Here is a 60,948-nt window from a genome sequence, read left to right as displayed (position 1 = left end):
CACAACTTGGACATACAGTATGTAGTCCTGCTCAGCATGGGCACCGTGCTTTGGATTAACCCTCATGTTCACTCCACTTGATACTTGTTTCTACACCCAGACAACATTCCTGTGCTGAGTCATATGAATGACTTAATTAGATCATCTAGATCAAGTGTTGGCTTGGATAGCGGTTCAACATACTGTCAGGAAAGTCCTTCTATAACACCAGTCAGGGACTTACTGAAGGCAAAGGAGGCGAAGGATCGAAGGAAAGGAGAAAGGAAGGGAGGATGCATGAATTAGATCTGAGATGCTGCTTCTATCTGTTCTTCTAATTCATTTTTATATTTATCATGGTCAATTTTGTTTTCCTATTTAACACATATTAAAAGAAATACACAAATCTGCTGACCTCATCCTCTCTGAGAAGTGATGAGCACTGTGGATGAGACCTTCTTCATCGTAGTTTAGGGTACACCAAATAAGTTGCACTCGAAATCTAATCGCATGTTAGTCCTCATTAGTTCAGACATTAATGACAGACTCGCTGTATAGTATTTTAATCTTTCAAAGGGTGTGTGACACGTAAGCAGATCTGCACATCCCAAACTTCATTGGCAGCCATTGTTTGGTGATTCTTAAATAGCATTGATCTAAACCCGTTTAAATCATTGATGCCCTTAGTCTGAGCTGCACTGACTTTAAAGGGTCATTCTGTTTTGTTTTGTTTTTTGTTTTTTTACCTGGGCACAGTTTTCTCCTATTTGTACGTCTAATTGAGGAATTTTACAAAAAATGTTGGAATTGCTCCAGGAGTTTGCTCCAGCCACTGACCTTGGAATGGCCTCTAATGGCTGCAACATAATCTTCAGGAGCCTGATTAAAGTACGTCCGAGTGTTCAGTTTTGTCTCAATTAAAACTGTTGGTTTGTGTCATTACAGAAAAGATAACTACAGAAATAGATCTTGTTGTCAAATCCTCTTTTGAAACTAGTAACAGCCGTTAACTCTTGTCAAAACCACAAGATTTCAGTGACAAAAACAGTACTTATACCTTGCAGAATATGGGAGTTGCTGGTCTGCAGCTACCTTAAAGAGCAGCTCCAGGCATGTTTTAAGACATATAAAATGCTCTGCTTGGAATAATAAATTGTGATTCTGATGTGTTTTTCCTGCAAAATACGTTTAATTATCTGGTAAAAATCCTCCCAAGGCATCTCCTCCTTCTCCCTCATTAAAAATACTAGAATCTGAATAGGCCCCGCCCACTATGCAAATTTCCACACCCCCCTCCGTCACGAAAACAAAACACGTCTCTGCCATCATTTAGTGGCAACTTGTTGAAACTTAGCTAGCTTAACGTTAGGGGTCAGTGGTCAGAGTTTGCAAAAATTACGATGTCGCTTACAGCTGGCTCACGCATCGCCAAAGTGGTTGCCATAGGTTACACATAATGATATGCATAGCGTCACCCCGTCCATTAACGGGATTGGCTCCTTAGGTTTGTGACGTCTCAAACCTGCCAATGTGAAAACATGATGTTCAGCCTGTCCTTGGTACACTGCAGTTTAAAAGCAGACAGGCCCAGCCATGGAGATGATGCTCATGTTGTCCCTGATATGTCTTGTAGCACCACAAGAACACCACATGGAGATGTTTACAGGGTTAAACTCTGGGTTTTACCTGGAGGGGGTCTTTAATTTTTTCTTGTGACAGTGTAATGTCTCGGTTTCTGTTTTCAAAGGAAGCATCTCACACTCTCACACAAGCTCGATCTCTCGAGGGATCGATTCTGTAATGTTGTCAGAGATGTACTTTTACAGGGCACCTTTGCCTAATTGCAGCCATTACAGCCAACATGATTCTAACAGTGTATATAACTTTAAGTCATTAAGACCCCAAAATGTGTAGCGATGGGGCCAGGTTTAAAAATACAGTAATTACGCTTTAATTTATAGAGACAGGTGCTGTGTCAGTTTGGAAACACTATTTCAAGAGTCAGTCACAACTAGGAAAAATGTATGAACACATGAGCAACAGATTCCAAAACAGCGACCATCAAAATACTTCCTTCGTTCACCTCTGAAGGTCAAGTTGTGTTAAAGACCCTCCATAACTTAAAGAAGATTTATAGACCTTTTTACTGCTGGCACTTTTCTTAGCGGCCAAGGCCATGAGGTCGTCTAAGCAGCAAATTCAGAGAGGAGGGGTGGAGAAGTTGGTATGTAAGTGTTAGTGTTCTGTCCCTCATAGAGCCAGCTAAAGTTTTATGGCCTTGTTTATTTCAAGACCTCAATCGTATATCGGATAAGTGTAGCAGTAACATGGGTTTAAAGTTAAGTATGGTTTTGTTAAGATAAAAAATTGAAGTCAATGTCTTGATTTGAAAGTTGGATGTAGTATTATGGTTAGGTTCAAGGCGGTATGCTGATCATTAGAAGGTCCTGACACAAAGAGCCATGGAGAATAAGTATGTTTATGTCTGACTGTAATCCAGACAAGCTTATTGTGCTGTCAAAATTGATGTCAGTAAAGTCAAACTCAAACTAGAAGTCAAACTGCTCTCTGCCCTGCGACTCAAATCAACCAAGCATGTATCCCACACTGATGTACCTACAACACTGTCACCATTATGCCTGACTAAGAAGAAGGCAAAGTTACTGAGAGTAGACATTATATGTAAGCTCTAAAGGTCAGAGTGCATTTGAAATGATGTTGTCCGTCTTGTGTCATCTTCTCCTCTTTGTTGAGAATTGCCTATTCATAGTGGTCAGGCAGGATGTTAAGATCTGGTTGTGACAGTTTCTAGGTAACAGTCTCTTAGGCAAATGTCTAGACTAGCCAGTACTCAATCCAAAGGGTTGCAATTCTTGACGTGCTAGATACCAGCTTCGAAAGCCAAAGAGTTTCCTTGCAAGTAGCCGATCCAGTAGGTTGATAGTCGGTGCTATTTTCCAACCGTGGAAGCTAATTCCTAGCCAAATTAGTTGCTGTTCCAGTGAGCTTCTAGCCTTGGTGTGCAAGTTAGCAACCTTGGAAGCTAATATCCAACCACCAGGTAGCCAATCCAATGTGTTGCTAGCCTTGGCGACTAATCAAAAGCCTCAGAAGGTAATGAATAGCCCAGGCAGTTGCAGATCCAGAGGCTGCTAGCCTCTGTGTGCAGTTACAAGCCTCGGAGGTCAATGTCATGCCTTGCCAGTAGGCAATCCAGCAGGTTTCTTGCCTCTGCACGCTTGTTACAAGTTGAGGAAGCAAATGTCCAGCCTAGCTACCAGCATGGGCTTATTATTGCCCAGATCAGTAGCTGGCTTTGGCGAGGATGAAGCTTTAGCCGACTTCTCAAAAGTTCTATTCTCAATAGTTTGAATTCTGACCTTTACCCTGTGCCATTGAAGGGCAAGATGTGAGGAACAAATGGGGATGATGGTGCACACTTTCAGTTAGACTCTAGAAATGATGGTGTTGTACAAAGACTAGCAGAAACAGTTCTGTAAAAGGACATTTCCTTCAACGACGTGGCCTTCAACTCTCAGAGAGTAAAGAAAACCGTGGGACCTATGAACCTCAATTCTCAGCATGATGGTTAATTTTGTGCACCAACAAAAACATGGAGAGAGGGAAAACAACTAGATTGCCTGAGGGTAGTTTATTATTGTTCGCTTCTGTGGATAGTAGCAAACATGCAAATACATTTATTAAAGCATTTTATTGGGGAACACACAACAACAAAAATTGTTTGTGTGATGATAATTCCTCCAACTAAACATATTTATGTGTTAAGAAAAATTCTTTCCATGCTCAATGTCCCAGAGTGTGCTGAGGATTGAGAAATACTCTGGGTGTTGTCAGTTTCTCTATATGTTCCAAGTTAACTGTAGACACACTGGGTACGTGAGATGCAATCTGAAGGGCCATAAGGGTTGAGTATTCGTAATAAAACTAATCAATTTAAAATAGACTATTGCTCGTCACGGAAGAACCAAATCTAACAATAAATTGAAACAATTGAAATATCGGTAGAGATGTACATTTTGTTCAGGGTAATTTTTGGCCTTCCACTCTTTGCTGGCACACACTCAAGTACTCTCTGTGCACTCTCCCCGTGTGTCAGGTGAGACGCCTGCTATATTTTCTGTCGCATGACCGACATTTCAGAACGTCTGAGCAGAACTGGCCCGAGTAGCCGCTCGTCATAAACTGTCTATGATTTGTGGCAGCGTGGTCATGGGGATCTCCTCTCCTCTCTCTCGAGAACATGAAATACTACGCGCACTCTTCTGCAATCTATGAATATTTATACTTGAGGCACCTATTGGATCCTGAGGGAGGGTGGGGGGGCATATATTGTTCGAAATGTGCGACAAAATAGTGGAAACTACTGCTCTGAACATTTGGGATATCCATCTTCTGAGAACTGATGAAACGTGGAAACAAGGGTCATGTATGGTAACCTGGTTACTGGCACCCATGACCTCAATTTCAAAGCGCTTCCCCCTGTCGCTTACTGTTGCTAGGTTTCGAAAGCTGTCTGGTGGCACTTCCGCTTCCCTTGGTAGTGGCCGTAGTCTGTTATAAATTGCTTTTCATACTTAATATTTACTTTCATTAAAGGAAATGTATCAAAGAAAACAGAGAAACAATGGACAGAAATCATGTCCTGGCATTAGCAACGGCTCTACACCTGGGAATTATCCCCTCAAAAAAAGAAAGGATAAGCTTCTCTTCCACCACTGTTGTTGAGTTGATATCAGAAGTCCCACCCCTTCTTGGTTTTGATTGGTCAACCAGTAAAAGGTTGTGGCAGATGGCTGTCCACCCCTGTGGCCAGTTCTTCAGGAAGTTTTAACCGTTTTTTTCTCGTGTAACTTGCGTGCTTGCTTATAGTGGACAGAGCTTGGTCTTTGTAGATAATATTACAGAGAGAACAGTCTGAACCAGCTCGATATGTATGAGTGCTCGAGTGTCATGAGATAACTTTTGTTTGATTGTACGCTATAAATAAAAATTGATTTATTGAGAGAGAAGTAAGGACGTCCTAATTTGGTCCACAGGAAGAACAGGACTAATACATTTGATTAATAGTAATCAGTTATAAATCAAGTTGTTTGCTCCTTGAATGACAGACAATAAAAATGCAAACAGAAATTATATCGTGTCTATTTCAGGTTTGTTTTGTTTTTTCTTTGTCTATATGTTGTTCTAAAGTCGCTCATCTCTTATCTCTCTCGTGCTCCCGTATCCCAGAAGAAATATTAGAAAAGGTGACGTTCACAAACACACATGCCACATCCGAGAATAGAAATGATGATGTGAGACTGCAAGACTAGACAGTGTGATGGCAGGGAGCCAGAGAAAGGTGTTAGACTACATCGTGCTTCCCACATGACTGAAATATACTGAAGGGTGGAGAAGGTGCTACAGATTTGTATCTTAATCTATTAGAGGATCCTGACCCTGTTCTATCTGAATGATACAGCGTTAATAATTTAAAAAGTAATTGATTGCCATACATGTATTTTTGGTAGCCAGAATAAAACAAAACAGTCTGTGTGAGGTAAACACTGAGAATTTTACAACATACATGGAATCATTGTTATATTAAAGTTTGAACAGTTGTAATATCGTTGATGTAACTAACTTAAATGCAGGTCAGGTCAGGAAAAACATCATGGGGTAGGTTGTTTAAGATTCACATGGCACATGAACAACGGTCTTTAGGGTGAAGGCCCTGATGTTTGGCCCATCCATCCCCCTGACCGCCAACCTCAGCAGAATTGTTTTTTCTACTATGTCACTACGATCACTTTCTCAAAGCATCTAATGCTGACCCTGATGGGTTTACATTACATTTAGTAGAAAACTCATTGAGTCTCGTGCAGATGCTGAAGGGTACTCCGTTGGTCTGTATGAGACTCTGAAGACTGTGTCAAAGCATCAATCTTCGAGGCTTTGGGAAAGCAAAAGAATTGGATTTCTGTCACTGGCAGGCTCTGTGGTCAATTGTAACATTCATGATCAACCAATAGCTTCATGTAGTTCTTATCACTTATCTTATCGGGGTGGCTGTGGCTCAGTGGTAGAGTCGGTTGTCTTTCAATCGGAAGGCCGGAGGTTTGATCCCCAGCTTCCTCAGGCTACATGTCGTTGTGTCCTTGGGCAAGACACTGAACCCCGAATTGCTTCCAGTGGCATAGCCAATGGGTATGATTATGATAACTGATTGACAGTTGGGCACTTTACGTAGCAGCCTCTGCCATCAGTGTATGAATGTGTGTGTGAATGGGTGAATGTGATGGCTGTGGCCTCTCTCAGCAGGATAATGCGCCCTGCCACACTGCACACATGGTTCAGGAATGGTTTGAGGAACAACAAGTTCAAGGTGTCGACTTGGCCTCCAAATTCCACAGATCTCAATCCAATGGAGCGTCTGTGGGATGTGCTGGACAAACAAGTCCGATCCATGGAGGCCCCACCTCGCAGCTTACAGGACTTAAAGGCTCTGCTGCTTAGGGTCACAGATGCTCCTTTATTGCAAGACATTGGCTGACCGTCTCTCTGGTGTGTCAGAGCCCTTTTAATGGTTTGTTTCTATACAGAAATTCAATACAGGTTGCATTTATTGTCACCTCTTAATTCTAATTAAACCTTGCAGCTTGTTGACAAGTGATGTCTCTGTTTACATGTTGATTGTTGTTTATTTTTTTACTGTTTTTTAATTATTATAACTATTGTAGAGGAAGCTAAATGTATGCAGCAATGTATATTTACAAGACGAATTTGCTACGGAGGCAATAGAGTGTATCGTATGGTATTGTATTGTTTTATATTGTAACGTAACGTAAAGTTAAATCTCACAGCTTATTGTTCCGTGTGTTTTTTGACGGTCAGTATTAAAGTGTGTCCTTGTGTATGTGTGTGTGTATGTGTGCGTGTGTGTGTGAGGAGAGAATCCTTAAGTATGCACAAGCAGAGGCTCATGGGATAAGCCTTAAAGATTACAGCTGTCTGCACCAAATAAAAAAATGATGCCTCTCCTAAAACGCTGTAAATGATACAGTGAAAACCCACAAAGTCAGTCGCTGTCATGCTTTTGGTTTCACAGCACACACACAGTAACACTATTCAAGGCTATTGACAAGTATCTTTGAAAAAATGTTTCACTGTATATATCATACAAAAATAAACTTGAATGGTTGTTTTTTATTGGTGAATTTCCAAACAGACAATATTTAAATTTAAATGTATCTTTCTTGTGAAAGATTTAAAGTTTATTTATTCTTGTTTTTGATCAGAACACTGTTATTTGTGATATAAACTTTTTTTTTTCATGGTAAATGTCAGGCTTTGTCACATCACTATTTCACAAGCACTTCAGGTTATTGGATTGGACCTGATAGCCGATCTGCTTTGATTTGACCTGTGAATGGACGTCATATCACAGAGTATCACATAGAGGACGCTCCGTCTAACATAATATTTCTGGTTTTTACTTATCTGAATTAGAAGTTGAACACAAAGGTAATTTCTATGCAGCACAGAAGCTGCCAACATAATTAATTGATTAAAAGGAAGATTAAATACAGAAGTGTATAAACAGTGGGATTTTCAGATTTTATACATCATTGCCCATTCTTATATTTTCTATTACTTAAGACATATATTTTTGCTATTTGCAGGTTAAAGATAAGATGACAGCTGTATTTAATGCATCCACTCCAACAAGGAGCTCTGATGAACACAAACAGATTATAGAGTTTCAGGTTTGATGATATTTTTGTTCATTTAGAAAATATACAGAAAAACATCCAGCCAATCTGAACAATTGAAATGCTTACTTTGATGTATTGATATTAAATTATATCAAATCAACCACCTAAAGCTTCATATCAAGAAACAAGCCTTGAATGATCACTTTGCATTAAAAATGCAGCATGCAAACGGCCCTACGAAGCCTAACTGCAGCAGACACGTGAAGAGTAAAACTAATAGCTTTAAAGTGATTGATCCAGCAGGCCCTGCAAGTAGATGATCGTCTGTAAATGATATTGTTCTAATAGTTCATGAGGTCAAAACCATGAATACTGATTTGATCTTTGACCTCAGAATCTGCACTCTGCATTCGCATCGCCTTACATGGTTCTAAAAGCAATGCAAGATCAAGTGTAGGAGCTATATTTTGGGGTCAAAGGTCAAATCAGCCATGATGTTTTTTGGTTAGAAAAATTATCTCACGAACAGACGGACAGAGATCAATCTCATGGCTGCATGATTGTTATCAGGTTACTTGATTCATGAAGCTTTTCGTTTGTTTTTCATCATAAACATATATTTTAATGCTGGCCTCATTAATATGAATTCCACAGACAACATGTCATTGGCTTAATGTTTCAGGAACTTATCATCAGGTATCTTTTCTCTTTCCTCTGGATGAAGTCATCTCGATCAGATTTCATTGCATTCAGTCAGATTTTGTTGTCACTGCAGTTTGAAAACTATGAAACTGATATCAGGAAGTTCCTTCTATTGATGATTACCTGCGGTTAGCCTGCGGACCGCAGCATCAAGAGCACATGCAAAGGTGTTAGTGGGTTAGAAGGTGAGCAGGATGAGCCCCACTATCACTGATAATTACATGTATGTACTGATTCATAGGGAAGGAGATGATAGCCTTATAAACCATCAAAAATAATCATCATGTGAAACTTGACGGCCAACTTTCAAACACTCTCCAAAATACGAGTGAGAAAAGTGCTTCCTCTTTATCAAGGATAAAACAAACAATATTACACATTTTGTGTGACTTTATTTTCCTACACTGAGCTGTCTGAGCTTCTGTCCCTGACTCGACCCTGTTACTCACTGCTGAGCTGCTTTGGTGAGGTTAGCGCTGGTCCTCTGAGCTCGCTTCTTCCTGTTGGTCTTCTGCATCTCCAGACCACTCAGGACCAGGATCTCCTCCCTCAGAAATCCAGCTGTAAAGGTTTGAAGTAAAGGATGAAGTGATAGGAACCAAGAAGGAACTGTGACGGGGCAGAATAGTCCAAATCGTGAGATTTAGCCTCCAAAGTTGCAAAAGAGAAACTGAGTTTTCATTGACTGAGCGTCTGGCCATGTGCAGCCGGCTCAGGACGAGTCAGAAGTGTTCTGACATTGCTCTCTCTCTCTCTCTCTCTCTCTCTGGCATCTCACTCACACACAACATTACTCCCTTCTCCGTGTATCACACAGACACACAGAACCACTGCAAAGAATTTTTATCACCCCCCCTAAACTGTCAGAAACGCATACCCACAGGAATAGTTTACACCCAGCGAGGAGCGTCTACACTAACAGCAAATCTTATAGGACTCAGTGCAGACAAACAAACAGGCTCCAGCTGTGTCATGGATTACATTTTTATGATTTTATGACAGTATTACATGTACGACACCTAAACCGGGCTACTTTAATGCTATTAAAATTTAATTTCAGTCAGTCAGTCGGGCGGCGTCCAAGTTTAGCCCTCTTTTACAGGATGGTGGGGATTACTTGGTCACAAGTCACAGCTTCAGAGTCTTCAGTTACAGCAGACTGCTGATTCGGAGGAGGAATGGTGAAGCTTAGGGGGACAGTGAGAGGGAACACGGCTGGAAGGATGTAAGACAGATAGAAGATAGAGTAACACATAAGAGGAAACACAATGGGTGTGAGAGGGGAAGTAGGGAACACCCCAAGACAATCAGATGAGCAATATTATCAGCAGTTTGTGTGCGTAGAAAAGCTCTCACACAGTATGGGCCATCATTTCCTCCCCAAGTGGATTTATATGTTCCTACAAAGACTCTTAAATTGCTCTTTTCATGTTTATGTTTCTTTGTGAATCAGTCAGAAATATTCATGTTTGCAAAGTAAAGTATCAAATGTGATCAGGAAAGAAGCAAAGATGAACAAAAAGCAACAAATTAGACAATTAGCTACAGAAAGAATATTTTAAAGGGGACTGAAAAGATATAATAATGTGCTTCTATACTGTATAGTTGTGTATAGTTACATGTGCAGCAGAGATCGGCTGGTGGAGCTGCAGTATTGACGTCCCGCCCCTTCCTCTACCTGACACACACCTTTACCTTGTGTCCTTGGCGTGTTGGAGCCCTCAGGTGTCCTTGGCGTGTTGGAGCCCTCAGGTGTCCTTGGCGTGTTGGAGCCCTCAGGTGGGCTCAGTCTGCAGCAGAACAGCTTCTTGTGTCGGTCTGAAGCAGATATTCACGCTTATGGAAAGTTCACTGACTGTAGTGTTAGTGTTAGTTACGTCTCCTCTCGCCGGTCCTCCTCTACTCTGCTACTCGGGAACAGAACGCTGCAGGAGCCCCATTTGTCAACAGAGCTGTCAATCATGAGGCCACACCCCCTTTTTATAGCATTAAATAACTAATTAAAAGTAAACTTGTCAGAAAAATGAACACTTGGACATAAATCAGCATGATAAGAACTAACTATAATGACAGAAACCATGTTTGAGAAAAATGTATTTGACGTGTATTTCGATTTTATAGTTTGACTCATGTCCCATCTGTTAACATGGAGGAGGTAGGCTGTATGAGCTATACTGCAGCCAGTCAGCAGGGGGCGACAGAGAGGGTTTGGACTCACTTTTAGGGAGCTGTCATGTCGTCCATCTTTTTATCCAGTCTATGGTTATTCCAGGTTAATGACTGGAGTATTACAATATGCTACACACACATTGGATTGTTTTTAATAACTTCAATGTACCTAATGAAAACACAAGTATCAGATCGTGACTCCGTATCATCAGATAGATTAAACAACTCGGATCGGGACAGCGGGCAAAACACTTCACTGGTACACCCCGTCTAACAACCACCACTGTTAACCACGGAGTGCTGATATTACCTTTAAAGTATCTTTGTAACGTGTATTTGTAGATGTGTGTTTGTGTTAATGAATTTATATTTATCCATACATCAGGCTATGAGAGCTTATAGAGCTGTGTAAATGCAGTGATTGCTATTATTAGTGTGCAGTATGTAAATGAGCGCTCTGGCTGAGTGCCTGTGAGCCGGCCTGTGTGTGTCCTGAGTAAACCACAGAGTGACAGGTGTTGACTCCGATGAGTAATGATGCTTCCATTTCTGCTCCAAAACCTGAGCAGCATGAAATTCCATCTGTGTCCTCGGGTGTGTGTCGGCGTCTGTTAAGTGATATGTGTAACTGTGCTATCTATCTATCTATCTATCTATCTATCTAACTAGCATAGAGGCTAGCAACCCACTAAAGCAGCTACTTGCCAGTTAGTCAGTTGCTTTCAAAGCTGATAACTAGAAAGCTGAGGCTTGCAACTCACTGGATCTACAACTGTCTGGGCTATTCATTGCCTTCTATGGCTTTTGATTAGTCGCCCAGGCCAGCAACATACTGGACTGGCTACCTGCTAAGCTGGACAATAGCTTCCAAGGTTGGTAACTAGCACACCGAGGCTAGCAGTTCACAGGAACACTAACTCATTTGGCTAAGAATTAGCTTCTGAGGCTCGTAACTTGTATGCTGTGGCTTATAACCCACTGGAATGGCCGTTTGCAAAGATGGACATTAGCTTCCAAGGCTGGTAACTTGCACATTAAGGCTAGCAGCTCACTGGAACAGCAACTCATTTGGCGAGAAAATTTACTTCCACAGTTGGAAAATAGCACTGACTATCAACCCACTGGATCGGCTACTTGCAAGGAAACTCATTGGCTTTTGAAGCTGGTATCTAGCATGTCAAAAATTGCAACCTTTTGGATTGAGTACTGGCTAGTCTAGACATTTGCCTAAGAGACCTTTACCGACTGTCGGTAACAGATCTTAACATCTATCAATCCCTGAAGCACTGTTTCTGTTTCTCTCCTACTTCTTAGCAGGTAGCTGCGTACCTGCAGAAGGTAAACACAGCTGTGTCAGTGCATGTGCGTAGCTAGCTAATTCAACTAACGAGATGGCAGAGTGGACCCATTCCAAGTATTTTGAATGTTTGGGTGAAAGGGACGAGAACAACATGACGGTGAAATGTAAGCTGTGTCTGGAGGAGAAGTGCTCGTCAGCTGTGAAGAGCTCGACTTCAAACGTGAAGAAGCATCTGCAGCTAAACACAGCTCCACAACAATGGTGGGACTAAGGTCCTGTGTTGTATTGTTGTCATGGAAACAGCTGTGCCTAATACTGTATGCCTCTGCCCAGTTCTCTGTCAGATTGTTAGCATAATAAAGACCTGACAAGGTTATACTGCGTCTGTCATTCCTGTTATAAGGCTGCAGAGTTACAGATTATGGACCATAAACGAGACTTCGCAATGATGGTAGAGTCGATACATTCAAAGGTAGATGTACAGCGGGCAACACGACGTCTTGACAATATAACACACATGTGGAATGAGTCACAAAAGGCGTTTAATTTTTGGTAACGCAAAATTAATCAAAAACTTTACTTTTTTCAGGAGGTAATGCAGTAACGTAACGAGTTACTTTTAAAAGTGACGTTACCCAACACTGCACAGCATAAACATCTCAGTTGAAGACATAGACGGTTAATACTCTCACCTTTTATTTGATTGTCAACATGAGGGAGTGTTATTTTAGTTTGGAAAACGAAACGCCTGAGACACGATTGAGCCACTCTTTGAACCTTTCCATAGCAGTTGTTGGCTTTTCTGCTGCTGGCTGAGCTGTTTTTGGATACAAGTATACAACAGTGTCATCAGCATACATTTGCATACATCCCATGACACTATCATGGAAGATAATTACTGTTTAGACAAAATTATAGGGAGACTATTTTAGGTGAACCCAATTTACATTTCATGCTGTTTGAGAGTTCAGCATGAACTTTTACACACAGTGCCCTATCAGGTAAATATGTGTAACTTTAGCTCCACCTGGTGGGAGATTTGGGTGGTGTAGCTTAAGAAAAATGTAATTTTGTTCATGTCTTCTCCAACAGCTAAACAGTTCCTGATGAATTTATATGTTGATATCTGTTTTAGCGACTTACCTTCTCTTGAACTAGATTCCAACTTGGAGGTTCAGTTAATCTTGGGATAAGAAATGCACATTATCAGTTGGTGTTTCTGTTTTTTGGACATCCAGGTGCCCTGTTTTTATCAGTGTCTGAAGGTCTTCTACCTCAGTGTGGTCTGACAAGGCTCAGTAATCTATTTGTTTAGGACAAAGGTCACTGTATGTAAAAGTACAGATGACAAAATATGTACCCTAAACTTTCCACCAAAATCAGTTTCTGAATAGATCTCAAGCACACATAATTCATCTCTGTAAATCTTAAGAGTTGTCCCTAGCTTGAGCTGCATTTTAAAGTTGATGACGTTTTCAAATCTGAGATGTATGCAACAAAATCATCTTCTGAGGACATTTTTCTGTGTTGCAGAAGATCAGATTTAAACTGCACCCAACCCTGGAGCCCAGTAGAAATCCCCACTAGAGGTCAATATATCTTTGGTTTAACTTCAAGCTGCAGCAGAATTGGTTTAAGAGAAGGTCTGAATCACTGTGATCTTGTTAACCAATTATTTAATACATCCAAGCTGTAGCTAACGTGATGTACACAAATCCAAGTAATGCTGACAGTCATTTATTCAGAGCTTTAATATTAATCCCAACACAAGCAAAAAAGGACAAAGAACAAACTAAGGACATAAGATGAAAAAAATAATTACAGAGCAAACATACAGGCGGCTTTAAAAGTAGCTTCTAGATCTTAAAGTGAACAAGGGATGAAGAGATCTCTCGCATTGTGTGTTCATCAGAGGTCTGGCTGCAGCTGATTGGTGAATATTGAATGCATTATTGGAGCCAAAAGGAGATGAAGGCACGGACAGTGGCCTATAATACCCTTTTCCCACTGAAATGAGTGCATTGACGCAGGTTTTTCAGACCCAGGAAGACCCGTGTATAGATGCTGATTGTCTCTTTTCTCATTGCCAGTGGAGTATTGTTTCGGTCTCTTTTCTGCTGCGTCACCAACGTCACAAACGTGCCGGAGACAGGATTAGTAAAATGTTACGGTGGTTAGGTCTTTATTGTATCTATTACTCATTCAGTCTGGCTATCAAACTCGGCGCTGACAAATTTGGAACAATGTTCAAGCGCCGCTCAGACGGAGACGGGTGGAATTTGTAGCTGAAATGACAAGAAGTCGCAGAAGTTACCGACAGAGCATAGCATCGCGCCGGAAAGGAGGCGGAGATTAGCGTGTTGAGACAGGTTTTGTGTTCCCATCAATGCCGATCTGGGCCGAGGAAATAATTGACCCGGGTCTCAATGCCGATTGTAACCTTTCCCAAAAGCCGGGTGTCAGCGGGTTTTTTGACCAGTGAGAATGCAACTTAAGATGATACTTAGAACAGGAGGCAGGATTTAGGAGAACTTCTCACAATAGTTTGCATAGAGTCTTCGAGGAACTACTTTTGGATCCCCTCTGAGAGGCTGAGCCATGAGACAGTTTAATGTGGCGTGGTGTAGTACGCTAACAGATTACAGATACAATTGCAGCAGTTATACCATTACAGCTAATTAAGGTGACGGTGTGTTACACATATCAACACAGTTTAAGCTACTGTAACGGCATCTCACAGATCCACTGGTTTCTGGTGCTACAGTTGTAGTCGTTCAAGCCAATAAAATCGATCATTGTGTGAATGTCACCACAGTCCTCTCCTCCATACGCGTCATCAGGCTGCCCCAAGGCCCACCGCAACCTACAGACAGAAAAACAATCACTTATTAATACAATATATTAATGAATCTACTCATTTCTTTAGCTGATTATGTTCGGACTGTATCGATGATGATCAGTGACAGAGCCTTAACACTGGCCCTTTTCTATTAGAGACATGCTGTAGTTTTCTATTGACTTGTTTATTGTTTTCAGCTCAGTATGTCTCCAGTTTCATAGGAAACAGGATTTGCTCTTCGTCTGTTATTGGCAAATTTAAAGAGATGGTTGAGATGTTCAGTGTATTTCCTACAGTAGATTGCAATCAGCATGGCTCTGTTTGAAAGAGCAACAAGAGTAATGACACAGAAGCTAAGCTCTGATCCCCTGTGGACAGACTTCCGAGGAAAACCTTGCAATCAGAGAGGCCTGCTATCTGAAACTAAACTGCTATCATAAACACATAAACAACAAACATTTATTTGTACAGCACAGTTCCTCATATGTTTCTGAATAACTCACCTGTCTTTCTCCACTACTGTGCCATCCACCCAGATCCAAGTTCCCTCCTCCTCCCTGTCGGTCATCCCGACCCACGCTGCCTCGGTGAATCCAGTGAGGAAATCCTGTCAGACACCAACGTCCTCATAAACGACAGACTTTAACACAAAAGAAGTTTCACACACAGTCCAGTTCAATATCCTGTGTCCTTGTATATGTTTACATTTTATAAATCTAGTTTCCTGTGTCATGCACTAATCGTGGCTACCTCTTGGGCTGAAAAATGAAGCCAACACGCAAGTACAAAAAAACGCAGCTCCTCTGGTGTCCACTTGAGGCTGTCTCCAGCAGTGAGTCAGTCCCCATAAAGCCCCATGTTAAACTTTACAGAAGAAATAGTTTTGATCTCTATATGTAATTTCTCTCTTTATATAACTCACCTGTTTACATTATATTAAGGCTTAAAGTGTCGCATCATTAGGGGCGTGGCCTCTGAGATTTTTCATGTAAATATCAGACAAATAATCTGTCTTGCTGTGCACTTTCTTGTATTCACAGACCGTCCAACAAGTCTGACACACTGTTTTTCCTTTGAATAAAAGTCAATCATCATTTTTTTTCATTAATTTATGTTTGCAAAAATGAGCAGATATGGGTCTCTGCTCTCACCATACCCTGCTTGTTAGCTTAGCTCGTAGCTATCTAATTAGGAGATTACTGAATTTGCCATGTGAAAATGTGTAACTTTTATAACTTTTTATATGTTGGAGCTATTCACATTGTTTTGCATGAATTGATTATTTTACATTAGTCATTTATTTATTTATTTGTTGTTTTCCATTAAAGGTCGATACAGGATTTAGTTTGATAGTATTTGTGTTATTAATATAGTTAAGCATTTATTTAGGCTTTCATTTTGAAAGAATGTTTATGTATGGGCAGGTAGGATAGGACGGGAGGGCACCTGGAAGTTGAAGGTCAGTTTAGGTTGTTGTCCAATTTAAAAATGAGGATATAACAGAACTGTAAACATGCAGTGGTGTGCAGGTAAATAAAGGTACCTGTTCCTGTCTGTTGTCGATGATGACCAGGTTGGCATCTCTCTGCACGCAGTCCTCCAAGCTGTCGTCCCAGCTCCTCCGCTGCGAGGAGAAGTAGTAACAGCTGGAGGCGAACATCAGCCAGCCTCGTGGACAGCTCCGCACCTCTGTCTCAACTCAACACAGCAACACAAACAGTTACACAACCAACCTGACACAATGTGACCATACAGAACAGTGTCGTTACACAACAGAGAACAAGGAACACTCACTGTTGATGATCAGGTTAATTCTATGAGCACCACAAACTAAATTCCCTTTACTTGCATTGTATTAGTGTGGAAGCAGAATTCTCAAAGCAAATAAAACCAATCTGTAAGGCCTCCGCTGGATACAACAAGAAGTCAGATTATATAGAAGTAAACATTTTCTGTACGTGTTTATGGTCTCAATCTCTGGTTTCAAGTCTTCTTCAATACAGCATGATGTTCATTTAGTCAGTGATGGTCCCCTTTAGAGTCAGACAGACGGTAAAGCAGGTTATGCCTTAGCAGGGCTACCTGTCATGGACAAGTTGCTACCAAGGTGACCGCTTAACTACGATAGACACCTTGCAATGTGTATCCAGGCCCTCATCCAAATATGGGACAGTCTGGCTCCATAGAAATAAAATAGTGACGACCAAAATGCCAGACTTAAAGCTTCAAAACATTAGTCGTCAAACCAATGGGTAACGTCACAGTGGCTGTGTCCACTTCTTATATACTGTCTATAGCTGTGTCTCAATTCAAGGGCTGCATCGAAGGACGTGGGCTACGAAGGATGCGTCCTTCGTAGCCTATGTAGACGCTAAGGCCGAACTGAAATGAGACGGTCTGGTCTACAGAGGATTTCCTGTTTGCGTCACCAGCTGTTCCCGCCCTTTGTCTTGCATCACCAAACCCCGCCCATGTCGCCTGGCAACAGGTAGTTAGCTGGCATACCTAGCTATCATTAGTAACGTCACGTAACTTAATATTTTATGTTAAAGATAATTTGTTTCATCGGCTGCTTGAGAGTCCGCCATCTTGTTTGAATTGTAGCGCAATGAATCCTGGGATAAGTTGGGCCGCAAAGGATGCACCCAATGGATCCTTTGTGGCTCAGGAAAAGGAGTGTTTGTCGGCCACATCTGAAGGAGCCTCCGAGATGGGACAGCCTTCGACACACTGCTGCGATGCAATCGGCAAATACGTCAAATACTTCTAATCCTTTTAATGCAGCCCCCGGATTGGGACACGACTTACCTCTACCTTTACTCGTGGGCTCACTCAGAGCGAGTCTCAGAGAGATGTTGAGGATAGCTTGAAGAACACACAGCAGGCCGAAGCTCAGCAGAACCACACTGAGATGTCGACACTCTGTAACACACACACAGAACATAAGCTTTTTGTTGTCCTTTCAGTCAAAGAATATAGCTGTTTAATACAAACTCAAACACCCAAACTACTCCTAAATGTGTGGAAGAGCATTAGGGCTTCATGTAAAAAAAAAGTATTAGAGTTTATTTGCAAAAGAATAAAAATCTAACTTAAAACTTTGAACTCTTTTTTTTCCACGTGGCCCCTATTCTCTTCGGTAAAAACCCACTTAAACAAGCACAGTGTTAATAAACAGTACTGTGCAAACGTTTTAGGCAGGGGTGAAAAAATGCTGTAAACTAACAATGCTTTCAAAAATATAAATAATAATTGTTTATGTTTATCAAATTACAAAATGATAAGTGAGCGAACAAAAGAAAAATATAAATCAAATCAATATTTGGTGTTACTACCCTTTGCTTTCAAACCAGCATCAACTCTTACAGGGTCAAAGTCAGGGATTTAGTGGGATTATAGTCAGGTGTATGATCAACCAGTTATACCAGACAGGTGCTAATGATCATCAATTTCACATGTAGGTTGAAACACAGTCATTAAGTGAAACAGAAACAGCTGTGTAGGAGGCTTAAAACTGGGTGAGGAACAGCAACTCTGCTACCAAGGTGAGGCTGTGGAAGACAGTTTCATGTCACAGGTCAGACACCATGGCAAGACTGAGCACAGCAACAAGACACAAGGTAGTTATACTGCATCACCAGATAAAGATTTCAAAGCACACTGGGGTTTCAAGATGTGCTGGTCAAGCTCTTTTGAAGAAGCACAAAGAATCAGGCAACGTTGAGGATCGTAGATGCAGTGGTCGGCCAAGGTAACGAAGTGCAGCAGATGAAAAACACATCGAGCTTATTTCCCTTTGAAATCAGAAGATACCAGAAACCATTGGGACCCAGGTACACCCATCTACTGTCCGGAGAAGTCTGGCCACAAGTGGTCTTCATGGAAGAGTTGCAGCCAAAAAGCCTCTGACATGGAAACAAGGCCAAGCGACTCAACAATGCACGAAAACATAGGAACTGGGCTGCAGAGAATGGCAGCAGGTGCTCTGAACTGATGAGTCAGAATGTGAAATATTTGGCTGCAGCAGAAAGCAGTTTGTTCGCCGAAGGGCGGGAGAGCGCTACGATAATGAGTGTCTGCAGGCAACAGTGACGCATGCTGGAGGTTCCTTGCAAGTTTGTGGATGCAGTTCTGCAAATGGAGTCGGAGATTTGGTCAGGATTAATGGTGTCCTCAATGCTGAGAAATACAGGCAGATACTTATCCATCATGCAATACTATCAGGGAGGCGTATGATTGGCCCCACATGTATTAACGACCCCAAACATACAGCCAATGTCAATAAGAACTATCTTCAGCGCAAAGACCTGGAAGTGATGGTATGGCCCCCACAGAGCCCTGATCTCAACATCATGGAGTCTGTCTGGGATTACATGAAGAGACAGAAGGATGTGAGGAAGCCTACGTCCACAGAAGATCTGTGGTTAGTTCTCAAAGATGCTTGGAACAACCTACCAGCCGAGTTCCTTGTGTGCAAGTGTACCGAGAACAATTGATGCTGTTCCGAAGGCAAAGGGTGGTCACACCAAATATTGATTAGATTTAGATTTCTCTGTTCATTCACTGCATTTTGTTCATTGATGAAAATAAACTTTTAACACTTCCATTTCTGAAAGCATTCTTAGTTTACAGCATTTTTTTTTTTCAACACACCTGCCGAAAACTTTTGCACAGTAGGCTACTGTATATGAGTCATATTAAACTGAAACAATACCACAGCAGCACTTGATCTCAGGTGTCTCTAATCTCTTACTGGGTTTTGTCGTCTTCTCTGTAGCAGCGTTCTCAGGTTCAGGTTGTGGGAACTCCTCATACTCGCCAACCTCAGCGTTAAAATCAGTCTCACTGGAGTGAAAGAAGACGGCCATTTTGAGCGGCAGGAGTGAGAGGATGTGTTTTATGTCTGATGTTCGCAACACTTCAACACCGACACCTTTTCCTGTCTGTCACTCCTTCTGTGTTTTGTAGAGGAAGTATTGTCTCATCAAGTGTTGCATCTCCAGACCTTGTAAACATTTTGGGGGGCGTGTTTAAGTTTTAGAGTTCAGAGAATATAAACGATCAGCCATAACACTATGACCACTGACAGTTAATGTTAATAACACTGATCATCTCGTTAAAAGGGCCCCTGTCAGTGGGTGGAATATGTTAGGCAGAACATTTTGTCCTCGAAGTTGACGTGTTGGAAGCAGAAAAACTGGGCGAATGTGAGGATGTGAGCGACTTTGACAAGGGCCAAACTCTGATGGTTAGACGAGTGGGTCGGAGCGTCTCCAGAACTGCAGCTCTTGTGGTGTGTTCCCGGTCTGCAGGGGTCAGTACCGACCAAAAGTGGTCAAAGGAAGGAAAACTGGTGAACCGGCAGCAGGGTCATGGGCGGCCAAGGCTCACTGATGCGCATTGGGAGCAAAGGCTGGCCCATGTGGTCTGATCCAACAGAAGAGCTCCTGCAGCTCACACTGCTGAGAAAGTTCAGCTGTATACCATGTGGCACCAGCGTGCAGAAAGTTAATGTCGTTCAATTGAAATGTTACATCATGTGAGTACGACTATGTTATACGATTATGTTTACAATTCTACATGCTAACTTTTTAACATGCTAACAAACCCCAAAATGGGGTTTACTGGCTCCAACCAGTGAAACCTCATGAAAACGAGGTAGAATCATCTTATTTTCAACTATAGGGGCATCCCATGAGGGCTCAGTGTCTCACACACGGGAGGAGATTCCCCTCCTGAAATGAAAAATTACAAAGGTAAAAGTTTTTTTTCATTTCTGTAGAATTTGGTGTTTAGGAGGCACTTTGAATATATTTTTTCATCTGTGCGCTGCGTCCTTGATACCAGTGCGACCAATATACCAGTGTAAGATTCAGAGAGAGGTATTTTATTGTGTTACAGTATTTTACCCAGACAATGGTGCTATAATCTAGCTAAAGCTTGGTATCGGACATGCGGCGTCATGACCACCAGTGCAGCCGCCACCCTCACAACAATCAACGCTACCGTAGGCTGAGCTCAACTACTGCACAGGTGGCTAGCAGGACTGCAAACTCAACATGGCGAAAACAGTTGGTAGGCTGTAAATTGTGTTTTTAGTGTTTCAAATACGCTTTTCAGATGTGTCATATATTTAGCAAACCAGATTTCACCAGGTTCTGGGGATCGGACTGTAAAAACCCCACAGTGGTTATTTGCCAGCAATGCAAGGCGATTGGAAGGAGGCACGAGTAATACCAATGTAGAGGTTATTACAGAAATCTAGATGAGACAAGAATTGAAACGTACACTTCTCTATAAATCCTCAGAGGATGAGGCTTTGATTTTTAATAATCATGACCTTGGACTGATGTCCGTCAACGTTTATGGACGACCTGGTTTCAAGCTTCATGTTTCAGATTTAATCTTAGCTTAAGAATTCTTAGTACCATTAATTCAATAACTTAAATATTCAGTAATGTATTCACTGATTTGTCTCGAACTAGATTTACTTGGTGTAGAAACGTCCTGTTGAGAAAGGTTGTGGAAGAGCAGCAGCAGCAGCTTTACACAACAGTGTTTCACAAGTGAAAAATGACTCAAAACACTGACGTAGATCTTACACAGAGACATTTATTTCCCATTGAAGCAGAGCACTGAATGGGGACAATGCTGATATTAATATATACAGTAGAATACAACATGACATGAGTGACAAAGTCCTGGTTTCAGGGCTCATTCACAGCCAGTAAAAAAGCTTAACAAGTCTGAATTTGTGTTGGAGAAACAGTCAACAGACCACATCCGTTCGTTCTTTTCTACAGATCCCACAGCAGATGAAGTTCTCCAACACATGACGAGACACGACCACAACACATTCGCATCTACGTGCGACTTCAAACACAGTGGTCTACGGATCACTACAACTGTTCTGTGAATAATCAATAAATCAAATGTTTGTCTACAAATATATGTTTCAACTCAGCTCCAGTGAAATGGAATATTTCCACTCACTATTCAGCAATAAGGACACGTAAATTTACATCTGAAACATAAGTTGTTCATGTGGACCATAATGATATATGTGGCGGCACGGTGCAGCAGTGGTTAGTGCTCGTTAGGTTCATTGGTGACTCTGAAATTGCCTGTAGGTGTGAGTGTGAGAGGCTGGGATAGGCTCCAGCCTCCCCACGACCCTGAACAGGATGGCGGTATAGATAATGTATGGATGGAAAATGATTTACTCTACAACATAAAAATAATTTGTCAAATGATAAGTTGAACATGTACGTTTCTTATTTGGTTAGTTGACAGAACTGTATGCCATGGTGCTCTACATACTTAGGATGCACATGATTCTGCCTTTGAAGATATAATCTCAAAGATCTTCATGTAAATAAACGTCTGTTAAGTCTCTCTCTCTGAATGAGGTAACACATGGTGACGGAGCCTGTGGCCCACTGATGAAAGCCTTTACATCTGCAGTATATAGTATTATTATGGACTCGGCGTCTGGTGCGACGCCCAGTTAGTGACGCGTTTTCCATCAGCCAGCAGTGGTTGGTCTGCCAGAGAGGGTAGGCGGAGCAAAGCGGCTGCTTCTCCGCTCTCTGCAAGTGTTGTGGGTAAACAGTAATCTACTATGGCTGAACAAACAAAGAAAAGATGGATGACTACAGATACAACTTCAACAAGAAGTGAAAATCCAAAGAAGAAGAAACAAACTCGACGCTCAGATGAAGCAAACAGTCTGAAAAGGAAAGCGACCGTCAGCCAGGAAAATCAAGAGTTACAACCGGAGCCGACCGTGGACGTCACACATGCAGCACTGTCTGGATATCTGGGCAGTGTACTCCCGCAATTACCGTTTTGTCGCCATAGGTGGCGCCAAAGAGAACGAAACTGAGATCTTTGAGATTACAACTAAAAGTTTAGGGAAATTTCTCAAGGTCTCCTTAAACATGCTTTCATTTAACTCGGCTGTCACAGGTGAGAGAGTGACGCAACAGCTGTTTTTGTTTTAAAAAAATAATCTGGTCTGTAGGGATCCTTTCTGTCATGTTGTTGTTTGATTGTGCACATTTGCCCAGAAGAATTATGTTGCCGCCCTTACAGCACGTTTCAAAGCTGCCGGCTGAGGCGATCAACAGGAGCAGCTCCAAAACATTTTTCTGCCATTCAGACCCCAACATAAGAAAAATAGGGGCCAGGGTCATAAATACTCGATTTCACTTTATATGGTTTTTGACAACTGAGAGTGAGAAAGTGGATGCCTCTATAATAAACATAAAAAATAAAAATACCATTTTAATCAGGGACTACTTTCTCAAAGGAAGGTTAGGAGTTGTTACAGAAAGTGTTCCAAGCTTTTGGAAAAAAATACATTTAAAATAATATTTAAAAAATGTGAGTGTTCAGTTGGTCATAGCAAGTCATTTTGCTTCGTGAGATATGTAAAGTAAACGTTTTATTACATAATCATCGTCTACACATACAGAGGGTGTGTTGGGAATCACTGAGGGGGAGGAGGAGGAGGAGGAGGAGGAGGGGGAGGAGGAAGGGTAGAGAAGGGGACAGAGTTTGGAGGCCAGAGAGGAGAGGAGAAAGAGGGATTGAAGTATGAGGGAGGAGGAGGAGGGTAGAGGGGGAAGTTTGGTGGGGGAAAGTGGTGAGGGGGCGGAGGAAGGTAAGGGCAGGGAGGGGGGAGGTACATGGGAGGGACACTTGTGTGTCCAGGTGGTGGGTGTGTGTGTCTGGGTTGAGTGTGTTTGTGTTGGAACGGTGGGTGTTTATGTCTCGGGTTCTGGTGCCTGAACTGAGGCCCTGCTTGTCTTGGTGGGAAACCCCTGACGTCTCGCTGCTGTGGCAAGGTGTTCTGGGTATTGTGGGCGGGGTTATCTAGAAGAGGAAAATACCAGACACAGAAAAGTAAGGAGAGTAAAACTTCAACCCATCCAGGTGTGTCAGTTAGTGTCTTATAGATGATACAGTGTGTGTGATTACCTGTGTTGTTGCCGTCTTTCTTCTTTCTGGAGTTTTTCCCTTTCCTTTTAGCCTCCTGCTCCTTCTCGTCGTCACTATAATCCAAAGCCTGCACAGAGCACAGACGCATATTGAGTGACTCTTGTGATAAAGACAACAGCATTTTTCTGAATCTTCTCCATCAGCAGACATCCAGACATTTCTAACTACATTCTTTGTGTTAAGTTATATCGCTCGTATTCTTTATTATTTAACCATATAATGTTTTGTTTGTTTGTTTGTCACTGTTGCTAGGTTCCGAAAGTTTTCTGGCGGCACTTCTGCTTCCCTTGGTAGTGAGCGTTAAGTCAGTTTTAAATCTCTCTGTATGCTTAATTTTTGCTTTTGTTCAAGGAAATTTTACAAAGAAAAAGGGATTAGCTTCTCCTCCGCCATCTTAAATGCCGCCCCTTCTTGATTCTGATTGGTCGGTGAGGGAGCGGCGACACTGACGAGCGCAGCGGTGTTCCAGAACTATTTTCAACAGAGAGTGCTGTGAGGGCCGTGACTAATAAGCAGCTGACACTGAGGGCGTTTTTGCGCCGAGGACACTGAGCGCTGAAAACACTGGACACAGGCCCTTACACAACAATGTTTAAACTTCTGTGTGCTTACCTCTGCTGGTGGCTCCTGGTCGTTCTTCCACGAAGCATCTGAGCCCTTTGAACTGAAAAAATAAAAAAACATTTTCACCATTACATCAGTTTGGTTTGATCAGAAAACAAACTTCAATTCATCACATTAAGTGAAAACTAGGCAAACAAAATAAAGTATATAATCTGTATTTTGGTCCATCTTTAATGTGCTCCATGATTTATATCCAGTCCTGTGAAACAGTTGAAAACTTGTCATCCTTCTAGAACATGACGACATTTGATTTTCCTCTAAACAGTGCCTGTAGCTCAATCCTTACTGTCACTGTTCTCACGGTCATTTTCATTTCAGAGACGCTGCTGTAAACGACGTGTCTGAGGTGTTTTTAATCAACAACGTTAAAACACAATTAAACACTAATCACTCTTCATATAGTTTGAAGAATGAATGTCGACTAGCATTAAACAGCTTACAGATAACAACTGGAGCTTCAGAGTGTCCCTTCAGTACCCGTACTGACAGAGGTGGTCGCCCAATTAAACATCTATACAAGGTTATTTCTATAAATGCTTTATTTTTGTTTCACATTTAACAAAAGGTCCAGTTTAAATATAGATGTGTGAAATGTGTGTACTTACAGTTTGAGCTGCTGGGTGAGGATGTACGCTGTGTACTCTTTGCTGTTGGGTGTGTAATAAACAGTGAGTCCCTCTGTCAGCCCTTTGCTGCTGATCTGATCCGCAGAGTTAAAGCGCATAATGTAGAGCGGACTGCACACCGGACCGAACACCTCAAACACCTGAAACACAGAAACAACTGAATGTGAACACGTGGAGACAAGCGAGACAAGAACAAACACGAGTCTTCCCACGGGTCAGAGTAAAAGAAGCATAGTGACGGTCTCTGCTGGTCCACTCACCTTCCCCACTGCCACCCTGTCAGATCTAAAGATGATGCTGTCATCATTTAGAGCGGGCGTGTCCTTCAGAGACTGGATGATCACTGCAGACACAGACAGAAGGGTTAAAAACCGAGCTGACATAATACACGTTTAAAGCCACCTTTCATGTTCTTCCCCGAGTTTCCAGTTCTGCCAAAATTCAGACGTGATTTTGAGTGTGTGTGTGTTTGTGTATATTTACCAAGTTGCTGTATTATACTGGAGATGGTTCCTACAGGCTGCAGTTCTGCATCCTCTGGTAATGACACAGACACCTCCTCCACTGCAGGCAGCTCCTTAAAACAGACGTCATGATATGTCAGCTCTTTTCTCATGGGATAAAGGCAAAGGGTTTTAAGGGGTTAGAAACTTGTCACAGTCTCATCACAGTGTTGTCACAGTCCTGTACTAAAGATAAAACTACAGCCTGGAACAATAGAGGCTTCAGATCAAATATTAAAGCCCCCCTCTCCCCAGACATCACCATCAGTTACCACTGTAATCACAAACAGTCTATATAGTGGGAAAACAATGCAGTGAAAGCAGGACATTATCACCAAACAGTAAGCTCCAATCACAAACTGACCTCGGGCAGGACTTCATCTCTGGTCTTGATGGGCGCTGGTTGGCTGAAACCCTCGTCATCGTCATCCTCCTCCAACACGCGGGCAAAGGGAGAGGGAGAGGAGGAGGAGGAAGAGGAAGAAGAAGAGGAGGAGGAGGACGAGCTGTCGCTAAGGAAAAGAGAGGAAGAAAACTTGACCGGCATCAAATACAAAGACAAAATGTAGTGCAAAATGTTGGTACCCAGGAGTGTGTGTGTGTGTGTGTGTGTGTGTGTGTGTGTGTGTGTGTGTGTGTAAATACCTGTCAGAATCCTCTGAATCTTCATCATCACAGTCCTCTGTCTTACACTCACTGTGTAAAGAAGGCGTTGCTGCTGTTGAGTCTGTGTGCACATCTCCTGTTTCCTCTGGATGTGGTTGTGTATCTTCGCGTTTTACGCTGAGATTCTCTGGAGGTGTCGTCACGGTAACCTCCATCTCCTCGTCCTCCTCCTTGTGAGTTCGTAACGGCTGTCCATTCTCCTCTGACTGTTTTTCCTCCATCTAAATTACGCACACACTTTAAATGTCAAAATAAGGTCTTCAGATTACACATGGAATTAAAGAGTCAAAATAACTGCCTCTTTAATCGAGCCTTCAATTTAACACTTGGTTCAAGGTGCATGCAGTGGGCCCAGTTGTTGGCCCCAGCGGCCAGTATCTTTTGACGGGGAATGCAGCCGGTTTTCCCGATCAATTAAGCCATGCATTAAAGCAACTTTCATTTTGTATCGATTTTTGTTGGCCCCTGTGAAAAAACCGGTCCGTCTCATCCCTTTTCTGATCCTGTCCTGAACACACGTGTGTCATTCTCTGAAGAACTCAAAAGAAATCTCTCCTGCTTCCTTTAACTGTCAAACATCACAAACAACTCCCCATACATGGTGAAATCCCTGTATTAGAAAACATTTGAGCTGCGTGGTCTTTTATTCTATTCTTTTAAAAGAGGTTTAATAATGTTAAATAGTGCAATTTAAACGCTGCATGCACCACGCCTCCTCCGCCAAGCATGAAGGGTGCAAGATGTCTGTGGTATGGCAGTTTTTCAAAGTTTCCGAAACGGACAGCAAGGTTGCTATTTGCAATGGTTGTTTAGCATCGGTCATCATGCGAGGAGGGGCCAAATATCATTGTCCAAGCCTGTCGAAGAATATTAGTTTTATTTGAAAGAAAATGTAACATACAAATAAATATGTAATATGTACACATTTTGTACATAACCTAAGTTTAAGTAGTTTTCTTATATTTCGCAGTGAATGTGTACATTTTAAAAAGCACTATTATGTTATTTCTGCATCTGCCAGTGGGACACTAAGATATCAATTCCACTATAGGAGAGACTTGATGTTCTCTGCAATAAGGTGGAAAAAATACATGTGCGTACTATATCGGTGCCAAAATAGGCAATCGGCAAAAAGGGTTGGAAAATATCGGCATATCGGACATTGGCAAAAAGTACAAAATCGTGCATCCTTAGTAATAATAGCTTCAATTCAACACTGAACTTTCGGGACAAAATGGCATCTTGAGTTTAGATATTCACTTTAACTTTATTTTGTATTTGAAACGTGCCTTTACTGCAAACCCCATTTTCTCTATCTATTCTTGCACTGATGAATGCAATCATTGAAAATAATTTCTGTCTGTGGTCTCAAAAACAACACGTTGAACATATTAAAGTATAATATGGGCTACATCCATCCCAGCATCAGGCGACAAACTTAGCAAGCTAACAGGCTAACAAGAACTAATACAAAGTTACGGAGGCTCAACAGCCGCAAACCAGTTTGACCACAGAGGCTGCTGAAGACTTTACACAAACATCATGTTGGCACAGTAACAGTAATGAACTTTTAAAAGTAGTACCTGTTTGTCTGTTAAGCTACTGAATCCGCGCTGCGAAGAACCTCATGTAACGCCGGAGGAGTGTTAGCTTAGCCAAGATGCACCGAAGAACTTCCGCTTTGACCCTTAAAAATAAAAGCGTCCTTGACTCTTACGTTTAAAAATCACTCTCAATACTCTAAAAATTTAAATTAGATAAAAAGCCAATTCTGTAAAATTCACGTAATGTTATTTTGTCATTTTCACAGCACGGACTACTCTTCATTGTTAAATTGAATTAGATAAAGACGAAGAGAAAATAAAATTGTTAATTCATTAAAATATAATGTTCATATTTCGTTTTAAATCACTGCATCAATGGTGTATAATTTATGGTTAAAAAAAACGACCTCAAAAATGTGTAACCGTTGAAACCATACGATTAAAAACTATGTTTTAATCACTTACTTTCTGAAATGCCTTATTGTTTCATTTTATTTTGAAGGCAAAATTAATTTATTACGGAGGCGATCTTTCCATTTGCGCGCTTGACGCAATGAGGCCCACAACACGTGGGGTTATGTTTTTCCGGGTGTGCGTAAGGCTGTTGCGCAGTGTAACTAAAAGGCTCATATCCTGATAGTTTATTGTGACAGTTTTTTAACAGGTGCTGTTACATGCCAGTCAAAGTTGTTGTTTGATAACTTGTAAAAATCCACCAAAGATGGTTAAAGTGTTTTAAAGTCGAGGTGAAATGAAAAATGTCATTTTAATCCTTTTAGATCACATCCCCGGTACTATTGTGCATCTATTTGACAATATAGGCCAAAAAAAGTACAGAAAATCAATTTCTTCGTATTCTTATATCAAAATCCAATATTTTTTTTCTTCCTGTAAAACAAAATATCACGTGTGCTTACGTAAGCTAGTACAAACCAATTTCAACCAACAATATCATGACATCCACCTGTCAATCAATCTGCAACATTTAGCCGCAGAGCACCAAGAACGCTCGGTCAGTTAGCTAGCTACTGCGCTGTGGAGAACGTCTGTCTACGCCCACTTCTCAACGACCCAATCAAATCCCTCTAATGATATGTCCCGCCTGCACGTCCTGTTTCACTCGGAAATACGTCGCGATGCGGAAGCTAGATACTCTCGAAATGCTGTTTCAGCTCGACTTTAAAGCCGTGCTAGGCAGTATTTTTCTTCTTTTTTCATTAGATTTCAGCTAATTGAGCCCTTTTCACACATTAACTCTGAACAATTTCCAGACAATTTCAAGACATTCAGGTCCTGACATTTTCCAGACTTGCCCTTTCACACATGTCCCTCACAGCGGGAGATTGTCTGTGTTGGACACGCTCATACAACTGGAGATAGCCCGTAATGAGGACTGTTTATCACTACAGCATGTATCAGGACGCTTCTGCAATGTAATCACAATAGCAGAACATATAATACAGACAACGATGAGCAGTAAAGAGAATAAAGCAGAGAAACTCCGCTCAATGTGAACAACATCATCACCCCGCCCACTCACTGTGTGAATGTTCCTGACTCTTACCTGCTTACCTACCAAAAACTAGACCCCTGATCCTCCTCTTGGCTCTATTTTCAGGCTTTAGAAAGTCTAGCCAATGACAACAGACATTGTTCGCAGGTTGTTTCAGAGAGAGGACGTTCTGATGCCCTTGCTTGTCCTTTCAGGTTTTAAAGTGAAAGCCTGATTTAATGGTAGAAAATCCTGCAGTGAAAGTTACTATTTCAGCATAAACTGCTTACTGTTCTGAAGTGATGGAAGAAATTTTCTTATCCTTTATTTATTACAAATTAAAGTCATGCATTCAAAACTAAACTAATTATATATTTTATAAGAATATATATTATTTGTATTATATACCTATTATTATACTATCACTAATATAAGGTTAATATAGATTAAGTAGGTAGTAGGTTATTTTATGTTACTGGATTAATATTAAACATTGTATGCTTGATGTTTTCAGCATCTTATATTGTGTCATGAAGGCCGTTTATAGCCTATAATGTTGCAGTTTTAACACATAAATGGAAATAGTAATTATTAACACATTAACATTAAAAAGGTAAAATATGAGTGAATCTGCACACACTGTTTGAAGTGCAACATGCAGGTGGAATTTCACTTCATGAAATATGACCAGAAGGAGGCAGCAAAGTCCTGTTTAATCAATCTGAGGCTGCGAGAACACCGAGGACAATGAGGAGTGATGATGGTTTAAGTATCATTTTAAAATACTACTTTTCAATGTGAATCAGAATCAGAAATACGTTATTAATCCGGGCGGGGAAATCCAGGAAAGTGGTGATTTTTGTTTGTTCAGTTTAAATCTGATTCAACTCAGAAACATTGAAGCTTAAAAAGCCCAGATTGGGTGTAAAGTTAATTCATTATTGAACTTGTTTTTTCTACCATAAGTGTTTATCATTACATTTAAATTAATAACTTATAGTTTTCAATACAGACTGTACGAATCATAAATCCCTCCAGGAGTCAGGAGGGATCCGTCCCTGAAGTCGACACTGTGCTCTGAATGATTTGTTTCTCTGTAGTTGTTCCAGCGCCCCGATCCAGGAAATGTGTTAAACCTTGTGTTCTGTATGTTTTACACTTTGCTGTGAAACGTCTCAGTTTTCAAAATGTCCTTTCATGACCTTCCTTGGCTGAAAGTCTGTACAAGCTTCTGTTGTAACACGTTCAAAATCCACAAGGACGTGTCATTTCTAATCATACTCAGTGCAGCTTAAAGGGTCATTTCGTGATTTTTCCTGAGCCACATTCTGCATATTCTAAAAAAGGTACTGGTACAAAAAGTTGTGGAATTGCTTCAGAAGATCGTTTGGCCCTCAGCTGTTAAATGGGCTGTAATGGCTTCAACTTGTGGAAATGCTTTTGATCAAAGTGCATCCACTAAAAGTTCTTGTTGTTTCCACTGACAGGCTCAGGTTGTTATTCGAAGTGTCCCTACAGAGATACCTTTCTGACCTTTTTGTTAAAGAAGTCCTAAAACAGCCGTTAAAACACTCTCCAAAAAGCCAGCAGACTCCACTGAAGAAAAATGTAATTTTGCGGTGCAGAAACGGTGAGTCACAGTGTTACAGTGTTACGGTTTCATGTAGCAGACGCTTTTGTCCAAAGCGGCGAACATCTGAGAGTTAATACAACACACGCAACGATCGAGACAGGAGGGAACGAAATCAGGAAGAGCCAACAAACAGCTTCAAGTGCAACCGGACACTGGTCTATATCAATAACATCCTCAATATCCTCATCATCAACATCATCTATAGCATCGATATCATGAAGGTCAGAGGTGTTCATAAAGAGCTGGGTCTTTAGCTTCTTCTTAAAGGTGAAAGGGACTCTGCGGACCGAGTGGAGTTTGGTAGCTCGTTGCACCACCGGGGGGCGACAGAGGAGAAGAGTCTAGTTAGAGACTTAGGGCCCTGTTGTGATGGGAGTACCAGGCGCCTTTCATTGGCAGAGCGTAGTGGGTGGGACGGAGTGTAGACCTGGATGAGGGCGTTCAGGTAGGCAGGAGACGTTTTTGTTGCTGTTTTGTAAGCGAGCAACAGGGTTTGAATTTGATCCGAGCGGTGACTGGGAGCCAGTGGAGGGATATGAGCAGTGGAGGGATACGAGCAGAGGAGGGATACGAACAGTGGAGTGACATGTGCTGTTTTGGGTCGGTTGAAGACCAGTCGCGCTGCTGCGGCGTTCTGTAATGGCTGTTTTAGCTTTTAAAAGCATATGACTCTAACAAAAAGGTCTGTGTCAGTCAGGATCCTTTCTGTTATGTAGTCAGACATGTAAAATAACTATCTGAGTGGAAAAAACAAGAACTTTAAATTCAGACTCTGATCAGCAGCCATCAGAAAATACAGACTATAACACCATGTTCATGTACAGAAATATAAATAACCATAATTTTAATCATTTGAAGACTTCAGGTCTATTTTCTTCTAACAAAACGAACCTCCACCCCACTTTTCACTCGTACCACACTTGGTTCAACCGTCTGCCTGCGACTCTCTGACACCTGCACGTAAAAGCAGTGTGACAACAGGTGGAGAGAGTGCAGGTAAGAGAGTGACTCATTTCTTTTAAGCTTTTCAAACAGACTTGCATGTTGAATTTGTGTGACCTACACGTCATCTACTATTTTCTAATGATGCTAAAAGGTTTGTTTAATCTGCATGACGGTAACTTTTTAAGACGACAGTGTTCACGACGCTGTACGTACGCGGCAGGTGGAGCTCAAGGATCAGTTCAGCTGCATATTGACACCATGAACGCTCTGAAAATGCACACACAGCGTTAACCCGCACTCTGCATGCACAGTGCTCAGTTCTCTGTGTGCTCTGTTGAAGGGCTGCACATGAAGATGTGAAATCAAACAGACTTTTCCTGAAGGTTAGTCGTGGAAGAACCTGACCACTTTCAGTTTGCATTAAATAGCAAATAAGTAGCAGCATGACGTGTTGCACTCACTATCGCACGTCCTGCGATGTGACTATTTCACATGCGCACAATGCTTTAAGAATAAATCATTGAGCCCTAGCTGGAAGTGTCAGAACCCCCAAATCACTTTTCCTCCTCAGTGTCAAGTTCCCGACGTTTTACTTGTAGTAAACTTTTAGTCCAAAAGATCTGAAGTTTCTGGGTACGGAGGCCCTGAGCGGACATGCATCCATCCATTTTATTCACGCTGTTTTCCCGCGATAACGGCTTAATTTCCGGTTGTTTTCTCGAGATCTCAACATATTTTTCATGTTATCTCGAAATGACAGGCTTCAGTACCCAGGTACTTCAAATCTTTTGGACAACAAGTTTCCAAGCGTCCAGTTTCCACTCGGCGAGGTCAAATAAATGATTGAGATAACAAGCTGATTCTGGCTCCTGGGTGCCCGTATTGTTATTGAGCTAATCAACTGAGACCAGATCAGTGCCACTGCTTTAGTTTGAAGCCTTTTCACACATCAAACAACACTTCTAACTCGCCCTCGAACAAGGAAAACTTGGTGCCAATCATTATAAGACTATAGGACATCAATGCCCCAGACAGCAGCTCTGAGAATGACTGCATGTGAACCAAAGGAGCGGAGAAATGTGCTTTTATTGTTGGTTTGTGTGACTCACCTCAGCAGAATGCTTTATTAGGAATAAACTGGAGTTTGGGTTCAAGTAGATGGAAGTGGAACACCAGTACGTCTCATTTAAACTGCCTCTGTGTACTATGATATTTCCTTTGATAACATTGTATGAGCCAAGCGTCCAATGCGGATTCCCATTGTTCCCAGGACCAAATGGAAAGCAGACATCATAGCTGAGAAATTCCGAATGTGCACTCTCAAAGAAAACCTTGAAAACCTTTGTTTGGTGGCACAGAAAACAATTCAGCTCATTTATCCCGACGACTGCAGAGGCGGAGGAACATATTCAACATGTTCAGTCATGTTCACTTCATGCACCTGTTTTCCTCTGGGTGTACCGGCTGGAACTCGAAGCTAAACTGCTCAAAAATAAATAAATGAGTCAAGGTCACTCTGGTATTGTCTCGCAGACGAGAGGAATGTAACTATTGGAGGTCATATCTGATAATTATAACTCTGTTCCAACAGTTGCTGCAGATGTTGCAGTAGAAATACTTTATTAATGTACCTAAGTAGAGTTTTATCAGAACTTTACTTGAGTCTTTTTTTCTCTGTTACTTTTTACTGAATTACCCCTCACATTCTAACACAAATATCTGTACTTTCTATTCTTACATTTTTAAAACACCCGACAAACGTAACATGACAAAAAGGTCAAAGTTTAATAGTCAAAATATCGACATGAGGCTCAGTTAAGCTTGCTTCTAACTACACGTTCACATGCGCACAATGGCAGCCATGTGTTTCCTGCGTCTGTTCGGAGCGTCGGCTGTGCACGTCCTCATAATTAACGCTTCTCATGCGCGAGCTGCAGTCTGCACATGAACAGTAGGGGCAGTGCAGAGGCAGAGGGGATGTGACGGGGTCAACACAGCAGCAGGGACAACAAAGGCACAAAGTTCTGAAGACGAGCTGATAGACCGAGTCCACAATGATCCACATCTGTACGATGTGTCGTTGCCGCTGCACAGAGACAAACATGCCTGTCGAACAGCTGCAGACAGATAAGTTCTGTTTTAGAAGACCACCGAACTGTGTCCACCGAACACACAGAAGCTGTTTCTGCTGTGATCTCAGAGTGAACATCACAGTAACCTCCTCGAGTGTCTCCATGTCTGTTGTTTACATCTCGCACATACAGTCGCTGCATACAGCCTGAGCTCTCTGGTGTGCCCTCTAGTGGTATCTTCCATAATAATAAGCAGGAATATCTCTGGCCTTAGCTTTACACAGAAACAGCCCGTAGAAATGTCCTTTAAATGGCAGGTCTGTACTTCTACTTGAGTTTATGATGTTTGTATTTTTGCACATTTAAGCTTTAGGAATCCAGTAAATGAGAAATGTTTGATTCAGAAGGTGTGTCTGCTCCGTCTCTGTTCATTTGTCTGATTGGAGCTCTTTCCAGCATTTTCTGTTTCTGTTCTGTTTGACATTTTGTAAATGATGACATTTAGTAAACATTGGAAAGCGTGGGACGATTACGATGCTGTAAAATTTGGTGCAAACATTCATGTTCATCTTAGGATCAAATATATAATAACTTTCGTGATCATCGGACTTTTTAAATCAGAGTTACAGATCAACATTTGTGTTTGTCCGATACTGGTTTCTATCATAGACAGATTTTCTTGTAGTCACTCTGCACAAATGTCAAACTAATGAATTTTAATTTGACGTATGTTTCATGCCTGTTTCGTGTCAGTTAGCACGGCTGCATTATGTGAACATTACATGAATTACACGCCCGTCTGACAGAAAGCTCTTTCTCTTTTACAGCGCAGGCCGATGTTCTTGCATCGTGTGTAACCAGAAGTCAGTGATCACTTATTACATAGCCCAAACCAGGATCTTTTCTTGAAGCTAACGGTCAGAGTTCGTTATGTTCAGGCACCATCGACTCTATATAAAGATGGATGACGAATCTCCACCTTCTGTTGTACAAGTGAAGCCAAAATATGGCCTGTGGTGACGTCATCTGTATCCAGAGTGTGTGCAGCAGAGATCGGCTGGTGGAGCCGCAGTATTGACGTCCCACCCCTTCCTCTACCCGACACACACATTACCTTGGGTCCTTGGCGTGTTGGAGCCCTCAGGTGTCCCTGGCGTGTTGGAGCCCTCAGGTGTCCTTGGCGTGTTGGAGCCCTCAGGTGTCCTTGGCGTGTTGGAGCCCTCAGGTGTCCTTGGCGTGTTGGAGCCCTCAGGTGTCCTTGGCGTGTTGGAGCCCTCAGGTGTCCCTGGTGTGTTGGAGCCCTCAGGTGTCCTTGGCGTGTTGGAGCCCTCAGGTGGGCTCAGTCTGCAGCAGAACAGCTTCTTGTGTCGGTCTGAAGCAGATATTCACGCTGATGGAAAGTTCAACGACTGTAGTGTTAGTGTTAGTTACGTCTCCTCTCGCCGTTCCTCCTCTACTCTGCTACACAGGAACAGAACGCTGCAGGAGCCCCGCTGTCCACAGAGCTGTCAATCATGAGGCCACACCCCCTTTTTATAGCATCAAATAACTAATTAAAAGTAAACTTGTCAGAAAAAAGAACACTTGGACATAAATCAGCCCATGTACCATGTGCCAGTAGAGGCGATGATGCATCTTTTTCTTTTTGTGTCAATGCCCCTTTAACCTGAGAATATTTGTGTTGTGACAGTAAACAGGGAATCGAACCAGCGTCTCAGAGGGGCCACAGGATGCTGGTCATAAAGGCAGCAGGTGTTTTTCTGGCATTGTCTCTCTCACTCGGAGCAGGTGTTGTTTGTCAGAGAGTATTTTTCCCTTTTAACGGTCCCAGTGTCACTCATTGTGTCGCACACAACCGAACACTGTCAACAGCATTCCATACACGCACAAACACACAGTCACACAGACAGAATCAATTTACTGCTCTCCTCTGTGACACCTCCACATGTCGGAGAAAATTCCTCAAATTCTTGTTTTTGTCGTCGTGTCACTTCCACATTTCCTCCCTCGGGCGACGAGTTTCTCTGTTTACCAGCTTCAAAGGAAAAAGACTCAAACATGCCATAAAAGGACAAAAAAACAGTTTTACTTTAATCTCACAGTTTTACATTTTCACATTTCATACACATTTTAATGTTTCCTTTGAGCAGTAAACTTTAAATGAATAATAGCTGACATCCCCTGTACTTACATGAGAGTAAAGAGTCTGTTTGAGCTGCTGTGAGGAGTTTATCTGGTGATAAAACAGAAATGAATCCTGATGTCTTTTTATGAGCTACAAAAGCAAACCAGACCACCAGCGAGAAGATTCATTATTTCTATAGATTCATTTTAAATGCCTGTAAGCGCTGCCACTGGCAAAGATTCATAATGAGTGAGACGTACACGTAAACACTACTTACACATGTCCAGGACAAAATCAGCAAAGCAATGAGACACATCACTTTGTCCACGTGTCGTTAGAAATCCACTCATAATGAAGTTGCTCACAGTGGCTTTAAGTGAGCTACGGCCTTGAAAATCTGACAGAAAGCAAATCTATATTTAACATTAAACAGCCTTAAACTATTTGTTTTCATTAAAGAGTAACTGCACACGTCAACATGTGTTTTGAGCTGTAATCTAAATTATATTGTTGTAACGCATCAGTGCTGCAGTTCATTTTATTCAATTCAAATTTATAAGAATCAGCATTTCATGGGTTGGAAATGTCTTAAACATGCCACTGTTTTAAATCAGCCCTGGACCTTTCCAGCCGATGGTGACGTAGACACGACCGTTTGGGACAAAATTATGCCTCGATCCCACAGGATCCGTGCCTTGCGCGATCCGTATGTGCCGCGGTTCCGGTCAGTCAGACGGCGCGAGCCCTCGCCCACAGGAAGCGTGTCTGATCCGCAGTACAGCGGAGCTCTGGCCCAAGCAGCTGGATTCGCGAGTTCACAAGATCGCGGGAGAACGACATGATGAAATGACCGGATGCTGTATGCTGTTTTCGTGTGTGACTTCCTGTTAGGAACGATCTGCTCTGTTCAGCTTGATGTGTGCTTAAAGCGGCCACCGTCAAAAATAGACCTGGCGGGTATCTTGAGCGGAGTGACGCTTCCTCGAGGGCGGTACACTCTCCCCAGCCCTGTCTTTGAGAGCGAGTCTGTGAAACCGCGTTCATTTTCAAATATATCCTGATCGAGACACATCAGTAACTAGAGTTTACACTATTTTTGCTAGCACACTGTGCATTAGCCTTCTAGCTAACGTTGCATTACCACTCAAAGACTGCGCCCATTCTCTGATCAGAATCAGAAATAACTGTAACAGGCTGCACGCGCAGTCAGCGCATCCACACTTGCACTTCCTCGGCTCCGAAAGCTCCAGCTTCAGGCATTAGTGGGGCTGGAGCCGACCGCTCGAACTGCTAGGGCTCGGGACCACCACGGCCCTCCACCAGGCCAGGGGAGGGCACGTCACTGAGCTGCCTGACACACCCACCCCCCTCTCAGCCCCTTGCCCACTTTGAGCATTTTTCAAAATTGTGCAGTGGGTGGAGTTATGGTCAGATCTTTAGGTGCAGTTACACTTTAAAAATAAGACGGTGTAACTATTGGAGTCTGGTTTCGTTTTATCTCTGACACTTATCAGTTTCTCCAGGAAGTTGTAAACCTGTGATCCTGTGAATTCACGCAAATTCAACCAGATGCCACACCTTTTTGTCGGCAATCTTCCGATTGAAGTCATTTACGTCAGCAAACTCACTTCTTTGATTTTCAAAATATCGATCCCCTGAGGTCTGCAATGGTGCATAAACATGTGAGGACATATTTTACTGTATCATCTTTGGAACGCTGAATGCTGAATGTACTTTGTTTTTGCTGTGAAGCAGCCGATCCGTTCCAACGTGAGCTCCAATGTGATCGTCTCTCTTTCATGAGCTACCAAATGCGACCTCAGAGTCTTTATGGTTACTCTATGCAGTAAATCCATGATGATAACGCACAGCAGCGCTGGTAAAGCTCAGTAAAAGTTAAGGGCATCTTCTGATGAACTGTCAAATGGAGTTGTTGATGGGACAGAAGACTGGGAGATGTGAGATTATGTTTCTGTCTCCTCACATCATTATGTTAGATCCTGATCAATCCTCCAAACCAGAGATTATGCACATCTGTGCATCACCATGTTTCAGCCAGTGTCTTCGGAGTGCTCTGTGTGTACTAGAGAAGGTAAATGACCCTTAGTACAACCTGAGCCTGGTCTAGTTAGAGAAAAAAAAACACAACTTCCACCATAAAAATAAAGGTGCAGCTGCTCCTAAAGAAATAGATGATAAACTTAATCATACTTTATGTTAAGTCCAGAAAACATCTTTGATTAATTAGTGCACAAAGCACAAAGTAAGGGTCTCCTTTTTTTGCGGTTGTCACAGTTTAACGATGAAAGGTTCAGACATCCATAAATGCACTTGCATAGTACACTTAGGACCGGCACTCTAGATCGTTGAAATCAGTGGTGTAGTCTAGTTTATTGTAGTGGGTATACTCTGATTTTTCCCCGTCCAGCCTCATACACACCTTTCCTGAAGCAACCCCCCACCACGCTTATTAACGCAGACAGTTTGCATTCACACATAATTGAGAGCATTCTGAGATGGGCAAAGAGGGGGAGCACGACCGAGCTGAAGCCTATGGCTGAGCTCTATGGGCGAGCCGCATGAATCAAATGAATGAAAGTGTGTTGTTCTGTATCCTTGAGCATTTTAAGTGGGTATACTGAAATCTGGGACCTTTCCTAGTGGGTATACGGCGTATACCTGCGTATCACGTAGACTGCACCACTGGTTGAGATGTTGCATTTTCCTTCCAACACGAAGCTAAACGTCCAATGAAATACTGTAGCTTCATTGTTGATGAGCACATCCATGTTTTCAAGAGGATGAACTCTGATTTCAGTGACCTCAGGATTCATAGTTAGATTTATGTTATTTTTTCAGACTTGTAAATCTAATCAATTTTGTGCCTACTGAAGGTATAAAGAAAATCTGTGGTTTTGTTTACAGATTCTGGGGCTTCGTGTGAACGTATTGATGATTTTCCTGATTGATCCTGCTTCAGCTGTGACTGTTGGTGGCCTCCAGAGAAAACTACCCACACTTCCTCTGTTGTCCTCAGCTGAGACCAAGAAAGAGAAGTGAGGGAGTTTGACCCAGAAAGACTCGGGGGATGTGTGTGTGTGTGTGTGTGTGTGTGTGTGTGTCCCATGCTCCTCATTAGACAAACAGGGATTACTGTTTGGCCTTGCATTGTTTTGATTGACCTGTGCCTCAGAGGTCAAGGGTCAATCCAAGGATTGCAGGACAGGCCCAGTGTTTGTAGATCACTTATCCCCGTGACAACAACCACTGGTGTCGCCTGAATCAAAGATACAGACGTATAAACAGGATTAACATGAAGCATTTCATGGGTTCAACTGATCAGAGTGAAAACATCCAACAAACTGACTGATGCCAAGAATTCACAGACTACTTCACAAATAAAAATTGAGAAATTATGCAGTCAAGGTCGCCTTTGACTCCGATCAACCCAAATCTTTAACCAGAAACAGCTGTTACATCGTTCCTTTTTCAAGCCACCAGACATCATTGATAAAAACAGTAATTCTACCTCGCAAACCGCTTCAGTGTCCTGTCACTCGCATCCTTGATTTGTTAGTTTGTTTGTGTTGTGTGACATTGGGGTTTTGAATCATTTGGATCAGACATTTGTGTAACGCACGATAACCCCCCAAAAACTAATTGATAGTTGCATCAGTAGACAAGTAACTCCTGAATTCTGCAAGGTAAAATGACTGTTTTTCTCCATGGGGCCTGGTTGGCTGGAAAAGATCAATGTTCTGGCCTTTTCTGGTTAAGAAACAACTTGTTGCTCTTTGACATAAAGGTTTCTCTCTTGTAAGGATCAGGACACTTAGAATAACAAACTGATCCTGGATTCTAAAATCTAGTTTGACTTTTCAGGATACTCTTCAAACTCGCAGCATATTTTAACTATCTATATTTACCTTGATAAATAACTAACCTGATATAGAATAATTAATTATCATTAACTTGCTACTCTGTCCTACTTTACAGTTGTAGGGAAATTGCTTAATATTTATTATATTTGTGTCAGTGTGTGTGTGTGTGTGTGTGTGTGTGTGCACTCAGCCAGCCATTCCCACTGTGGGAATTTTTATTCGACCGGAACTGAACAACAATGGGCAGGGTGGTAATAGGTTGTTTTGTTAGTGTGTGTGTGTGTGTGTGTGTGTGTGTGTGTGTGTGTGTGTGTGTGTGTGTGTGTGTGTGTGCGTGTGCGTGTGTGTGTGTCTGAATGTCTCAAGTGCAGGAAAAAGAAAGAAGTAAAAACCCCTCCATCCATCCCTGCTTATCCTGTTCAGGGCTGATGCATGCAAAAACTTGTATGTTTTTTAGGTCCCAATAAAAAGCGATATAACAGACACATTATAATAAAGAAAAACCCAATACAAACCAACAAAACATCCCTGGAATAGTTGCTTTCCAGGTTTCCTCTTTACAGACCCCCTCCAGGTAAACTCCAGTGTTAAACCTTGTAAGCATCTCCATGTGGTGTTCTTCATGTGCTACGAGACATCAGGGACAACATCAGCATCATCTCCATGGCTGGGCCTGTCTGCTGTTAACCTGCAGTGTACCAAGGACAGGCTGAACAACACGTGTTCACATTGGCAGGTTTGAGACGTCACAAACCTAAGGAGCCAATCCCGTCAATGGACGGGGTGACGCTATGCATATCATTATGTGCAACTTATAGCAACCACTTGTGCGAGCCAGCTGTAACTGACAACGTAATGTTTGCAAACTCACTACTGACTGCTAATGCTAACGTTGCTACTGCTAATTACTACATTTAAAGCTAGCTAAGTTTGAACAAGTTGCCACTAAACGATGGCAGAGGTGTGTTTTGTTTATGTGACGGAGGGGGCGGTTGGAAATGTGCATAGTGGGCGGGGCCTGTGCAGATTCATGAGCTTTTAATGAGGGAGAAGGAAGAGATGCCTTGGGAGGATTTTGACAAGGTAATTAAACGTGTTTTACAGAAAAAACATATCAGACAGCATTTATCAATGCAGGCAGAACATTTTATATGTCTGAAAACATGACTGAAGCTGCTCTTTAAAAAGCATACAATCATCATTTCTGTGATTTTTAAAGACATTCTGACACATTTTCTTTCTTCTAAATACCTGGACTTCAGTATTGGACGATACCTCGTACCCTTCCAATATCACTTAAATACACAAGATATACATATTACTCCTATTTTAACAGGTGTACACCTCTTACCCTGCATGGTTTGCTATCATTGTTGCATGGTCGGGTTCTTTCAACCAAAGGAAATCTAACCTAGAAACAAGCTGAGCTAACGTTCGGCTCCGACCGCTCCTCAACCGGAGAGCATCAAAGAAAAACTCATTCTTTACATGAAACTGCTTTACTGCCTTATTTATAATTATTATAACTTTAAAGTAAAAAATTAAGCATGAAAATGTTTGATGGAAAAACATGACTTGCTCTCTTTTTGCTAGCTTGAACTAGCATTAGATTCTCCACTAGCACTGTTTTTCTTCATCTCATGATAATTTACCTGAAATCAGTTCTTTTCTGCTGCTCTGAAACAGTAGTTGTTTGTTCTTAAGAAGATGACCCCGGTCGATTTTTAGGTCGGCTCATAAATCATGATATCAGATCGGTGCACTGACCGACGTAATGGTCGATACCAGAAACAGCATATTAACAAGTATCGGACATGTCAGATACCGGCTTCCTCATCAGAACAACTTCAAGGTATTTTAGTAGATAGATAGTTGTTGAGGATGTTTGGCTTTCATATGACATGAGATGCTTATTATTTATAGGACTGTCAGATGAATTTATAAATGAAGAACAGACAGATATCTCACATCTGAAAAGTGAGCCTCAGTTGCCGAACAGAAGTCATCTGTCACAACCTGTTCACCTCACATCCACCAACACAGCCAGCGCTCCGACCTGCTGCTATTTCTGTGACCGTTTCTCTCTCTGTCATTTCCTGTGTGGAGGAATTTTCTTGCAAGCGACCCCATAAAAACCAGAATAAAAGTGTGGTGAAGAGGTCAGATGTACAGTCACTCTCCAAATATTACACAATAGATGCAGGATGTAGAGACTGGAAATGATTCCCCTTATATGGGCCCAAAGAGAGCAACTGGAAGTTTATAAAAAGCCTGAAAAGAATGTGAAGTGTTTTCTCATCCCAATGTACATATTATAGAACTGCAACACACACACACACACACACACACACAAACACACAGTGGCTGGAGGGAAAGCATGTTAGCAGAGAGATAAGCTTCTTTTGTTAGTTGGTTGACACTTAGACACCATTAATTAGACTGGGCCCAAGGAAACAGGTCAATGACCTAACTAATGGGGTTTGTGTTTGTGTGTGTGTGTGTGTGTGTGTATATTTCATGACTCACAAATCTCACTGATTAATTCAAGTTTCTGAGAGAAACGCTGAACTCGATTGCTGTTTTGTTGTTTTCAACTTAAACTCATGACCTCATTTTGCTCACTTTCCTCAGTGCTCAGTTATTTTTTAAGGTAATTCAGGTCATTTTTTAACCTATTTTAGGGTCTAAATGACGCTCCAGTAGATTGTTTCAGCTGGCAGCTACAAAACAGGCTGTAATGGCTGCAACCTAATCTTAAGAGCAAATGTACCTGAGCCACAAAAGTGGAGCCAAACCCTCTCTGTTGCCCCCTGCTGACTGGCTGCAGTATAGCTCATAAAGCCCGCCTCCTCCATGTTAACAGATGGGACATGAGTCAAACTATAAAATCAAAATCGAGTCAAATACATTTTTTTTAAACATGGTTTCTGTCATAATTAGTTCTTATCATGCTGATTTATGTCCAAGTGTTCATTTTTCTGACAAGTTTATTTTTAATTAGTTATTTGATGCTATAAAAAGGGGGTGTGGCCTCATGATTGACAGCTCTGTTGACAAATGGGGCTCCTGCAGCGTTCTGTTCCCGAGTAGCAGAGTAGAGGAGGAATGGCGAGAGGAGACGTAACTAACACTAACACTACAGTCATTGAACTTACCATCAGCGTGAATATCTGCTTCAGACCGACACAAGAAGCTGTTCTGCTGCAGACTGAGCCCACCTGAGGGCTCCAACACGCCAAGGACACCTGAGGGCTCCAACACGCCAAGGACACCTGAGGGCTCCAACACGCCAAGGACACAAGGTAAAAGTGTGTTTTGGGGAGAGGACGGGGCGGGACGTCAATACTGCGGCTCCACCAGCCGAGCCAAACAGCAACTTATTGTGACCACTTTGACCCGGACAGATATGATCAGTGTGAGAGGTTTCTACTTTATTTTATAATGTCAACTACCATGAAGAAACCCTAGCCTGACAAAACAAATTCCATTGCATTATGGGAATTGTAGGATCCAGTGTTTCTGGGGCTTAACCCACATTAGAGAAAAGTGCAGCACTTAATAAAGTGTTATTTAGATGTTTGGGGATGAATTCAACTAACTTGATGTTATCCATACAGACATTATGACTGATGAAGGTGAATTAGCTTAGCATAGCTAGCGTGTTTCTGCAAGAAGTTTAACTTTACTTGTTCTCCTCCTGCGTCCCTCCAGCACCGAGTTACATAAACAACAAATCTTTGGCAACACTGACCTCTTGGTTGGGCAATTAATTCTGCACACACACACACACACACACACACACACACACACACACACACACAGTTCATACTAGTCTAAAAGCTCAGACCCCCCACAAACAGCAGGTCAAGGTTTTACGCTATGAGAGCCAATCTCCCTCTGAGTGTGTGTGCGTTTGTGTATGTGCGTGTGTGCATCAGTGTTTGTGTGTGTTCCCTAATTTGAATGCTTTTGGTCGTGCAATCACAGACGTCTGTGGAATTTGAGCTGATATGAAAATAATTGCTTGGCTATGGCTCGGTCAGACGCTTGTAACGAGCGGTGTGTTTTCACAGCGTGAAACACACGCTGCTGCAGTGTTTGTTGAAACCCGTTCGCAGGATGTTGGTCACTCAGTCTGCCTTCAACCTACAGCTAAAGATCTTATTTGTGTCGGCCAGTGTGTGCAGAATGCTTTATCAAGAGTGTGTGTCGGTGATGGAGCTCTCTGTGTGTTTATTTGGCTAACAGGGAGATGTGTAAATCCATGGTTAGCTCGTCAACATAAACTTCCTTCACTGACTGAACAACACAGGTATACCAGGCAGAGCAACGGAGGGGATTTAAAGTGTGTGTGTGTGTGTGTGTGTGTGTGTGTGTGTGTGTTATCCTGGGACCTGCTTTGAACCAGAAAACACATTAAAGTATGCGACCCAAAAGTTATTTCAACTATGTAACGGTAAAGTTGAAATGTGTCTGCACAGTGTCAGTGGGTGAATGTCACACCATCCCAGCTGTCATTGGGGGGGTTACACCTGAACAGGTCACCAGTCAATCACAGGGCTGACACATAGAGACAGACAACCTTTCACGCTCACACTCACATCTACGGGCAATTTAGAGTCACCACTGAACCTAACGAGCATGTCTTTGGAGTGTGGGAGGAAGCCGGAGTACCCGGAGGGAACCCACGCATGCACGGGGAGAACATGCAGACTCCACACAGAAAGACCTGCTACGTCTGAACCGGGGTTCAAACCAGGAACCTTCTAGCTGTGAGGCGACAGCGCTAACCACTGCACCACCGTGCAGCCCAAGAAATATACAATAAAAACAAATCCAAAAAGGACAAGGTCAAAAATGTAGAAAACTTTGGCCACAGGCAGGAATGACTTCCTGTGGCGTTCTGTGGTGCATCTCTGAGGAATGAGTCTTTGACTGAACGTGCTCCCGTGCTTAACCAGCACATCATGGAGTGGGTGGGAGACACCGTCCAAGATAACCCGTTATTTGGACAGCATCCTCACAGCTCACACAGGGACAAGTCTGCCGTCAGCTGATCGGCATATATTTTATAAACTCGCATAGCAAAACTATGATGTGACAAAGATATGAAGACGTTAATCCAGACTCAAATCCACTCAGCTGCAGCAGCTGAATGCAGGAAGGACCAATGGAAGAAAATGACTGACTGTGTAAATGTGCAAATTAGGTCTATAATATCACAGCTCCATAGAGCACCACTGACTATAGATACTCGTATGTATATCAGTAAAGCTCAATGATTATTTTTCATTAATATATATCATAAAATCAGACAGTAAACAGGAAGTGTTTTACCACTCTCTCTCTCCCTCCTCCCTCTCACCATCAGCTCTCAGAGCTCCCGAATCCAGAGACCTGATTGGTCAGTTGGTGGTGTTTAGTACAGGTTGATCTTGACCGGAGCAGGTCAGGTGTATTTGTCACCATGGCGATCTACCCCGGTAAGAAGTGAACCACCTTCGTAGTACTGAAAACTCGGAGTTCACCCTGAAGTTACCTCTCTGCAAATCCTTCTTCGAAGTTTACCCCCCAGGTGGGGGTATTGCAGATATATTACTTAGTAAGCTTGGTAACTTAAAAAACACATGCAACAACTTCGCTAAACGTTAGTAGATACATATAAATAATCAATTCATCAGACTAAACGGAGCGGAAGTTGCAGTGTATCAGAGAGGTTGATCAATCATGTAAAAACAACAAAACAAGAAACGAAATCATCATGTTATTATTTATAAATACATACAGTACATGTGACTCACATACACACACACACACACACACACACACACACACCCACACACACACACACACACACACACACACACACACACACACACACACACACACACACGCACTGCCTGTGGATGTGCTTTCTTCAGGCTTTTCCCAGCCCTGTGGTTGCCAGGTCCTGTCAAAGTAATCCTGTTGGAGAAACACACACACACACACACACACACACACACACACACACACACACACGCACACACACATTTTTTGATGTTCAGCAGCCACAAGGTAATAAAAACAAAGACTACATATAAACATGCTCGTGTAAAACCACTTCTACACTAATCAAAGTCATAAATAAGTTTCTCTGAATGACCTCAGCTCCCTCAGTTTAATCCAAACCAAAACACCCATTCAGGTTCTTAGTCTGTGTGTGTGTGTGTGTGTGTGTGTGTGTGTGTGTGACTTGTAATTCTTTGGAATGCCGGCCACGCTGAAGGATTTCATATCCCTTAAAATCCAGAGTGGCCCCTCACACACACACACGAACACACTCACTCATTTGTCAGTATAACAGAGTCTTGGCCAAATTTGGAGATGGAGAGATACCCCCTGCAGAGCATGTGTGTGTGTGTGTGTGTGTGTGTGTGTGTGTGTGTGTGTCTGTGTGCGTGCGTATGAGCGACCTACAGCCCGAGGCCTGTTCAATAGCTCTGTCACTGTATCTCTGTCTTGCTGAACCGCCTCACACTGTGGACTGGCTTCACCTCACCACGTCGCCCCATCAGACACATGTTAGCAGCCTTGACTCTGTCTGCTGTCAGGAAAGTGAAAAGTTAAAAAATAACACTTCCTGACATTTTCATCAAAACAAGTGAGAAAGTGAGATATGTGGTTTAACAGAATGTGAAATCGGCTCAAATTTATACACCAAACAATATGATATAAACAAATGAAATAAAGGACTGTTTATTTAGGAAAAGCACAAACAAAACTACAACAACTTCAACAAAAAACCTGCAGACTCTCTGATATAAAAGCTGCAGACTCTCTGATATAAAAGCTGCAGACTCTCTGGTATAAAAGCTGCAGAAGGTCTGATATAAAAGCTGCAGACTCTCTGGTATAAAATCTGCAGACTCTCTGGTATAAAAGCTGCAGACTCTGGTATAAAAGCTGCAGACTCTCTGATATAAAAGTTGCAGACTCTCTAGTATAAAAGCAGCAGACTCTCTGGTATAAAAGCTGCAGACTCTAAGATAAAAGCTGCAGACTCTCTGGTATAAATGCTGCAGAAGGTCTGATATAAAAGCTGCAGACGGTCTGATATAAAAGCTGCAGAAGGTCTGATATAAAAGCTGCAGACTCTCTGGTATAAAAGCTGCAGAAGGTCTGATATAAAAGCTGCAGACTCTGATATAAAAGCAGCAGACTTGCTGGTATAAAAGCTGCAGACTCTCTGGTATAAAAGCTGCAGACTCTGGTATAAAAGCAGCAGACTTGCTGGTATAAAAGCTGCAGACTCTCTGGTATAAAAGCTGCAGAATGTCTGATATAAAAGCTGCAGACTCTCTGGTATAAAAGCTGCAGACTCTCTGGTATAAAAGCTGCAGACGGTCTGATATAAAAGCTGCAGACTTGCTGGTATAAATGCAGCAGACTTGCTGGTATAAAAGTTGCAGACTCTCTGGTATAAAAGCTGCAGACGGTCTGATATAAAAGCTGCAGACTTGCTGGTATAAAAGTTGCAGACTCTGGTATAAATGCAGCAGACTCTCTGGTATAAAAGTTGCAGACTCTCTGGTATAAAAGCTGCAGACTCTCTGGTATAAATGCTGCAGACTCTCTGATATAAAAGCAGCAGACTTGCTGGTATAAAAGCTGCAGAAGGTCTGATATAAAAGCTGCAGACTCTGGTATAAAAGCTGCAGAGTCTCGGATATAAAAGTTGCAGACTCTCTAGTATAAAAGTTGCAGACTCTCTGGTATAAAAGCTGCAGACTCTCTGGTATAAATGCTGCAGACTCTCTGGTATAAAAGCTGCAGACTCTCTGGTATAAAAGTTGCAGACTCTCTGATATAAAAGCTGCAGACTCTCTGGTATAAAAGCTGCAGACTCTAAGATAAAAGCTGCAGACTCTGGTATAAAAGCAGCAGACTTGCTGGTATAAAAGCTGCAGACTCTCTGATATAAAAACTGCAGAAGGTCTGATATAAAAGCTGCAGACTCTGGTATAAAAGCTGCACAAGGTCTGATATAAAAGCTGCAGACTCTCTGGTATAAAAGCCGCAGAGTCTCTGATATAAAAGTTGCAGACTCTCTAGTATAAAAGTAGCAGACTCTCTGATATAAAAGTTGCAGACTCTCTGGTATAAAAGCTGCAGACTCTGGTATAAATGCTGCAGACGGTCTGATATAAAAGCTGCAGACTCTCTGGTATAAAAGCTGCAGACTCTCTGATATAAAAGTTGCAGACTCTCTGGTATAAAAGCTGCAGACTCTCTGGTATAAAAGTTGCAGACTCTCTGATATAAAAGCTGCAGACTCTCTGGTATAAAAGTTGCAGACTCTCTGGTATAAAAGCTGCAGACTTGCTGGTATAAATGCAGCAGACTTGCTGGTATAAAAGCTGCAGACGGTCTGATATAAAAGCTGCAGACTCTCTGGTATAAAAGTTGCAGACTCTCTGGTATAAAAGCAGCCGACTCTAAGATAAAAGCTGCAGACTCTCTGGAATAAAAGTTGCAGACTCTCTGGAATAAAAGTTGCAGACTCTCTGGTATAAAAGCTGCAGACTCTCTGGTATAAAAGCTGCAGAAGGTCTGATATAAAAGCTGCAGACTCTCTGGTATAAAAGCTGCAGACTCTCTGGTATAAAAGCAGCAGACTTTAAGATAAAAGCTGCAGACTCTGGTATAAATGCAGCAGACTTGCTGATATATAAGCTGCAGACTCTCTGGTATAAAAGCTGCAGACTCTCTGGTATAAAAGCTGCAGACGGTCTGATATAAAAGCTGCAGACTTGCTGGTATAAATGCAGCAGACTTGCTGGTATAAAAGTTGCAGACTCTCTGGTATAAAAGCTGCAGACGGTCTGATATAAAAGCTGCAGACTCTCTGGTATAAAAGCAGCAGACTCGGATTTAAAAGCTTGCAGATGTGTGATTGTTGACGTTTTGCTTCCTGCTGTAGCAGCACTGAGCTTTTGCCAAACTAAACACACACAACACAGTCATAATTGCTTATTTATATACGGAGTGTGTTTAACTCATGTTTGTGTTTGGTTAACTGATAGACTGATGATTTAAACCAGGTGAATATAATAATAAAACACAAGCAAGTCATTAACATAGAGGTGAGCAGTTCAGAGTACTGAATCTACTCAGTCATTTCTGAAAGTTTGGATGATGAAAAATTTACAGCGAAATGTGTTACTTTACTTTTAAGTGTCGTAAAGATTTGAGGACTGTATGAAATAAGCTTGTTTTGGGTTTTCAGTAAATGTGATTGGTCAGTGTTTTAGTCTGTAGAGCTGACAGACCTCTAGTGTCAACAACCTGCAGAGCAACAACACAGACACTGTCCCTGCAGGCAAAAAGCTGCTGCAAGTCTGTTACAAATGCACCCTAACAATCAACTTTACCTTTGACCTTTGTGATGCACTCATCCTAAATCCAACTTAAGTGGCCTTTAAAGATACTGTGTCTGGTTGTAGTGAGGACGTTTCTTTTTGATAATCAAGCAATGTGTTGTTCTTTTTAAATGTCTCTCCCCCCCCCCCCCCCCCCCCCCATGTTTAAACAGGCAGATCATTCTCTCTCTCTCATTCTCTAAGTCTCTATGTTCTCTGTGTTTCCTCAACTTGATTCTCCGACTCACATGTGAAGTGAACGCCCGAGTATGAAGCTGACAAAAATCAACTCTCTCCAAATAAAACAACACATGGACAAACACAACTCAATAAAAGCTGTCCAGCTGACTTGTACTTTTTGTTGTAACATATTGTATAATATTTAGGGTTTTTGTTATATTGTCCAAACATTTTAGATTCTGTGTTCTGATGAGTTGGCAAAATTGTTTTCGTCTGTTTTTAAAAAGAATAACTAGATTTTCTTCCGTCTTTTGATGCAGTTCCCATCCCTTGTCGATAGAGGTCAGTAGAACGTATGGATATCTTTATGCACCCTGTGTAGTCGTGACCGCAAAAGAGTTGTGGGCTTTTATTTTGAAGGCAGCTCGTCCGTTTCCCTCTAACTAGCGCCTTTAACGGTCCTGACTGACCCACCGGATCTATGTGTTTCCATATGACCGAGCGAGCTTTCATTCTCAGCGGGGTGCGTACACATGCTGCAGCAGGAGTCTGTCTGCGGAAGAAGTACCGGACCCTGAGAGAGAGAGAGAGAGAGAGAGAGAGAGAGAGAGAGAGAGAGAGAGAGAGAGAGAGAGAGACCAGATGAAAGAGTGTGAGCAGGAGCAGGAGAGGGGAGCGCACACAGCGGGGAGGGCTTTTTAAATTTTGATGCCTCTCGGATCATAAACTCTTTTGGACTTTATAAACATGCACCTCCTGGGATTATTTCTCTTTCTGGCTTATCTTCTCTACTCGAACCTCGCCAGCGACTTCAGCCACAGAGATTATTATGATTACTACGAGCACGAGCAGATGGACGAGCCGGTGAGTGACAACTTGAGTTTTTACATGGGCTCTAATGTTTCACCTGATTCTGTCTGTAAGGGGGTCCAGAGACCTCCAGGCTCCATGATGTTCCGTCAAAGAGGTTCAGAGCCATATAATGAAATGTTACTCTCTTAACTCGTTGTGGAGCTTTAGGGGATAAAATAGATCCAGTAAAACTCTGAGGAACACCTGTTTAATTGATCAGTGTTGTGGTGATGGAGGGGGCGAAATTGCAGAGACCTCCATGTGATTCTTGATGGATATTTCGTGCGTTTTCTGCCCGGGAGTTTGCGGTGATATCACTGTTTCCCATCACGGCAAATTAAAGTGTAAAGACAAGGTGTGAGGAAAGAAGGGACAGTGGATTTCACCTTCAGTTTGACCTCGGATACGTGGCTAGAAATCAGCACAGAAAGGTGAATCTTAGGACAGAAGTGGAGAGTACAGCCACTTTAACTCTCGGACCCACCTGCTGAGGTGGGAATAAATCTCAGTGATGTGTTTTCACAGAGGAAAATAAAAGCCTCTATAATGTGTCAGGGCCTACAACAAGCATTACTGCAACAATGCATCCCACACTGTCCTTAAACCCAACCAGACGGTATTATCAGGCCGATTTGGGTCTAATATGTATTACTATCGGTGTTAACGTTTTCCGAGATATATTTTTTTACAGACTATAGTGCGGAAAACAAAGTTTGGGGTGATTAAGAAATGGTGTCATCACATAGTTTGTCCAGCAGAGGGCGCTCTGACTCCACAGTTTACAATGCTCTCAGCACTGTCTGCAGCACATGTAGTCGAGCAAACTATTCATAATAATGAAGTTATCAACAGTTTAAGAAAGCAGCTTGTGAGAACCTTTACGTAGTCACGTCGGTGCAAAATTCTGCTGAATCCTCCAAATCAAAAATGAACAATAACAGCCGCCATGTTGGAAATCTGTTAATTATTCCCCCTTTTAAAAGTGAGTTTGGTATCAGTCTAACAAATCTGGAATTCCCAAAACAAACTTTCTCCCAGTGGAGACAATAAAGGTGAATTGTGTATAAACTAATCTAATCTCAAGTTTAAAGAGGGGTTTCTTTTTCATATTAAAATGTTCCTGTAACTGACGGCCAGCTGGGGCAACAGATTTTTTTCTCACAATCTTTCAGGCCAGTGTTGGTATCCGGATGATGATGACAATATATTGTGCAGCCCTAATTATACACTGCAGAAGTGGAAGATGCTTTGTAGTTGCATTATGGGAGTTGTAGGATTCAGCATTTTTGGAGCTTTATTTTGAAGGGAAACAAAACGTCCTGCTGCTTCAATTTATTCCAAACTTGTTTCATGAGAGTTTCCAAATCTCAAGTTGTGATTTATTTTGTAAAAGCTGGAAAAGAGAAACGTTGATATGAACATGTTTGCACAGATGTTACATAAATGACCTTTTTCCTTCTAAGTCTTTAAACCTGTAAAATGTACCCTCTCCGCGAGGAAATGAACGTCTATCTCTGCGACATGTCAAACATCCTCGGAAAATTGATCAATACGACCAGAACATAACCAGAAAAATACCCTGAAGTTTATCTTATTATCACCTGTAGCTTAACAACAACATGTGCACATAATAATGAGGACAAATAACCTTTAAAAACCCTTTAAGTAGCAACAATTTGTCCCATGGCATGTGTGTGTGTGTGTGTGTGTGTGTGTGTGTGTGTGTGTGTGCGTGTGTGTGCGTGTGTGTGTGTGGTGCATTAGTAACAGTCAGTGCTCAGAAGGAGAAGCCAAAGCCGAAGTGTGTTTCCCTGACAGACTGTAATCATGTGTTGTGGTGTGCAGGGCATCACTAAAGGGTTAATCCGGAGTGTTTTCAGCCTCACGATCTGAGAGGAGAAAACGCTGCTCAGACTCTGGTTTCACATTATGAACTTATTGTTTCACACAGAGGGCTGCTGCTGTCAGATGGTTTTATCATTCTGCCAACTGTTAGAACAAGATTTGGATTGATATGCCATTGAATCAGACTTTTCTTTAATGTCATGCCAGCACGGCAGATTCAAATTGACCTGAACTGCTAAAGAAATGGGGCGAGAGAGGAAGGGAAACAGTGTGAGAGAGAGAGAGAGAGAGAGCAGTGAACATTTTCCAGGGGGGAGGATTAGGAAGGAGAGTTTTCAAATTAGCCAGAGAAAAGAGCCAATGAAGGCAGGTGTCACCGGGGTCAAGTGTGTGTGAGTGTGTGTGTGTGTGTGTGTGTTCGTGAGTGTGTGTGTGTGTGTGTGTGTGTGTGTGTGAGAGAGGGGGGATAAGTGCTAAGCAGTAACATGCAGCCATTTGATCTCAGTAAACTCTAAATTGGGATGATGAGTTTTTCTCGCAGCTCCGTCCGCCACCTTTAAAGCCTTCACAGTTTCTCTGAGGATTGAACTGATAGCAGCTCGTCTCTGCTGCCGTGTGTCAGAGGATCAAAGATACAACGGCACGTTTTTACTGCTGAAAAGTTCATGTTAAAGTTAATGCCAGGTGTAAGGACAGTTAATTAAAGGGAAGCATCTCAACATTTGGTCTTCACTCTCGACATTTTGACTCATGCCTCACCCTAAAACTCTTCCTGTGTGCTGGACATGATGCATAAAGTGGTTTTCCACATTTAGTTTCCAAAGCCGTCTCTTCTTTTTTTGGTTAATTGTGCAACTAAACACAGAAAGTCACCAGTGGTGTATGACTGTATGAAATGCTAAATATCTTAAAGCTTAATAATGCAGAGCTTAATGTTCCTGTTTTACTCCATTATTACATGAATTCATACTTTAAGTTAATGGGCCGAATATCAATCAATTTGTATTAATGTGTGCCAAATCATGACAAAGGTTATCTCAGGACACTTCACAAATGTAGTATTTAGATTGAGAACTGAAATGAGTGAAAAGGTTTTTAAAGCCATCTCTGGACCTTTGTTACCTGCTTCTCATCTCGGTTGCAGCTCAGATTAGCAGCTAATAACCCCAAACACCTGAATCTCTAACTGAAATGCCAGGAGTTGTGTTGCATTATGGGTAATAAAGGGTTGCGTTATGACAAAGCCACCAGAAAGTGAGACAGGGTTTAAAGCCAGTTTTACAAAGATGCCAAACCGAGTAATTTCTCAGGCCGTCTTCTCACACGGGCCACAAAAATAACGCAGGATCCCTCACACCCCCTCTTCACCACCCTCCCATCGGAGGTGTGTTTTGTTTTTTTTCAAAGATTCTTTTTATAACTTTATTTTAGAGAGTGGACAGTGGTGGAAATGAGGGAAGAGAGAGTGGGGATGACATGCGGCAAGGGGCCGAGGGGAGGGAGTTGAACTTGGGGCCACCACATCCAGGACGATAGCCTCTGTAGCCTATGGTTGCCGATTTAACCGCTGAGCTAAACCGGCCCCACACAGTGTGTTTTTAACAATGACTGTATATATAGATGGACAACGCGTCTCCATCTGCTCCCATTGTACGAAATTGATGCCAAAATAACCCCTGTGATAGGCCCTGCCATCCTGCGATGGTGACGTCCATTTGGAGCCAGAGTCTGCGCTGTAGAGATTGGCGACTGAAGCGGCCGTAGCCACTTCACTAACCAATACACACACTTCACTTACCGAAGAAACAGCAAGGATCCCGCACGCAGGCGTGTTTAACAGCAGAACAGCTTCTCTGTGTTGGTCTGAGGTTAACGTTCACAGGTATGGAAACTTCAATGACTGTAGTGATTGTTTTAGTTACGTCTCCACTCTGCTAATCCGGAACAGAACGGCTGCAGGAGCATTTGTCAACAGAGCTGTCAATCATCATTTTTATAGCATCAAATAACTAATTAAAAGTAAACTTGTCAGAAAAATGAACACTTGGACATAAATCAGCATGATAAGAACTAACTATAATGACAGAAACCATGTTTGAGAAAAATGTATTTGATGTGTATTTAGATTTTATAGTTTGACTCATGTCCCATCTGTTAACATGGAGGAGGCGGGCTTTATGAGCTATACTGCAGCCAGTCAGCAGGGGGCGACAGAGAGGGTTGGGCTTCACTTTTAGGGAGCTGCATGTCGGCCATCTTTTTATACAGTCTATGTTTTTTACACAGTGTGTGTTTTTACATCGCGCTCCGCGTTGTGGAAGCAAAATGAGGTGCAAACAAACAGCGCCTGCTTCACATATACACACAGGGCTGTTCCTGCTGTTCCACCCGTTTCACCTCTGATGCCGGCTCAGGAGCAGAACGACTTCGCTCCACCATTCAGCCTCCGTGTGTTTTACATAGAAGACGAAACGTAACAGAGGCGTAATAATCCTGCTTTAAATTGGCAGTGTATAAGGGGCTATAGAAACAAAGAGTTAAAGCTTATTTAGACTCTGTATGATTTTTTTATTGCACTTTATATCGTCATAGCAACATCTAACAACTCTTATCTAATCACACATCAACTTTTTTTCATATCCTGCAGGCCTCCTTCTCAGCACCGACACTTAACTAGCCCTGGAAGTCCTCCAGTTGTTAAATCAACATCAGAACCCAGAAGTGTATTTTTCTTTCATAATGCTTCAGAGCCACGGAGGCTGAGAGTCCGGGTTAAAGGAAATGCTATTGAGCCGCTCACTGGGCCCACAACACAGAATCTATGTGGAAGATCAGGGTAGTTTCCATGATTTTTTTCCCTTCATGCACCACAGAGCAGCTTTCAAAGGAATGAAAAGGACCAACACGCGTTCCAGTCCTCCTCATGCATCCCGGGTTTGACATGGAAGAAGAATGCATTCAATAAAAAAGACACAAATTTGGGTTCTGCTTTGTCGACTTTGATACTCAGGACAAACTGTGAGTCTGCTGTATTATAGAATTCCAATGCCAAGTTGATGGACTACTCTTTATAGGCTGCCTGTATTCTGATGCTGATTAAGTAGCATTCAATGGGTTTCAGAGCTTTTTTGCTGGAGATGGTTTCCAACAGGAGTTTACGATTGCAACTCAGACTATAGAATAAATGTGCAGCAATAAATCAAAGCAATGAGCTCAAAGAAGCTTAAAAAGCAAGCTTTACTCCAAGTTGTGGTTAACACTGAGCCTTTGACAACTTCACATTACTCGAAGTCATTTGATTCATTAAGGGGGCTATATGTAAGATTTTACATATATTCATCAATCAAATATCATTTTTTATTGCCAGTGTGTGGAGGTACAGTAGAGGACCTGATAAATTGAGACCTTCCCCAACGTCCTCCATCGGCCCCAACAACCTGTGGGCTGATTTTTATGTAAAGCACTCGGGACGTTTTTTCCGCAAAACAAGAGGATGTGACGTGTCTGCGCGTTCGCCAGTATCTCTGCCGAGAGCTCGTTCTACGCCACGACAGTCAACAGTTTGCAACACGAGAAAACGCAAGCTGTGAAATGGAGATGGATAATGCCAACAAACACAACTTATTGTTGTCATAGAAACAAAACCTGCGTGCAGCGTTCTCTCACCAGGTGCAGCGTTTTTTCTCTCACAGCACAAGAGCTTCATCCCAGCTCTCTCCAGCCGCCCTGCCCTGCCCGGCTAATGTTCGCCAATGTTTGTGATGATTTGCTGGTTCACCGCGGCCGGAGTCATGCAGGGTATTTATGTCAGAGCTGGTTGGCTAACCTTAGCAGGCTGGCTAACGTTATGACTACCAAAATACCGTGTCACGAGGAATGAGGATTTTCTCAAAGTTACATAAAGCACCTTTAATTCAAAAGTATTTGTCACTTGTCATTGCGCCGCTTTGGTGCAATGACTAGTTTGGTTGCCTTAGGCCGGAGATATTCTTGTTTTTTTAACCGTGCGTTCGCAAACATAACCGTCTGCGTCATGAACATAATTGTTCACATACTCGTCTTTGCACTACGCGTGTAAGAACTTTCATGTGTTCGGAGGGAACACACCGTCTGCACTGTCCCCGCTCCGTCTCTCCAACATGTTCCTCCGTGCACGGACGTAACGGTTCCCATTTAGTTTTGCAGGTTTCCACGTCGACTTCTAAAACAGAACTTATCTGTCTGCAGCTGTTTGACAGGCATGTTTGTCTCTGTGCAGTGGCAACGACACGTCGTACAGATGTGGATCATTGTGGACCTGGTTTATCAGCTTGTCTTAAGAACTTTCTGCCCTTGTTGTCCCTGCTGCTGTGTTGACCCTATCACATCCCCTCTGCCTCTACACTGCCCCTACTGCTCATGTGCAAACAGTATTTTGCCTACACGTAGCATTAATTGTTGAGGACGTGCACTGCTGACGCTCCAAACAGAGGCAGTGAATGCGTGGCAGCCATCATGCGCATGCGAAAGCGTAGTTACAAGCAAGTATCTCCAGTTTTACAGTGAGTTTGAGTTGCGTGGGAAGTTTTCCCTGCGGGCTACCTGTGTGGTTCTTGATGCTTTCAATATTCAGCTTGCTGTCTCAGGGTCAGAAGCAGTGTCTGGGTGAGCTGGGACCACGACCATCAATCACAGCGGTCTCTCTGATGGAGATGATTCATGTTTTTACCCTGGTAGCGTCTGGGATGAGTTAGTTAATCAGTAGGTTAGTCCATTCCTCTATCCAACAACGGAGCAGGTATCTCCTCAACTACTGCCCAGATACTCATCATTTGATATGAATATTTCCGGTATCCCCATCCGGACAGAATTTCTCTTTGGATGCTCTTTAACATCCGCAATGTGGCAAATTACCAGCTTTGTATCAGAAACAGCTTTACAAAACTTCAGATCCCTGAAGTGTGGTGAATGTTACATCCTGAAGGAGCTGCTTGGGGGACTTTACAGAATCTCATCACATGTATATTTATTGCTAAATTGAATCAGTGCTACACGGCGTTTCTGTGTGTAGTCCATAATCCTAAATAAATGAGTTGAGCTCGATCCAAAGGTATCAGAGAAAGCACGTTCCAGTTTCATAAGGACCGTATGTAACACATCAACAACACACTGAAACGACTACAAAGCTGTACACGGCTCGGCCTGGATCCTTCTTGACTCATTTGACTTACTACACTTGGCTTGATATGGGGGAAAAATCCCCAGTCAGCCTCTCCAATGAGCCCTGCTCAGTGCCATTTGTCTTCATGACTTTCCTTGTGGTTCCTCTTTGTTTTCACCTCTCCTCCATGTTTTCATTGGCCCACACATCCAGTTTCCTCTTTGACCTGTGGGATCTGCTCCAGAACATGTTTGCGTCATTGCTTTGAGGGTTACAAGTTGTATCAGTGCACCAAATGGTATTCACTACCTAATGAAGGGCTTTTACAGCTTTATGCAATACAGTGAATGACCAAGCGTTGAGTCACGACAAAGTACTAACATGTTGTTTTTATTGGCCACCTTTTGTCTTGGAACTTTCATCTCTGGATTGAATGCCGTTCAATACAGGACAATAGTTTTTGTCTTATTCTCACACCACCCACAAAGACCTTAACAAGCCTTTTACCCTTGTCAGTGCACCCCCACCCTGTAGTTGGCAGTGTAGCAAAAGTAACAGCAATACAATCGAGTCTGAAATGTATACACAGTCCTTTTTTACTCGTTCACATATATGGAATATGTGCCTGTGTCTGTTTTTGTAGTCTGAGTAATTACAACTAATCAAGTTTGAGTGGGCTTTGTCTGCATGCAGGAAAACATTCATTGTGTTAAGCAAGAAAAATAAAAGTCATGACTTCGCTTCTTGTTGCCACTACCTCTTTTTTTCTCATCTTTCCACTCCAAATGATTGAGTTTGCATATTTCTATGAATGTGTTTTTAGATGAATGAATGTTTTCTTCCATGCAGCGGTTTGTCTTCATGATTTCAGTGTGCTTTGACGATGGATTCATGACGGGAAAATAATGATGCCAGGAAGGTAAAACTAATTAATTGATCTAATCCATCCGGATGAAAAGGGTTGATTCTGATTGGTTAATTACGGCATTCCGAGGTCTGTTATTTTTCAATAACAGACTGTTGCTGTGGATTTGGCACTAATCACACAATCCAGAGGACTAACTGTAATCATATCAATCCGCCGTAAGGAGTCCGGTAAATTTGACGTCGGTCTGTTTACAGAGGGAAAAAAGAAAAGAGACAAAACAGCGGAGAGAAAGTAATAAAGGTTAAACGGTGCAAAAACTGAAGGCTACCACAGAGAGATCGGCAAAACTGAAGACGGCTCATTCAGTATACATGAAACGGCCCGTTCACCGTGTCTTACTTCACCATCAGAGTTAACCGTTGCTATGGACGCAGCTCTCACTGTGAGTGTAACAGACTATTTTTTAACCCCTTCAGGCTGTGACAAAGCCTGCTCACCCTGTCAGGGTTCCATTCCACAATAACAACCTGCTCACTTTACATTATCCCTTACTTACTGCCCGTATGGCAAAGTTTCTGTGAGGTTTTGAGCAGGAATGACACGAGACCTTGTCTCAGGCACTGTCCACCAAGATTTCCCCAAACAAACTTAAACAAACTATTTAAAGAATATTATTAACATGTTTATATATTGTCAACCATCTCTAGCAATGTCTGAACCGCCGTGATGATCTGTCACAAACTGAGAGGACTGTAAACTGTAGAGTTGGATTGAACGCTTTGAGGACACCCGTCATGTGGAACCATTTCTAAATCACTCCACGTTTTCTGCTTTATTTGACAGAGATGTTTTCATGTAGGTGCATAGAAGATGAGACATGTTTGTGATTGGCCACTGTCCAGGAGATGATATTGATGAGTGAGGGATGTTTGAAATGTGTACTTCAAAGCTGTCTTTTTCAAACATGCCAGTTTTGACACACATCGTGTTATTCAGCATCAGACTGACTACACTTCCTGCTGAGCTCATATAAAAAACATCCCTGTCTCCTTGTTTCTACATTTACAGACACTTGTTCATGTTGAGTTATATTTTCCATCTGAGTCCACAGAAACTGTGCGAGTTATGTTTCAACTGAATCTCCACTTTTCCCTCCAGGAAACCTTGATAGAAAGTCTGGGGTCCAAGCTGGGATGAGAAACATTCCTCCAAGTCAAACATGACTGTTGTTTTTGAAACTTAATGATGGTTAAAAGCGATGATGGGTTCGAGGAGGGCAGTGAAGCACGCCAGGAAGTTTCCAACCTGCATGTAATCCGTAGATGAGCCTGAACTCTGAAGCAACGCCAGCATCTCTCTCTCTCTCTCTCTCGCTGTCTCACCAAGTCTTAATGTCTCTCTCTCTTGGACTCACTGGGGTTATGTTGCTCCATCACTCTTACTACATCATGATGAAGAGGACCAAGAATAGAACAATATCAGTTCTCTCTTTCTTCAGCCTCATCCTGACCTGTCACCACATGATCACTCATCTCTTGGTTTCTGTTTATTCTTCACCCCTTCTCTCTCTCTCTCTCTCTCTCTGTATCTCTCGCCCATATTTCTCAACCCCCTGGAGTCTGCAGAGGAATGTGGTGTGTAATTAGCAATCATTTCTCAGGAATTTTTCTGTGATTTCTCTGCGGACCGTCCAGCTCAGTCTCGCTGCTCCGCCTGAGTGTCCATCGGCTCAAATACCGACCTTGTCCTCTGTAAATATCACTGTAAAAACAGTAAAAAGTCTTTCAGATTCAAAGATGTGGAGACACAGGGAGCTTCTGTAGATCATCTGTTTGGCTGCCTTAAAGCTGCAGGTTCAGAAGAACAGATTTACATAAAAGCATGAACGCTGCCGGTGACGGGTAAAGAAGGAAATACCAGCTAGATGCTTCCTAAAGATCAGAGGGCCACACTTGGTTTATATGAATAAAGGAGAGTAGAAATGTATTTGGGTTTGAAATTACTGATTGATTTACAAACTTACAGCTGCGCTTAAAAATCTGTTCTGTGAGAAACCGGAAGCCAGTGTGAAGAGTTAAGAACATGAGTCGTGGGCTCAGTTCTCTGTTCTCTTGGTTCTTGTTAGAACTCTGGCCGTCGTGTTCTTAATGGGCTGAAATTGTTTGGTCGTCTTTTTGGGAAGACCAGACCAGAAACCATTACAGTAGTCCACTCTGCTAGAGATGAAGGTGTTAAGAAGAAACCTGTGATTGTTGCTTTTTGTTTGAGAGGATTAAATGCTGATTTAGTTTTTGCCTAAGAGTGTCTTCTGAAGCAAATCTGAATCTAGTTAAACCAAGTGACGAACTTTTTTTGTCTCTATAACTCTGGAATGAAGCGGAGCAATCATTTTTCTTCTCCTGATGCCAAAGTCTAATTGCATCCAGCCACGTATTTGCTCTAAACATTGATTCTAAGAGACCAAAGTCTCTTGGTGAAAGAAATCTGCGTGTTGGATTTGGTGTTGGTTGCTTCGTAACGTAAGTTGTTGAAGCAATTTGCAAATGGACAGCTAGCAAACTCACCAGACAAACCATCTGGGAGTCTAGATGAATGAGCTCAAGCAAACTTAAGACAGTTTGCCAAGTTAGCTAACTAGCTCTTTTGTCTTTGTGAAGCAAGCTAATGTTAGCTAAAAAACACACGCAAAGGTCACAGCATGAATGGAACCTGCTAAGGTTCAATATAGGAAACATGTTGTTGTGTTTTCATAGGTAACATTGGTTTGTTGACATTTGCAGACTCTGTTTCATTTCATAGATTATCTTAGCTCAAGGCTCTGGAGGGAAGCTGAAGAGTGGCAAG

At 42.2% G+C, this 60,948-nt stretch overlaps 3 protein-coding genes across 4 annotated transcripts in view; 1 reads left to right on the top strand and 2 right to left on the bottom strand.

Moving 5' to 3' along the window:
- Positions 1-14,040: 14,040 nt before the first annotated feature.
- Positions 14,041-19,572, bottom strand: LOC138604771 (CD209 antigen-like protein C). The gene is made up of 5 exons (XM_069676760.1): positions 19,458-19,572; positions 17,519-17,626; positions 16,248-16,402; positions 15,208-15,311; positions 14,041-14,728 (listed from the first exon to the last, which is right to left on the bottom strand). Exons 1-5 carry the CDS (start codon positions 19,570-19,572, stop codon positions 14,584-14,586), a joined length of 627 nt encoding a protein of 208 aa, XP_069532861.1. The 3' UTR covers positions 14,041-14,583.
- Positions 19,573-21,312: 1,740 nt separating this feature from the next.
- LOC138604946 (H/ACA ribonucleoprotein complex non-core subunit NAF1-like) lies at positions 21,313-27,776 on the bottom strand. Of its 2 annotated transcripts, none has more exons than XM_069676984.1 (9): positions 27,710-27,776; positions 26,106-26,347; positions 25,825-25,972; positions 25,441-25,534; positions 25,218-25,300; positions 24,937-25,097; positions 24,320-24,371; positions 23,687-23,774; positions 21,313-23,581 (listed from the first exon to the last, which is right to left on the bottom strand). In XM_069676984.1, the coding sequence occupies exons 2-9, from the start codon at positions 26,345-26,347 to the stop codon at positions 23,196-23,198; spliced, it is 1,254 nt and encodes a 417-aa protein (XP_069533085.1). In that variant the 5' UTR covers positions 27,710-27,776; the 3' UTR covers positions 21,313-23,195. The 2 variants fall into 2 exon arrangements, with proteins under 2 accessions (XP_069533085.1, XP_069533086.1); XM_069676985.1 differs by having other exon boundaries at positions 26,106-26,363; positions 27,710-27,753.
- Positions 27,777-50,083: 22,307 nt separating this feature from the next.
- vegfc (vascular endothelial growth factor c) overlaps positions 50,084-60,948 on the top strand; it is a 51,684-nt gene continuing 40,819 nt past the window's right edge. Inside the window, exon 1 of the mRNA XM_069677036.1 lies at positions 50,084-50,263. Coding sequence (XP_069533137.1) covers positions 50,147-50,263 — 117 coding nt within the window. The 5' untranslated portion in view covers positions 50,084-50,146. The remainder of the gene's footprint in view (positions 50,264-60,948) is intronic.

Source organism: Semicossyphus pulcher, unplaced genomic scaffold, assembly GCF_022749685.1.
Source record: "Semicossyphus pulcher isolate SPU_LCO1_2020_fin unplaced genomic scaffold, fSemPul1.0.p SCAF_27, whole genome shotgun sequence".
Classification (NCBI taxonomy): domain Eukaryota; kingdom Metazoa; phylum Chordata; class Actinopteri; order Labriformes; family Labridae; genus Semicossyphus; species Semicossyphus pulcher.
Note: the sequence above shows the minus strand (reverse complement) of the source record. Positions and strands in the feature narration are given on the sequence as shown.

What these genes read in the sequence shown, in the direction of transcription:
- LOC138604771 (XM_069676760.1), bottom strand. Translation starts at nt 19,572, where the DNA reads ATGGCCGTCTTCTTTCACTCCAGTGAGACTGATTTTAACGCTGAGGTT. An exon ending in AGAGAAGACGACAAAACCCA is followed by an intron (nt 17,627 to 19,457) that starts GTAAGAGATTAG and finishes TGTGTGTTACAG; the next exon opens with AGTGTCGACATCTCAGTGTG. An exon ending in GAGTGAGCCCACGAGTAAAG is followed by an intron (nt 16,403 to 17,518) that starts GTAGAGGTAAGT and finishes TGCTGTGTTGAG; the next exon opens with TTGAGACAGAGGTGCGGAGC.
- LOC138604946 (XM_069676984.1), bottom strand. Translation starts at nt 26,347, where the DNA reads ATGGAGGAAAAACAGTCAGAGGAGAATGGACAGCCGTTACGAACTCAC. An exon ending in CAGTATAATACAGCAACTTG is followed by an intron (nt 25,301 to 25,440) that starts GTAAATATACAC and finishes CTGTGTCTGCAG; the next exon opens with TGATCATCCAGTCTCTGAAG. An exon ending in ACAGGGTGGCAGTGGGGAAG is followed by an intron (nt 25,098 to 25,217) that starts GTGAGTGGACCA and finishes TCTGTGTTTCAG; the next exon opens with GTGTTTGAGGTGTTCGGTCC.